Source organism: Rhipicephalus sanguineus, chromosome 10 (assembly GCF_013339695.2).
Source record: "Rhipicephalus sanguineus isolate Rsan-2018 chromosome 10, BIME_Rsan_1.4, whole genome shotgun sequence".
NCBI lineage: Eukaryota > Metazoa > Arthropoda > Arachnida > Ixodida > Ixodidae > Rhipicephalus > Rhipicephalus sanguineus.
In genome coordinates, this window is record NC_051185.1 from 129,906,940 (window position 1) to 129,978,858 (window position 71,919).

At 48.0% G+C, this 71,919-nt stretch overlaps 2 protein-coding genes and 2 long non-coding RNA genes across 4 annotated transcripts; 2 read left to right on the forward strand and 2 right to left on the reverse strand.

The window, feature by feature from the left end:
- Positions 1 to 6,183: 6,183 nt before the first annotated feature.
- Positions 6,184 to 6,823, forward strand: LOC125760014 (uncharacterized). The gene is made up of 2 exons (XR_007417678.1): positions 6,184 to 6,516; positions 6,788 to 6,823. It is a non-coding gene; the product is annotated as an uncharacterized LOC125760014 (long non-coding RNA).
- A 10,847-nt stretch (positions 6,824 to 17,670) lies between these two features.
- Positions 17,671 to 19,506, reverse strand: LOC119406738 (uncharacterized). Its single transcript, XM_037673469.1, has 2 exons — positions 18,776 to 19,506; positions 17,671 to 18,256 (listed from the first exon to the last, which is right to left on the reverse strand). The coding sequence occupies exons 1-2, from the start codon at positions 19,504 to 19,506 to the stop codon at positions 17,671 to 17,673; spliced, it is 1,317 nt and encodes a 438-aa protein (XP_037529397.1).
- An 18,097-nt stretch (positions 19,507 to 37,603) lies between these two features.
- Positions 37,604 to 40,308, forward strand: LOC125760012 (uncharacterized). The gene is made up of 4 exons (XM_049419578.1): positions 37,604 to 37,908; positions 37,971 to 38,065; positions 38,534 to 38,606; positions 39,386 to 40,308. The coding sequence occupies exons 1-4, from the start codon at positions 37,857 to 37,859 to the stop codon at positions 39,595 to 39,597; spliced, it is 432 nt and encodes a 143-aa protein (XP_049275535.1). The 5' UTR covers positions 37,604 to 37,856; the 3' UTR covers positions 39,598 to 40,308.
- A 926-nt stretch (positions 40,309 to 41,234) lies between these two features.
- LOC125760163 (uncharacterized) lies at positions 41,235 to 47,568 on the reverse strand. The gene is made up of 3 exons (XR_007417801.1): positions 47,362 to 47,568; positions 41,370 to 41,487; positions 41,235 to 41,301 (listed from the first exon to the last, which is right to left on the reverse strand). It is a non-coding gene; the product is annotated as an uncharacterized LOC125760163 (long non-coding RNA).
- Between the last annotated feature and the right edge of the window lie 24,351 nt (positions 47,569 to 71,919).

Sequence of the window (71,919 nt, forward strand, 5' to 3'; positions counted from 1 at the left end):
TTGTCGAGACAGACCAGCTGACGCACTTTAGGAAGACGTTAATTTCGGCCTCCGCCAGAGCCACGCTGCCTTCAGCCATCGTCTCGGGTGCTGCCTTTTCCTTAGCTTCGTTGAGGCGGTCAGCCTCAGTTTGGGGCAATCACGGTTAGTGAAATAAAAGTGAAATAACTGCAGGTCTCCATCGAACTTGATGTAAGTACTATTTGCGTGCCCGTGTTGATGTATCACACGTCCACTAGGGTTACGTCCATACAATAGCAATCGGTACAGCTGCCCCGCGTGTGTACACATAAATGTCGTCTTTAGAAAACCTCCTTCCGTCCAGTTATGTTGGTGCAGCCTTACTAGGCCTACTCGCAACACATTGATGTGAGGTTGGGCTCACCGTCGCGGCGTTAGCAGTGTAGTATGGATGGGCGGTCGGCGCAGGGGCGGATCCATGTGGCAACTTTGGGGGGGGCGGTTCCTTCATCTGACCGGGGGGGGGGGGGGGGGTAGGGTAGGGATGAGGAGAGACAGGCACTGCAGGCAGGCGGGGGGGAGGGCTGACACATGTTTTGGGGGGGGGGGGGCGATCGCCCCTACCGCCCCCCCTCTGGATGCGCCACTGGGTCGGCGGCACATATCCAATTAAGTGTTGCACATATCCAAGAAAGCGCGTTGAGTACAGCCCAATGGTGGTATATACGCCCTCCATTGCCACATTAATGCACGAAGCCGTCCTAACGTTCCTATTACGTGTGTGAGAAGTGCAATCCGCCAATCAATGGGGTACTGGCCTTCGGCGACAGTCGTGTTTTCCACTGTGCTCGATGGTTTTTTTTTTTCTTGCTTTATTTGTACGTGCTTATATAGGTTGTGTTCTGCCCATACTACAATATAAATGGTGTTGTGCGACTGAACCAATATACTTCTTGCTGTAGCGGCTACAAAAAAAAAAAAAAGCCTGTATTTCTGTGTAATTATTAGTTGAAGTGGAACTCTGTGCACTCTGCTTTTCTGTTTGCATGAATCCGTGTACCTCTCTAGAAGTGCGTGACTTGAGGTCTTTTTTACTGCTAACCGGCCTTTGCAGACTATAGTTCATGCTTGGTATCACAAGGATTTCTAAATCGCCAACACTTCACGAGATTGCGAACAGTCATTTACGAAAAGTCCTTAAAACACAGTTCTCTCCCGACTGATTGGAAAATGGCATTGGTTTCACGCAACGTTATCAATAACTTCCGCCCCATTTCACTCACTTCTGTGTGCTGCAAAATTCTTGAACACGTTTTATATACCGCCATTGTTAAGCATATAGATAGTAATCCTTTATTGAACTCAAACCAGCACGGATTTTGACATGAACTATCGTGCGTCGCACAATTCTGGTAGAGTTCACACATGTTTTAGCAGCAGCACTGGACGATAACTCTTCGGTTGATTGTATTTTCCTCGACTTTCAGAAAGCGTTTGACACCGTTTCGCACTACTTATTACTGCAAAAACTGTCCAGCTTTGACATTAATCCCCAAGTTATTGCATGGGTTGCTGAATATTTACGTGAGAGGCTACAATGCGTAGTTGAAACGGCGAACAGTCTGCAATATACGTCAGGGGTGCCTCAGGGATCGGTTCTGGGACCCCTTCTTTTCTTACTTTATATCAATGAGATTAACGAAAACGTACAATATCTTATTAGGCTATTTGCAGACGACTGCATATTATACCGCAAAATTACCTCTGAAACCGACTGATCAGTGATCCAAAACGACTTATGTGCGATAAACGCATGGTGTGAGCGATGGGAAATGAAACTGAAGCTTAAAAAACGGTGTGCATGAAGTTCACCAGAAAAAAGAAAGTCCAGGTGAATTCGAATACACTATAAACTGCTCACCGGTAAAAATGGTGTGCGAATACAAATACCTAGGCGTTTACTTTTGCCCCTCTTTATCATGGAGTCCGCATGTGGATTATACTGTAGGTAAAGCTTGTCGGAGTTTGGGATTTTTGCGACGAAATACACGTGCATTTCCACAGCAAACCCAGGAGTTATTATATAAAACATACGTAAGATCACTGCTGGAATACGCGTGCTGCGTGTGGGACCCTTCAACAGCATCAAACAAAGAAAGATTAGAAAAAGTTCAGTCCATGGCGGCAAGATATGTGCTTAATATACCCATGTATGACAGACAGTTTAGTGCAACGGAATCTAAGGCGATATTAAAATGGAAGTCTCTGCAGCATGCGAAGAGCGTCATTTCGACTGAAGCTATTACACAGCATATATTATTTTCATACTCGAATTCCCCGTGACGTATACATTAACCGGCCTCACTACACATCAGCACGCAAAGATCACGAACACAAGATAAGAGAATATAAATGCAATACATCGTCCTTCAGCAACTCTTTTTTCCCAGAACTATCAGTCAGTGGAATCGATTTCCTTCCACAATTGTAGGAATTTCGTCTAATGACGCATTCTTTTCTGCAATAAAAATGATTGAATCTTTTGACCACTGAGCCTTAAAAGAAATCATGCGTACGCCTGGTAATCACCATGATCTATACTGTATCCCATTTGTAAACTGTGTTGTTTTCTTTTAGTGCTTCCTTTGCATCTTGTGCTGTACTATATATTTACCACTGCCGCGCTTTGTTGTAATTACTGTTCGCATTGCCATTAACTATTATCACTGTGCTTTCTGTTTATTTTAGATTGTTTTCCCAATGTATACGACATTTTTGATGCTATAGCTGTGTTCGACGCAGCTGTGTACGTTTGTGTCGGCGTAGAATAATCTACATTTTCATTTGCACCTGCAACTTTCATGTTTGTCCTTCTGTACACCCCCTCCCCCCCCACTGTAATGCCTGTATGGGCGCTATGGGTATTAAATAAATAAGATAAAATAATAATTGTGTCTCAAAAATTCTGCATTCACACCTCCATACCGACACGTGCATGCACTCACTTAATAAAAATATAAAACAGCGCTTTTTTAAACACAAGACGAAGGAAAGAAGAGACGTATGTGTCCCTCCATTCCTTCGTCTTGTGTTTAAAAAAGCGCTGCTTTATATTTTTACCATGGAACCTCACCAACTCGCCCAATTTGCGTGTCTTCCTCACTTATTAGTCTGCATACAAGCCTTGGAAATTGAAATGCTTGTTTATATCGTGCAGATATACGTACAAGCATTTGATGCTGTGCTAACACAACGGAATAGGCTGCCCTCTGAGGACGCGCGCAGGACGTTCGCACACTAGCGAACACGGTGTGGCTAGCAGACGACGCATGGAGCCATAATCAGCTGCTAAAGTTACGTCCACCGTGTGATTCACAATGCGCACTTAAGTTTAATAATTATCTTGCCAGTCTCAGTGGTTGGCTCGTGTCACTGGGACGCTGTCGCTTCGCGGTGCGCCGTCGTCGCTCCACTGTTTTGCTCGAGTGGCTCGTGTCACTACAGCAAGAGTACGGAGCGCCAACGACGTGGGCTGGGGCGTCCACCGCTGCCACCAAGGCGATTTCCTTAAACAAAAAATATTACGGCGCCCGTGGAGCACTTAATAAAAAAAAAGAGAGAAGGACAACAGCGAGGTTCGAACCAATTCCTCGCAGATCTGAGTACGACACGTACTAGCCCGCTGCGCCACTATAGAGCCGATTGGTTCTTTTTTTTTTTTCTTTATTGCGAGCCGATCGGTTCGGCGCGTCTAATCTCACGCTGGACGTAACTTTAAGACTTGTTATTCTTACGTCCAGACGTAACTGCAACGGCTCCTATAGTTACGTCTAGACGTAACGCTAGACACTCCGTTCTTCCTCTCCATCAAGAACCAATTATTACAGACATTCACAAATCGCATAACACATGGCCTTTATCTCACGCTCGTTATCGTTGCTTATAGATTTGGCGGCGGTCCACTGAACACGGGGACATCGCAGAAACAAAAGCGGCAACGACTTGCACATGAATAACTTTCTGCAACGCTCTACACAACGCGACCACGTCCCCACGGTTACACCACGGCCAGAGGCGGTTCGCGCGCACACAGTTCACGCTCAAAACCAACACCAGTAGTGCCTTCTCTGCCAACACCCACCACACCACGCAGAAATAAACGGCGGCCTGAACGCTACTCTGCCGCCACCTACTTATACACTTCAAGCCAAGTCAAGCCGGTTTTAAGCGGCTATATGGGTGAACCGAACTACTGTGAACCGAACGCTTTACTAGAGTCACTCTAGCTTTACCCCACCTACCGTCTCCTGCCACCCGCGCGCACGAGACGCGGCTAGGGTGGCTAGAAGGGGAGGTGTGCTGAGCGCGGCGGCCAGCCATAGGAGAGGGTGGTCCTCTTTCGCGTGATCGCCGCTAGGGCACAACATAGCGCTACCGTCTGGGGCGCCGTCAGCGTTTCCGCGTGCCTGGCCGGTGGTTTGTAGTTGTGTATAGTTTGCTGCAAACTGTTGGCGTGTGCTGTTGATTCATGAGTGCTGTGTGCTGGCAGAGATGCCTTCTGTAGAAAGAAAAAAACAGGACGCCGACCAAGAAGGTGTTAAAAATATAATAAAAGACGTTTCGGCTTCCACACGGAAGCCTTGTTCCTGTGTGAAAGCCGAAACAGCCGAAACGTCTTTTATTATATTTTTGACACCTTCTTGGTCGGCGTCCTGTTTTTTTCTTTCTACAATGCCATTACATACCGACCAGACGAGATTTCGTCCAATTCTCGATTTCAAAGATGCCGTCTACCTCAAAGAAAAAATTTCAGCGTTGGTGCTTCGTGCCAGGGTACGATTCCGGTTACAGATTTTGTTTGGAAAAAGTGTCCCTTTTCCGTTCACCGACTTGCCAAGAACAGTTCTTGAAGTTGGCACGCACCATTCCGAGGGCTGACAAACAAAGAAATGAATGACAAAAAAGTCAAAAGAAAAAAAAAATCACCATCCCCCACTGAAGGGAACCATATGTGGGGATGCGACGGAGCGCATGGTAGACCTAAAGTTCCGTTCATCACGGGCATCTTGCCCGATGTTAACGCGTCCTTGCATGTGGAGCACACTATGAATTCACTGTAGGTGCTGTTGCAGATGAATACCCGATTGCCACGCAAAATACTTGGGTTTGATTCTTTCCATTCGTCGGGTCAACGCTGGCGGATTCTGATTGCAAATGTTTCGCGGCGTTTTCCACGTTACCTTGAATAGACACTCTGACCGGTGAGCTTTCCGTTGTGCTGAAGAAAATAGGTACCATGAAGATTGGTTGTCGGTCCCTTTAACGCTCGCGATTGCATTTAAATTACCAATGTCTGTTCTCGCCGCCGCTGGGTAGATATAAACTGTCAATCACCTGTGGCGCATACCCGTACACCGCGGGCCGTGGTAAACGAGTATGGTGCCACACGTGTCTGGAGGAAAGGGTTTGACGACACACTCGACGGGATGTCCACGTTATTCATATCATGGCCCGATAGTCATATTCGTCAAATCCTCTTACCCTCCCATGCCAATTTTGGTCTAATGAGGCGATCATGAGAGCACCCAGACATAGCGGGCGGGCGGGCGGCTCAAAGTGCCAGGTTCGCTAAGAAATGCTTCGCATTTCATAAAGCCTTGTGTGATGTGAGACAAGCCGCGGAAACGATCAAGTGCATTCTGTTGTACACAATAAAGTTTCTTTACCTAGTAACATGTTGTATTTATTTATTTGGTTTCTGAATTGAGCCTGAAAAGACTACCGAACCTTGTATTACCATGTATGCCAGGGTTTAATCCTGATTTGGTTGGCGTAAATCAAGTTATCTGCTTTCGCACGTAATGAGGCGCACGAATAAAATGATCAGAGCGCATTGGAGCATAATTATGCCCCGCCCTCCCAGTAGCAATGCTTCAATATGGCTTTCCAAGAGGCCTGCTTGCTTTCCGTCGGAACAAAACTCGGCTCTGTACCCCGTATTTCAAAACCGCATGATACCAGCAGCGCAATACAAGCTGTGCGCTGACTAAGGAACTCAGGTAAAGTTTTATATAATTTGGTAACGCATTTCCACTGAAGCGTTCTCCCTGCCGAGAACGGAGATCGGCCACGTTCGCTGACGGCGCCCCCGACGACAGCGCCGCCCCACGGCATTCACGCGAATGGCGGCCAACTTTTGCCGCCCGGTCATCACACCCAACACCTCCTAGACAGCTTTTCAGGCCTGCGCCCAGCGATCTGACGTCATTTCCGCCCGGCCGACACTCGGGGAAGCCGCAGCGGCGGCGAGCGCAGCGTGGGTCGGTTCAGTCACGTTTGTCGTTTGCCGCTGTTGTTTTGCGGCAATTTCATTTCCGTGCGTGATGTTCTAGTGATACGACAATGCCTAATAAGTGTTCTGTGCCGGGATGTACCGGAAACTACAGGACGGGAAAGAAGATACAAGTGTTTTCCTTCCCTAAAGACGGCGACGCTCTCAACAAATGGCTACGCGCCATTCCTAGGAAGGATTTCGTGCCCACGTCGTGCACTAAGGTAAGGATTTGTGATCTTCTTGTCCCAGATCCTCGTTGATTGTACAGGTAGAAGCAATGTTATATGAAATATGGGACCGTGTAGCCGCTGTTCCTTGCTAAGCGCTGACACAGAGTCGATGAGAATCGGCCACAAAATCACGTTCGTAGCAAGGATGGCCGGCGACTCTTTGTTCACACATAGTCGCCTGGGGGTCGTCCGTGGGAGCGCACTTAGTTCTTTTAAAAAGTGTCTTCTCAGATGTTCATGAAACGTTTGTTCGTTTGTGCAGGTGTGCGCGGATCATTTCGACGCTTCATGCATCGAGCGGACGACATCGTACACGGATCCAAGGACAGGAGAGTTATCGAAGTCGCACTGCCAGTACCGCGGTTACGTCCTGGATCTGTGCCAACGATATTTCCCGGCTGCCCGTCCTACCTTCAGTATCAGACCACAACACGATAGAAACACCTGATGCCAAGAGGAGCCGAAAAGAAGCTTCCCAACTCGCCCATGCTGTTGAAGAATCACTGGCGTCATACGAAGCGGAACAGGAAAGAGACCGTTTTTCGTCCCTCGAAGAACTAAAGGCTCGCCTGCAAGTAGTCTCAGTGTCGCCAAAGTGGACTGTGATTCATAAAGAAGAGTGCTTGATGTTTTTGAACATCATCGACTTTCGTGAACCTTGGTTGAATGCGTCAGTGACAGTGTTTGAAAACCTCGAAGTCATTGCCTGCTATCAAGGATCACAAATCAAGAACCTTGGTAGCACTGTTGTACCTGACTCAGTTCAAAAAGTAAGTTCCTTGTTAGAAATTTTGAAACAACCTTTGCATGCTGTCTGAGGAGCGCTGCAGTTGTCGCCACCTGTCGCTTGCAATACAATCCCTTCTCGACAAATTGGAAGGTAGCATTACTGAAGACAAGAAAGAGGTGGTAAAGTTCATGAAGGAGCAGCTGCTACTGCTTTCTGCAAAGCGTATTCACTACAGCGCACAGGTAATGGTGTTTGCATGCATCTTGCATACAATATCACCACATGCGTACAAGTTTCTGAGAAGAACGAGTGTACTAACCTTGCCGCATCCAAGCACTATTAGAAATGTGTGCTCGTCTATTCAAATGTGCCCACAAATCGATTCATCTGACGCCACTTTCCTTCAGTATGTTTCCCAGAGATTCAAACATCTGCAGCCACATGAACACACTGTGACGCTGATGCTTGACGAGATTCATATCAAGCCTTGTTTAGATTACAAGGGTGGGAAACACATGTGGTGCAGCAGTCAATTCGAATGAAGTAGCCACCTCGGTGCATGTATTTATGATACAAAGTCTACTGAGCTCGTTCAAGGACGGTGGCGCACATTCTTCCGGTTAAAACCTTACAGTAGTTATGTACACAGAGGTTGTAGTTAGAAAGCTTATGACGCAAAGTAACTTCACCCAGTTTCTCCATGGCCTGAACCAAAAGAATGTCGTTCGGCAATTGACACTGCAATGTCTGCCGAGGCTTGAGGACATAAATACGTGTGAAGATGGACACACCTATGATTTCCTCGTCACGCTAGTAGCAAACTGCGCAGCAAACATCATGCTTAACAACTTGTGCAAGCAGAGGAACGATCTCTTACGCATTGGGAAGGAACAGAAGGCAAAAAACAGAAAGGCCCAAATCTTTCTGGAAAAGTGATCTTTCCAGGTGAAGTGCTCTCCACATTTATTCGTGTGAAACTGCACTGAGGTCATTTTATTTCACAGTCCCGACTTGATTTCCTTGTCATACTTCTGTCTGTTGTGCAACGAGCCTTGTTTTCGGTTTGTTTCGTATTTAAATGAGACTACATAGTTTTAAAATCTCTTTTTAAGTGTTCTTGGCATGTCAACGTGTTGTGCTCATTTGCTCACTGAGCTGTCTCAGTGCCTGCTGTGGTAGTTGGAGGGACCATGTTTGGTACCTCGCAGCTATGTATGCTTTTCTTGTGCGCTTTCTGTAGAGATATATTGGTGTGCAATGTGATTTGTGTTTTGGGATTTTTGTGTGACTTTTGTTTTCTAGGACATGCTTGCACCTGTAGCAGCAGTACAATTAGTTTTGTGACTTTGTGTGACTATGGTTCACACTTCAGTCACCAGTGTGTTTTATGTATTGCGACGTTTTGACAAGTGCTTGAATTTACAATATGATGTCTTGTGTGTTACTACTACTGTGATAAATGAATGCAATATTTTCCTCTAACCTACAATTTAAATGGGAGTATGCTCTTCATGTTCCAAAGTTTGGGAATGTTTTTGGTGCAACAATGTGTTATATTTTGTTTTCTTTCATTTTATTGAGATGCAAACTGTGCCTGCTTTGACAAAAGAACAGATAGTTATCTGTGATATGATGTACTATGTCTGCCTCTAATAAGTGCAATAACTTGTTTTCTCTGCCATTCATTCACCCGTTTATGCTGCGCAGTTTTTATGGCAACATCTGTATTCTGTACTTTTGGCATATCTTCAGTATGAAGTGAAATATCTTTTGCTGGCCGCCGTCTATCTGGGCCGAGAACAGTGTGCACTGTGATATTTATGCAGACGGCGCCTGCTTGCGATAAATAAATATATATTATTCCATTCATGATATTCATTATTTCTCGTTACCCTGATAAATCATGTTGACCTGGCGATCTCTTCTGAGCGGTCAGAGGCAGTAGTTCGCGTGAGGAGCGCGCGCGCGGCAAGCGCTCGCAGCCGAGGCAGGCCGGCGCGATGTGACGTCGTCGACGTCACACCACGTGACGCGCAGGCTTGAAAGCTGTCTAGGAGGTGTTGTCACACCTCCCCTTCTAGCCACCCTAACGCGGCCTTTCAGCAGCAGTAGTCGTATCTCAGTAGCAGTAGTCTCGTATTTTTTCTTGATGTTGTCCGATACAAATGCTGCATCATAACGTACTTTATAATATGAATATTACATTAAAAAGTAAGCTGCATTTTTTATTTACAGGTAAGCGCATTACAGGCGGCGGTCAAGTATTATTATGACCCGTAGTTTTGGTAGTTTCGTACATAGCGGCTAGTCGCAGGGTTGCCAGGTTTGGCTACTTTGCGCCAAATTGGCTACTTTTTTTAGGCCGGTGGCGGCAGAAAAATCGTCTTGGCTACTTGGCTCCTTTTTGGCTACTTTCTTGTCCCCTCGATTTGAGTAAAATTATTATCTGGTGACGTCGCAGCCACTGGTGTTCGAGTGTGTGGTACCAAAACATGGCAGCCAAAGGCGTGCTTCCTGCTCCACTAACTGAATTTTCCATTTTGATTACGCGGATAATGAATTTTAATGAAAAGGATGGCGCTGTGGCTTAAAGGCCAACTCCGGCGAATTTTTCACCATGTTAGGGTAATGGTGCTTTTATGTTCCTGAGACACTCTAGTCACGCGCCCGATAGCAGAAATGCTCAGCAAATTCGAAAATAATTTTAAATAAGCAAAAAGGCGCAATACCGAAACCGAAACCCAACCGAGTGTACTGTCTCTGTATGACGTAGTAGTTGTTACGAACCGGAAGTTGTGCAAGCTATGCGGTCACGCCGGCGCGGAGTATGAAAACTGTGACAGCCGGGACAAGGTAAATGTAAATGGTAGCGAAGCTTCCATAGAAGCCCATACGTTCAGAAAATGGCTGCTCATCAGCTGCTCATGGGGCTTAGCGCCATCTGTGTGAGGAGGGAACACTTCCGGCGGAACAAAAAGCGGATGTGACGCAATATCCGGTAAAATGTGACGTCATTTTGTTAGCACTAGCGCGGAATTTGACCTCAAAATATTTTTCTTAGGCCCCTGATCGTTAAAGGCCAACTCCGGCGATTTTTCGAGGTCGATGGATCTCAGTGAAATTCGCTGGGTACGTTCCTTTGCACGTTTCCGTCATTTATGCCAAATTACAGGCTTGAGACGTGCGCAGATTGATTGCAAATGAATTTTAAAGATTGTCTGCAAACGCCCTCCTGTCTTCCCACAATTATTGGCAACATTGCGTCTGTGACGTCAGTGTTGGCAAGGCGGCGGAAGTGACGCAGCCGAGGGCACCGCTAACTTCGGCGCTTAGGCCGCTACAGCGAGCGTCTGCTGTGCACAAGGCGACAGACAGCGTTGGTTTGGCCGGCGCTTCGCTGGTCGTCCCGGCTGTCACAGTTTTTATACTCCGCGCCGGCGTGACCGGCATGCCTTGCACGACTTCCGGTTCGTTCGTAACAACGTCTACGTCATACGTAGACAGTACACTCGGTTGGGTTTCGGTTTCGGTGTTGCGCTTTTTTGCTTATTTAAAATTATTCTCCAATTTGCCGAGTATTTCTGCTATCGGGCCCGTAACAGGAGCGTCTCAGGAACATAAAAGCACCATTAATTTGACATGGCCAAAAAATCGCCGGAGTTGGCCTTTAAGGACTCGCGCTACGGCGAGCCGGCAAGCCCTTGGCGAACGCGTTTGAAGCCAACGCTAGCTAAACTAGTATCGACCCGTGAATAAACAGCGGTGTTTAAGTGTACCGTCGTGCGATTCGCCTTGGTTTTACCAGGAAACTTTATTCTCTGAGGTTTTATTCTGCATTCGCGTCATCTTCCACGGCGTGAATAAAGTAGGCAACAGCGTATCTCTCATGTTTGCAGCGTTGCTTATTTGCTTCGCACATGCGCAGGGGACTTAAAAGAGCGCATTGCATCTGTCCTTCAGTTCTAACGAGAATAAATGACGACTGGTCACGCCAAAATGATGATATTTCAGTTTTATTCATTGATCACAATAACGCAATTTAACACACCCTACACAGTGGGCAACAGGTGTCATAATAAGTACAAAAAGTGCGTACACTACGTGCACTATGTTTTGCCTTTTGTTCCGATAAATTAACCTTACGTGTAACGTATCAAGACATGCGAAATGTAGTGATTATAGCGCGACAGATAACGTAGCGATCTGCTCACCGATAACAGGAAATATAGTAGGCACCGCGTGTTCACGAAGGAAACTGGGCAGCAGGAATACTGATCCATGAAAATCCAGCAAGCACACTACTCCGAACCGTTGCCCCAGTGTCTTATCTAGAAGAGAGGGCTCGCCAGGCGTACGCGTGTTGTTATTGCATCCTTGGAACACCACATCGTTTCCGCGAGTACCGAGGAAAGCTTTCGGCGAGAAATGTTAGCCGCCTCGTGCCGTTGTCCGTTGAACACCGTAGCCAACACGTTCATCAACGATGAAACGTACCTCGCAACTTCGCGCACAACAAAATCAAATTCTCACCACAATAATTCATAGAACGCATGCAAATGTGAAACACCAGAACACCTGAGGGGGCGTGTCGCCGCAGACGAACTTACGAGCGCGCCTTTCCATGCACCGCAAGGGCTGCAATGAATGACAATGACGTGCGCCTCTCTTCAGGGGGCGCTAAGAAAAAGGTTTTTCGTAAGAATTAAACACTGTCGTACATTCTTGACACATTGCACCTACGTAATATTGTTCGGAAAATAAATATAATTTGTAAAGCATAAAGAGTGCTTTACGTTTGAAATGAACTTGGGTTTTCGCTATTAGTGTCTGTTCCCTGCAAACATAGTCGCGCTTCAATCGCAGTACCCATAACTCCCCTTGCTGGTGTCGTTGGCAATAGGTTCTGAACCGTTTTTCGCCCGAAGCTTCGCGACCTATTTGAATCGACCTTGGCCGGGACGAGCAGGCGCACAGTGGAGAGGTGAGGACGCCGCGCATCAGCTGTAATGTCTGCGACTGACAGTGCCGCGTCTGATACTGACAGTTAGCGGTGCCCTCGGCTGCGTCACTTCCGTCGCCTTAAAAATATTGACGTGACAGACGCAATGTTGCCAATAATTGTGGGAAACCGGGAGGGCGTTTGCAGGCAATCTTTAAAATTCATTTGCAAACAATCTGCGCGTGTCTCAAGCCTGTAATTTGGCATAAATGACGGAAACTTTCAAAGGAACGTACCCAGCGAATTTCATCGAGATCCATCGACCTCGAAAAATCGCCGGAGTTGGCCTTTAAGCAGGCGTAAGCTTCAATGGTCGATCATAACATAAATATATATATAAAAAACTACACGTGTATAACCTTCCAGTCAAGCAGGCGTCGCGCACACTAAACAATGCTTTTGCATGCCTGGTAGGGACTCAGCGGGAACTGTTGCATGGAGCCTGTTTTTGCAGATCACCCATTGCTGAACGTGGCTTTAAGCCGAAATTGCACGTGAACAGGAATCGAAAGGGCTCCGCATCCAGGGCTCTGAGTACTCATCGACATTAGAAATAGTATATCCGACATTTCAAGTGAGTTCTAGTAGAACTTTTTGCTGTGCTAGTTGGTGCATGTTTAGCGAAAAGAATCAGGCGCAAAAGAGACGAACATAATGTGGTGTATCAGATCCCGCTGTCATGCAATAAGATTTACATAGGACAAACGGGGCGTTGTCTAAATGAGCGGTTGAGAGAACATGAGCGTTCACTTGACAAAGGTACTGGGTCCAATTTAGCAATACATTGTAAAGCCTGCGGTTGCGTTCCTCGTCTAAAGGAAACTTTGGTTTTGGGTAGGAGTCGAGACAAAGTTGCACGTGAAATCAAAGAAGCCTTCTGTATCAAAGGAAAGGGCGTTAACTGCGTCAGCGAACCATCAAAAGTGTTATACGAATGCGAAATCTCCTTTGTAGAAGCACTGGGTTAAAGTAACTTCTCGCATTAGGTGGTATACCGACCGCGCATGTCTGGAAGAGGAAAAATGTTTTTTATGGGTGGTTACGTGTGATCTGTTTGCATTTTTTGTTGCTGTTATCATTTATTCAATTGTTGCTCTTTCATATTCATGTTGTTTTGGCCTTATACACCACGTGTCGTTGATCGTATGTCCTTTTTTGTTAAAGACACGTCACCACGTATAGTTTTATCGCTTTTAAGAACACCATGTGATTAACGCTGTCGAAATGTGAGCCTATATGTATTCCCGTTTTCTTTGAATAAAATCAGTTGTCAGTAGGCGTTCGTCCATGCCACTTCTTGTGTTCGTCTCTTTTGCGCCTGATTCTTTTCGTTAAAAATTTCAAGTGAGCACTGAAAAACCAGGACACGAGAGGAAAAGGCGGTAACACAAGCGCTCACTAATAACAGCTGTTAGTGAGCGCTTCTGTTGCCGCTTTTGCCTTTTGTGTCCTGTTTTTTTCTTTCTTTGGTGCTCTCCTTAGAATGTCGTACCAACTCACCCAACAAACAATCCTTCTTGGATACCCGACGAACTGCATCTATCGTTTCTTAGGCTTAGTAAGGACTGCGACACTGCATTCGTCATCATGGCAGAAATTTTTGCGAAAGGGCTTCCATTTATGTTTCAATGCCGTAACTCATGCCGTAGACTCAATTTTATTGTCGCAACTTCTAGTCATTTAAAGAAAAGTCAAGCAAGACGCGTGGAGAGAGACTCATTTTTTTTTTCAACAGCGCGAGCACTATGTCGTCATGCATGAAATGATTGCTAAAGTCAAGAATTTATGCTGAAATCTCCGGAATTATGATTTTGAATTCTTCAGGCAGCACATATTTACAATTTCGCCGGAAGGCTTTTGCATTTATACCCCTGTCACACGGCAAATCTAATGTCATTTACAACAAATGTCATTCGTTTGTAATGTCATTTGTTTGCTGTCACACGGGAGAAATAAGGTCATTTGACGAAAATGACATTTTCCATCGAATGGGTTCGCGAAACTCATTCGCATTCGATTTCGGACCGAATGCGTAGTCTCGACGACAGGGACCTTTCACGAAGGTCGCTATCGACTTATGTATATTTAACTATTGTAATTTGTAAATAGCTTATTTTTAGTAGGTTAGTGAATGGTTGACTTGTGGGCATTAAAGCACGCCCAAATGTTTCTGCAAGAAAACTGCGCGCAGCTACAGACGCTAGACGGTGGCCATGTTTCAATGCCACTCTGTTGTCGTAGTTGCCTTGGTAGCCTGTAGCACGTGCGTTTGTGTTGATCCTCCGAGTAGCGCGTGCGTTCGTAATGTGTGAACCGGAGCCTAGAGGCCGCGTCCAATGGACGGAGACAGAGACATTTGTGTTTATTAGAATCTGGCAAGATCACATTGGGGACCTTCGCAGAGCGAAAAGGAATGCGAAGGTGTACGCGGCGATCGTTGAGGCGCTCCACGCCGCGGGAATCGACAAATCACTCAAAGCCGTCAAGGCCAAGATAGAGAATCTTGGCAACAAGTACCGGTAAGTAAATTTTTCTCCTGTTTATTACTGCCACGCAAACATCGTTGTTGCAATTTTGGCGTCAGCATGTCTGTGTTGCTTGTTAGAGCATTGCGTTGGGCCTATCGATTGCGGCGTGCTTTGTGTAGGGTGCGGCACCGCTTCAGTGTTCGGCGTGTTTTGAAAGAAAGCCCTCACCTCTGCGGCGTTCTCTTAGAAAATTTCCTATGCCGTACTGGCATAGGGTGTATGTTTGCGCTGCGAATCTGCGCCGCCGCAGAACCATAGCGGGAGCGGCCGTATTCCCATACACCAGTGTTTGGTAGAATTACGCGAGATCGGATCGAAAATATTTAGCTGTTAGCCTGATTTCGCATAACATTACGACTTGTTGCTATGCCATTCACCGCGCCGCCGCAGTTACTGCGGTCACATTTTGTTTTTACCTAATGCAACGAGGAAAACCAAGCACATGCGTTGCTGTATTTGCAGACTAGAAAAAAAAAAGACAAGAATGCCTTGTATTGATGCTTTCCGATTACCATTACAGAGAAATCTGCAGAAAGAAATCGACCGGACAAGGAGGCATCACCTGGAAATTTTATTGGGAGATCCATCAATTTTAGGTACGCTCCCTGTCAATGACAGGAGCTTAACGGAAGAGATTGGCTGCGGGCCTGGAGAGACTGTGGATCAGGTGAATGCAATATGCATGTTGTATACACTGTGGCAAGGTCACTGTAGAGCTGCACTGAGCAGCTGAATGTTAGGACACTTGTCATGATAATTACATCTTTTATTATAATATGTTGTGTATAAAACAGTCTCATAGTTTTGTAAAATGACAGCTCACATGTATAACTACATGGATGGTCGCACACACATTGCAGGCATAAAATCTACAGTATTTGTTTTTCTTCTTTCAGATTGTGCACAGCATGGTGCATGGCACGTCTGAAGAAGAAGCAGTTTGCGGTGAGCCTGATTTGCCCAGCCCGGCCCGGTCACCACCCCAGCCCAGCCGTCCCCCCAGCCCTGTCACTGCTGATGGCGCTGACCGCATTACATCAACACCAAGTGTCCCCACCACACCTGCAGAAAACACCAGGGCAACGGCCCCACTGCAGCCTACTAAGCGCACAAAAAGTGACAGCAGGCGAAATCACAAGGACACCCTGCTGGCACAGCTCGTAGAGGAGCAGAAGCTTATGCGACAGTTTCTGGAAAGCTCAAAAAAACAAGAGCAGGAAGCTCGTGAACGCCTTGCCAAGTTTCAAGAGAAGGCAGGCGAAAGAGAGGATCGTTTGATTGGCATTCTTGAAAAGATAGCAAATCAATAAAAGTGCTGTTCCAAAAATATGTGAAGCATTTCTTAGCAATCTAAACACTCTTGGCCGTTTCTAACTATCCAGCAGCCCAAACCTGTGCGTTCACATCCTTATATACCAAAATTGGCACAGGAAGATATTAGTGTATGACAAATATGACTGACGGGCGCCAACACAAATAACTGACACGCATGTTGCGTACATCATGAAACCCTTTCGCATACCACAGTCCACAGCATGCGGGTATGTGCCACAGGTGAATCATGTTCTGTATCAACTAAGGACAGCAAAAATTGGCATGGAAGCATTGAGACTGTTTGGAATAAATAAAAGAAAGATACACTTTTTAAATAGTCTGCGATTTTAATGTGACAGCCAAATGCTGGGAAACATGCATCAACAACCCTTAGCCAATACAGAATATGAATAAATGTATTACATCAACAGTTGCCTGACATCACTTGTGGTGGTAGTGCATCATCATCATCATCAGCCTGTGTACGCCCACTGCAGGGCAAAGGCCTCTCTCATGTTCCGCCAATCAACCCGGTCCTGTGCTTTCTGCTGCCATGTTATACCTACAAACTTCTTAATCTCATCTACCCACCTAATTTTCTGTCTCCCCCTCACGAGTTTGCCATCTCTTGGAATCCAGTCAGTTACCCTTAATGACCACCGGTTATCCTGCCGACGTGCTACGTGCCCGGCCCATATCCATTTCTTCTTGATTTCAACTATGATGTCCTTAACCCCCGTTTGTTCCCTGACCCACTCTGCTCTCTTCCTGTCTCTTAAGGTTACACCTATCATTTTCCTTTCCATCGCTCGCTACGTCGTCCTCAATTTAAGTTGAACCCTCTTTGTAAGTCTCCAGGTTTCTGCTCCGTAGGTAAGTACTGGTAAGATGCAGCTGTTATATACCTTCCTCTTGAGGGATAGTGGTAGATTGTCATTCATGATTTGATAATGCTTGAAAAGATGGTGGTAGTGCATACGTAATGTGAATTGTGGTTCCAGTTTTGGCCATCCTCTGTATAACAATGTAGTTAACTGTTTTGTAGAGTTGCTTGTCCCTGCAACAAAGCCTGCTTACATTTCACCTCCTGTGCTGTAACACCAGTGCCGGCTTCTTGTCGTACAATGACATAACCTTTACAAAGAAGTTTAGTCAACATGCCTGGTAAGCCCATGATATGCACACAAATTACATCCTCTCCGTACAACATCCTCCCTGTACATGTACCACAAAAATAATGAAATAAACTTCAAACTAAAAAAAAAAAAAACAGTCCATCCATCCATGTTGTAACACTATGCTCAAACAAACAACATATGCAGCAAAAACAGCTGCTGGCTGACCGATTCCTATACATACAGCAAAAACCGCTGCTCACCGACTGTTTCGCATAACATCGATTCCCACAGTGAGGGATCAGCCGGAATTTGAACACATTGTAGTCTTTTAGCATACCAAGTAAATGTCCTGAAAAAAGGAGACGAGTAAAAAGTGTTATTCTGATTGGCCCTCAAGAGCAGCTTGTGTCCACACTACATTGAAATGGAGAGCACACAAAAGTGCGTGCTGCTCTCCTATTGCTGCTGAGCTTGTCTAAAGAAATAGTTTGCGAGTGCCTCCCTCACACGTTCACCATCACCACTGGACACATCAGTGCTGTGGGCTGGCTGAGGATACTGCGTGTTGAAGTCATGCAGCTCCTGCTCCCATTGGTATTCAACTGGGTCTTTGAGTGTCTCGCAGATGTTGTGCAGCACACATGCAGCTCTGATGGCCTGTTTGGCTGTCTTGATCTTGCACTCCATTCTCTTGGAAGTGTATCTGAAGCGAGCCTTCAGCCTCCCGAAGGCATTCTCTACTATTCTCCTGGTTCTTGAGAGCTGGTAGTTGAACATCCTTTCACGGCTTCCTGTAACTGCGTTTGCGAACGGCTTCTGAAGGTTTGCCGTTAGAGGGAACGCTTGGTCACACAGTATTATTGGTGCTACTGTAGTTCCCTCAATGACGGAGACGGGAGTTTTGAAAAAGTCGCTCTCCACCAGCTTGCAAAAATCTGAACGACCGTACACAAAAGCATCGTGACACCTGCCCGGGCTTCCCACGTTGATATACCTGAATCGGTACTGATGGTCAACGAGTGCCAAGAGTATCATGCTGTACCTGCATGAGAAAGAAAATCAAAATCTATGAACAGCCAAATTTCCTACTTATTGCAGTAAAATGAGTGATTCCTTCAAGCGTGTTATTTCATTTAAGAATCTCGCACTCATTAGTGATTGCAAAAGCTTGGCAGCACGTCGGCCACAACCCATGAGTAAATGTAAGCTTTGCCGAGTGCATTCGCTCTTACATGCAAAAAGAATTTGCATATATGCTTCATCTAATCACGTTTGCTCATTTATCTGACGTTAAGCACTCCTGCATGTTTAAGGTAGCCGAAATTCACCTTACAGATACACGTTCGTGTCACTCAGTTAAGTAGTAAACTCGTGCGTTCCAAGAAATTTTATCTATAGTCCTGCGACAGCAGTACTTAGACAAGTATTTTGTTTTTGTTGAGAAACAACAATGTTTTCCCATGCGCCTAGTATTTACGTTAGCAAAGTGGAAGCATACATGTTCCTCGCACGAAAAATTGCTATGGCTCCTTCGCAGGTGAAGGACAGGCGAAATACTTACCATCCCTTGTAATTGAAGTAGTCAGTTGCATGCTCCTCTGGTGGAGATACCGGGATGTGACAACCATCCAAAGCACCGATTGCCTGCGGAAAGCCACTGACTCTGTGGAACTTCCTTATGTGCTCCCCCATTTCAGCACGGCGGATCATCCGAAGCCACTGGCCCTCAAGTGTTTTGATAACTGCCGCGAAAAATTCTCGGCATATTACATTCACTGTCGACCGACCGACTCCAAACAAATGTGCAATGGTGGCGTCTTCCGCCGTCGAACGTAGCCGGTACAGTCCGATGGCTATTCTCTTCGCCACTGACACAGCCGGCCGCATGTTCGTGTCTGCTCGTTCTAGCACAGGTGTCAGAACATTCACAAGGTAGTTGAATGTTGCAGGCGTCACACGTAATGACTGCCTGAAGTGCGCATCGCCCAAGTGCGGCAGCGTGCCTTCAAACCACCTTTCGTTGCGCTGAAAGGCCCAGCGCTCTCTCTGAATGGGATGCAGCAGCTCAATCGCAATAGCCGCCATCGTGAACAAGTTGGCGCACATCGCGTCCTCGCACGCTCGAGTGAAAGCTTCTTGCTCTTCAAGCGCAAGGCGCAGAAGTCTTTCCTCGCTGCGGTGTTTGGCTCGCATGGCCATCCAGGTGGTGATTACGCGCAGTAGCCGACGCCGTCGTATTTCGGGAGCCGGAACGTCGGTCGTGCTTCCTCTCATCGTCATGTTGTCGGCCATGTTGAATCTCGATTGGCCCTTGGCTTGACTGCTTGACTGGCTTGATTTTATGCCGTGTGGCCGTGGAAAATTGTGGAAACGGCTGCGCATATATTTTTACAGCAATTTTTTAGTGATGTCAAAGTTATTTTTGAGAGTACGAACGTTTAGCTGCAAGATTTGATAGTCCTTTACTTCTCCCAAAGTCACGGCTCGAGAGGGCAAAGGTCATGGTCATCATTGCAAAATGACATTTGTTTTCGCCGTGTGACAGCACGCAGGTAAAATGGCATTAGGTCCGCTTAATGTCATTCGTTGTGAATGACATTAGATTTGCCGTGTGACAGGGGTATTAGTCATATAAATACAAATGTAGAAGGGGATTTCACACATGCGTGGCTGCTTTTGGCTACTTTTACTGCCCTTGGCTCAAGTTGGCTACATTTTGGCTACTTTTTTCAATTTTCTGGCTATTTTTTGTATTTTCGACCTGGCAACCCTGGCTAGTCGTGGTGCTCTCTTGCTCTCTTTCTATGTGTGCGTGCGGCATGTTCAGTAGTGCAGCGTGTTTCCTAGAGGAACCTTGGTGACATTGATATGAGACATTTATTTTTGGTTGCTTCTATCTGTGGAAAGTGTTACAATTAAGTCAACATCAGCATGTTCGAGCGGTGTTTGGTGTTGTATTGGTTGTACCATGCGGTGATCGCTTCGTCAGCGTCGATTCAGGATCATCGCGATTTCCTCAGCTCTGATCCTTCCATGTAAGTATTGCACTTACATATTTGGAGTGTAAGCGAACGTTTGTCCGGAGTATTTGTGTGTTGTCATTGTACCTTGCTGCAGTATGCGATGAAGTGCGCGAAGTACACTACATGCCGGTTTATGTAAGCATCCTTTGTGTAATGCCTATGGCGCACATGTGTCTTTGTAGAAAGCGCGAGCGATTATGTGCAAGCGAATTCATTTGACATCTAGTGAGAGTAGTATTGAATGAAAAATAATCTGTTGCAGTAAGAGTCGCATTTCGCCTCCATTGAAATGCGACCGCTGCGGGCAGGATCGAACTCGTTTCTTTCGTGTCAGCTTGCCGAGCACTGTGAATAATGGACCGCCGCGACGGCGAACGTTAATAATCGCTACATAGTTTTCCTACAGCATAAACTGTGCGAGTGCTTGTCAGACTGGGCTAATTAAGGGCCATTTTAACGTTGTACTGCTCAACGCGAATGGGCTCATGCCACGCATGTTATTTGGTAAAACTATACGTTTGCTGTACGTTTGATGAGTCATTATTGCCTTAATTTCTTTCAGGTGGTGTACAAGGATACGCGCAAGCACACTGCTCATCTAAGGATATCTTCTAATTATAAGAAAACCTGCTGCAAGTGTTCAAATAAATTCTGAGTTTCCCCACCATGCTGCCTGGCTGTGTGCAGTTGGCTGGACCAGCAGGTCCTGAGCCAATCAAAGTAGGAACCAACTAAGTTACATGCGATAGCAACCAGCTGAAATCTGTGCAAGTTCTGGCCAATTTGAATTCTACTTTATAATTCATCCTGGAATTTCACCTGGGCATGCGCCACTTGAACCAATTGGAATACAACCAATTGGCCCAAACGGTTATGTGCTGACTGCACCATTTGACCCAATTGGAGAACAACCAATCGGCCCAATTAGAATACAGCCAATTGGCCCAATTGGTTATGTACTACTGCACCATTTGACCCAATTGGCATACAACCAATTGGCCCAATTGGTCCAAATGGCCCAACTGTGTACTAATTCACAAATGGAACCAATTGGAACCAGGTGGAAATTTTCCAATTGGTTCCAATTGTTTTTTTTTAACTGGGATGCACACCACTGAGTTCCCAAATGTAAGCCCCGGGACCATCACACCCTTCCACAGCCCTCGAAGCACCTCGTACCTATTGTATCCCCATAAAGCTCTGTGCTTCATAATTGCAGCATTCCTCTTTCCCTTTGCTACCGACCCTTTTGATGGACCCTTTGCTACCGACCCTTTTCATAGATGGATGGATGGATGCTATGAGCGTCCCCTTTAAAACGGGGCGGTGACATGTCTGCCACCAGGCTCGAAGAAAAAAAAAGAAAAAAAAAGCTTCCTTGTTTCATGTTGGCCTAATACCTTATCTACATTGATTAAATCTATGTTATTATACCAAAAAAAATTTAAATTCACAGTCCATTTTTCCCCCATTATTTATTTTTGTTCTTTATCTCTACTTTTCTGCCACCAATACTCTAACCGTCTTTTACTTATTTCTATCGCGGACGTGTGCAGCTTTCCATTGTTGTCCCTAAAACCCAAGGCTTCATGTAGACTCGTGCCCACACGTATACCTGGGTGAATATCGCCACATTCAATCAGTACATGTTTCATCGTTTCCTTAGTTCCCCCGCAGCATGTACATTGTTCTTCTTCGTTACTGAATCTCGCTTTATAACTACGCGTTCTAAGGCAGCCCGACCTTGCTTCAAACAGTAAAGCGCTTCCCCTTGAATTATCATAAAACCTTTCCCTCCTTATTTCGTTTTTTCCCTTTCGGTAGTTACTCAGAGCCGGCTTCTTTTCCATCGCTGCCATCCAATAAGTCCTCTCCGCCTCTCTGACCTTCCGCTTAATGCTCCTTATTGCCATATCGCCCGCACTGCTAGCCGTATATTTACTGGTGAGCCTCCTATTTATTTTTCTCCACTGCGTGTCAACGCTTTTTCTATACAAATACCTGAAAACCTTCTCTGCCAATCTATATACTCTTCTTCATTTTCCTCAGCCTCTCTTCGAATCTCATTTTGCTCTGAGCTTCCCTCACTTCAAAGCCTGTCCATCCCATATCACCCTTTACAGCCTCATTTGTCGTCTTCCCGTGAGCGCCGAATGCGAGGCGGCCCACCGTCCTTTGATTTACATCCATTCCTGATTGTACCTCTGACTTCATGCACTTCATGCACCCTTTTCATAAATACGCCACCTGACGGTGAGCTTTTCGTCAAGTTTCGCTTCGCAAAGGAGTGTGGGATAGCCCGCGCCATCGTGAGGGCATGGAAAGCGAGCCGTCACCCGTTGAAATCTCACCGTTTGCGTGCTTGAACAAGCTCTTAGTACTCTCCGTTGGTATTTCTGGGCCCGTATTCTCAAAAGGCGACAATCGCAAAAGTATCGCCTTTGGTGCGCGCTGATTGGCTATTGAGCAAATCGGAAAAGTTAGGGCGCCATCTGGTAATTCCGCCGACGTCAATTTTGCGTTATGGTGCTCGACGGTGCTCTCGACATATTTGCAATAAACGAAGGCACCGTTCATCATCGGTTCGTGGTGAAGTCTAGCATTTCAGTGACGTAGGCGGTAGCTTCTAGTATTCAATCCTCGGTGGATATACGCAGCATTTTTTACGCTGAAGCTTTCATCGAGCATTACCTTGGGGTTTTATCAGCACTCGTTCTTTGCCAGCGCGTGTTTTTTCGTGGTTTGGACGTCCCAGGAACATGAACCGTGCGTTGCTCGCGTGGCTTATCGCGAGCCAGCAACATGTTGAGATCTTGAGACGATGTCGCTGCGACGGCACGCTACCACCCTAACGCTACAGCGGGAGCGACTAAAAAGCCACCAAAACATGCCCGCGTTGCCAGACTACTTTTTGGTGCTGTCCCTAGGAAATTCCAAGCGAGATGTACCTAGCCTAGGCCCGTGGCTTTACGTGCGTGCGAGGCGTTGCAATGCAGTCATGTGATTTAACCATGGAAATGCAGGTGGCTTGATTTAATGGACGCACGAATAAAGGTGCATACTTGCTGCTTTTTTTGGGAAGGGCCACTTTTTGACTAAGGGGCAAGCAGTTCGCAAGGAGGGGGAATCAGTTTTGTTTCAGCTCAATGAGATCAATTTAATATGCATCTGCGAGTGCAGGCGTAGCCGCACAGTGCATTAGGTGCACAGTGCATTAGTTTACGAAGCTGATTCTTTTTGGACGACGAAGTTTGAGACATGATCGGAACCGCTAGCACGCTATATATTCATATGAGCTGCTGTTTGGGCCTTGTTTTGTAGTTCCAGAAAAGCTAGCTTTTCCCAAAAGGTACCTTGGAAAAACGTTTAGCTCCAATATTCCGTGATAGTCACCGAATGATCAATATTATTGCTTGTTTTAAACAAATGCTTGTGGCGATCGAGCCACCACGCGAACGAATGTCACGCCGAAGCTGCAGCCTCCCTACTTGGAGCACAGCATCCCACGAAACACAAGAAAAGCTAGAAAACTTCTACTAAACATCTAGAAAGGAAACTCCAAAAGTATATTAGAAGTTTAGTTGAGATGTTATTTAGACGTAAGCAGCTTGAAAACTTCCTGTAGCTGTGCTAACGCCACGTTATTAGAAGTCTAGAAAACTGCTTGCAAGAATTCTAAAAACTTCTTGCTAGATCTTTTTAAGAGCTTTTTTAGACTTTTATTTTTCATGCAAACCAGCTTGTTGAGGAGCTTGCCCTAGTCAATTCGTTGCATCATGCAGCCTTTTGCAATCGCGTTTTAGCTGTTCACTGTCAAGCGTAATAGGTAAAGGGATGCCTGCGTAATATGGCATCACATTAATTTCTCGAGCTACTCTAGCGAGCAGGATTGATAATTCAAAAAAGGCAGAAGTTTAGGGGAAGATGGAAGCTTGAAGAGATGACCAATTCTTCGACACGGGGTGTCGCTGGAGCCATTTCGACAAGCAGACTTGTCAATTCACAGCTTTGAAGAAGACAAGTTTGCTTGTCGAAGCGCTGACTCCAGCGACACACCTTGTCGAAGAATTTCTCATCTCTTCAAGCTTCCATCTTCCCCTCAACTTCTGCCTTTTTTGAATTATCAATCCTGCTCGCTAGAGTAGCTCGAGAAATTAATGCGACGCCATATTACGCAGGCATCCCTTTACCTATTACGCTTGACAGTGAACAGCTAAAACGTGATTGCAAAACACTGGCATGATACAACGAATTGACTAGCGTGTTGCTGGAGCCAACATTTTGACAAACTAACTTGTCTTCAAGTTCCAGCCTTGAAGAAAAGTCCGCTTAATCGAAGCGGCTCCGGCGACACCCTGTGTTCAAGAATTTTTTATCTCAGCAAAATTGGTGTTCTTCTGGCCAAAGAATTGGTTAGCCCTATTTATTCAGACATGACATTGCCTTAATTCATTGTTCTCAACACATCTAAGCATTTTGATGTCGGGCCATTTTCATTACTTGTGTTTTATGGAATACGTTATACCACGCTTCCAAAAGTAAATGCGAAATTCCAACAAATGTTGTTATCATGCATAACCTTTATTGTAGCAATTCCAAACAATATGTTGGCCACTTGAAATAGGCTGGAGCAATGGAATTGATGACTTTGTTCAAGAACCTGCACGCAAAAGGCACGGTAAAGTACAACGTGTCTCAATCAATCAGACATGTATCAGCACAACAAAAATCGGAAGGCTGTTGGCAAACACACGAGCACAGCAGCAATACTTTGCTAAATCATCGAACATTTGTAAACGCCAATAGGAGCAGTTCAATGGCTTATTTTGTCTCAATGAAGTAAATTTAGATATGTTAAAGAATCTTGGGTAGGCAAAATTTAGAGTTCCTCTACAATGGTGTGTGTCAATAATATCGTGGTTTTGGGAATACCTGGAATTCTAATTTCAGCCTGCACACAAAAGGCACGATGAGCCAGGAAAATGTTTCAGTCAAGCATGCACCTACACCAGCATAACCAAGAAATAAATAAAACGAAACAAGAAGCTAGTTTGGTTAAACAACAACAAACACCGTAGCACAGGGCGACATTGGTTTAGGGAAAAATTCGCCCTAGTTGGTAGCACATGCAAAGAATTTTTTCGCATAACCAACACAAGAACAAAAATGGAGACACAACATGTGCACTAACTTTCAGTAGAATGGTTTATTGCACACGAGGCAAACGGTTGCACAATGCCGGGGCACTCACACTGCACCAAGACGCAATGCACCGAGATTTGTCTTTTTCCATTTCATTTTTAGATATACATAACACTCATAAACTCACAGACTACTGCACATTCCAGAAAGTCTATTCTTTATCTGACAAGGACAGGGACAGAGTACTAACACAAGTGGTACGGATATTTGCGATTTTGGCAGCTTATAGTATTATCAATCTCGTTAGTTAAGCTCTATTGGTTGATAAAACCTTTGAGTTCTGCTAGAAAGGTTCACACCCACACGCTCTACAGGACAATGCAAGCCACCCATCATTGGCTTTATTTACAAGATTACAATGCTCTATTAACCTATCATTCATGCAGCTGCTTGTTTACACGGCATACTGCTTACTGCAGGAAAGAGGTATCTGATAAGCGACAGTTTCTCCACATTCCACAAACCGCATTCTATGTCGTTTCTGGCAAGCAGTTGTCTTCTTCGATGCTTGGCTCCTAATTCTGCAAATCGATTTCAGCTTTCATGGAGCGTAAAAACTATTTGTACATTAGCAAGTGACATCAACCTTATGATGTAGTGCAAAATTTCGTGCAAGTGTGGCACAACAGCTATTCCTTTTTGAGCAACATCACTGTTGGAATGGCAGACTAGAGCAATGGAGTGATACTTCCTAATCGGGACCTCTGCGACTAACACCTTTGTTTGAGTGACGTGTTGTGTGTGAATCTTTCCAATGTGCTATGTGTTCCGTGGAGTTGTTGCACTATTCAAGTACAGAATAAAAAGGTTGGCATCACGTGCTAATGTGCAAGTAGTTTTTCAGCTCGATGCAAGCTGAAATCGATTTGCAGAATCAGCACTCAAGCACCAAAGACGACGACTGCCTGCAAGAAACAACATAGGACACAGTTTCTGGAATGCAGAGAAGCTGTCATTTATCAGATACCTCTTTCATGCGGTAAGCAGTATGCCGGGAAATGGGCCACTGCAGGAATGATAGGTTAAGAGAGCATTTTTAAAAGAGGCGAGCGAATGTTGGGTGAGTGTCTCGACATAGTAAATACCATCGTAAGTAGCGCAACTAGACAGGACAACAGTGTTCGTCTGTTCCTTTCTGTTGTCCTGCCTAGTTGCGGTACATACAATGGCATTTATAAGACAGCATTGTAATCTTGTAAACACGATGGATGTCTGGCGTTACAGTGTAGAGCATGTGAGTGGGAACCTTTCTTTCAGAACACAAATGTTTTATCAGCTAATAGAGTTGAACTAACGAAGTTGATAATAGAAGCTGCAAAAATTGCAATAGGGGGTATCAATTTTGTTAGCACTCCTCGACTGTCCTTCTCGAATGAAGCACTGACTTTCTTGAACATGGAGGAGTTCGCGAAGTGATCAGTATGCCGTATATTTTGCTAAAATAAAGCGGAAGAAGACATCTCTCTGCATGGCACCTTGGTTAAGCTTGAGGGCACCACCCCATTGTCTACAAGTGCCTCGTGTGCAATAAACCATTTTTTTTAAAGTTAGTGCACAGATTGTCCCTTTTCGGCTTTGTGTTGCTTATGTGCTAAAAATTTTTACCAAGTGTGTTGAGGTCACTTATGAGTACAGAAAACAAGATACTTTAGAAATTTCAACCACAGATACACACAAGCACAACAGCAAAACCTAGTTAACAGTAGAAAACTTGTAACAGCCAAAGGAAAGTGCAGCTGAACAGCTGTTGCCCACACAATGCGCTTAAATTTAGGTATGTTTCAGAATCCCGGGTAAGCAAAATCAACGAGTTCCTCCACAACGGTGGCCATCATAATCGTGTCGTGGTTTCGGCAATACTCAGAACTTTATTTTCATCCTGCACGCAAATGGCACAATGAAGTCAGCCAAGCATGTGCGTGCAACAGCTTACCCCATGTCTTTCAAAAATTATGACAAATCGGAACATTTTCGAAGCATATGTTTTGACGCCTTCTGCACATCCTTCTAAGGCCTCACAGCAAAGTTACTTGAACACGGGCATGAGCTGGCGCTCTCATGTATAATTCGTTCAGGTGACCTGTCGGCGGGTTCAGGTGACGCACTTCCACATTCATCACCCTCAACACAGATTGTAACCAGGCAGGCATTATCTACGCTTTCAGTAGTTGAGTTTTGTGCTGAAAAGTTACTTTCAATATTTTGCATCGAGGCGGTCTGGCGAAAAAGCGGCTCAACTGCAGCATGAAGTCGGCGATGTTTCTGCCGACGCGATAGGGAGCCGATAGCTTTCTTTTTTCTTTCCATGGCAGACCCTTTCGCGCGGAAAGCTAAAAATGACACTTACGTCTGTTGGGTGTCTGGAAGACAATGAGGTCCTGGAGTTTTGACACGAAAAAATAGCAGGACGAACAAGAAGCACATTCCGAAAAGACGGAGAAAGGATATTCAACTTGAAACGCTTGAAACTATACTGCGCAGTTATCGTCGGCGGCTTCGGTGGAAAGAGAGCGAGATAAGAGCGAGAGCGGCGAGAGCGCCAGAGCGGCGTCACGGGCGGCCAATGAGAGGGCACGACACGATGACGTAGAATGACGAAGTGTGTGGCGACCAATGGCGACCATGGGTGGCGACATGTCTCGACCATGGCCTCCGAGATGGGGGACGCGCCCGCTATCTCTGAGGCCATGTCTCGCCTCTCGACGGCGGGAGGGTGAGGAAAAGACGCTTTTCTTCCGCCCTCGCTAGGAGCGCGCCTCGGCAAGCATGGTCTGCGCGCGAACGAACTGGAGATGACGCTCGAAGGGTCCGGGGGCACTCTCGGTCCCCATACTGCCCATACATTGTATCACATTTTATTTCATCAATTAAGCGATGGTGATCGATGTTCGGCGAATGATTTTGTATCCTTCACGTGCATGGTGGGCTAAAAGATGGGAAAATTTGGTTTACCGATCTTCACATGTTAAAATGGGGAGAAATATAAACGCGCTACCCTTTCTTTTTATTGCGCATGCGGTTCAAGCGACCAATATTTGCGATTACGAACGTATAGGAGCGACCGAAGTTCATATGTGCGCATTTTAATGGAAATAAAAGCTCTAGAAAAAAATGTTCACTAAACGTTTTAAAAAGACTTCTTGTAAAAAACGTTTTTTCAACGTCTTCTAAAAAACTTCTTGTGAAAAACGTTTATTCAACGTTGCATAATATACCTAGATGTCTGCATACCTTTTTAGTCGTTTCAAGAAGTTTTTTAGAGGTTTTGTGTTTCGTGGGATGTGTGTACTAGGAGGCGCAGCGATGCAGATTGCTTAATTCCTCATCAGATCAGTGGAGTTCCCGGTCTACATATGTCTCCCATCGCATGCGTGCGGTATCAAGCAGACATATGAAACACAATTGTGAATAACTTTTTCTGTTGTATCTTTATGAAATATTTTTTTTTCATTGCTGTGCTTTTGACATACCCTATCATCAGTGAAAAGGAGTAGCCGGTGCTATACAGAAGCACCAACATCTATTATATAATAAAAAAGTATTTGTTTACGCCCGGAAAATCAATGCTCCACCACATAATGCTTCGATGAACCGACCAATATGTTACGAATGCACACTGTCGCGGCTAAGTGTATATACAGTAAAACTCGCATACATCGGAATCAAAGGGCATATCGCTAAATAGTTCGATATACCCGTAATTAAAAATGCATAAAATGCCTGTCTGAAGCTTAAATATTCATTCTAGAAGGATCCGTTGATGGGCGTCTCGGACTGTCCCTCGAGACAATGTTGGTTCTAAAGCTGCTGTGAAGCCGTTAAAGTTTTCCTATTACTTATTTTTTATCAACCTGGTCGTGTGAAACGTGTACGTATATCGGACCAGAGAACACTTTGCGCCACATGAAGCAACCTGGCGACACAGCTAGCAAGCTTCACAGCGTGGCACTTAGTTTTCGTCGCATTACACCCCTGTGTAGCGGCAAAACTTACAAAGCAATAGACCCTTTTCATAATCGCAAGTGCGCTTCTCTGCGCTACATATTTGAACAACTAATGGCGGCATCTCTCTTCCTTAGAGTGGAGACGAGGTCCTAGTTGCACGTGCTGAGGCTTGTCTATTATGCGTATTTATGTCAAGAGAGCCGAGTCTACATTTTCCACGTCATAGCGTAAGCAAAATGCGCTTGAACACGCTGTTTGCAGTAAGTGACTAGCCGCCATTAGTTTGGGCAAACTGCATGGCAGGAAAGCTAGCTTTACAATTATGAAAAGGGTCTATTCCTTCATTGTGGAGCGCAAAGAAATCTGTGCTGCGCATGCCGCCCATATTTTGACTCGTACCCCGCTTTTTTACGCCACGCTTGCACTGCCACTTGGATTCAATGCACTATATATTTACATTATATATACGTGTTATAAGATGACAGATTCACTATAGTCAGCTTTACGGCATTGCAGCTGTGTTATGCCACAAAGCTTGTACTGTGCATTTACGGTATCGACGTTTCGCTATGCAGCGAAGCCCACCAGCAGGGGAAATCGTAACTGCCACATACGTTGCCTGACGCTTTGTCTTCTTTAATTACAAAACAGGCGCCCACGCAGTCTCCAGTCACCGTACGAGCACCCAAACGTCTAATAACGCGCAAGTGCACAGCAAAGGTTTCTTCAATTCTTCTGTACTTGTACGCAAACGAATTAGCTGCAACCCTCTTCATTAGAGAACAGACCAAGCCACTTCTTGGAATAGTGTCATGGAGAAACTTAATTATGCCAACAGAGATTATTACGAGATACCAATGAATCAGGTGGCCTGAAGCATGATCGCATAGTGCTACGGATGTCTACTTCAAACGGCAGCTGCTACACTTCAGGTCAAATAATAAATGCGCAGATGATGAATTTCTTAGCACTGCTGATAGTCTTGACAATCTATCAATTCAAGCGAACACTCGCGATGTAACATGAAGCAGGACATACAGAGAAATTTTAACGCAACGCACGCTCTCGAGTGCCTCAAGTTTCACCTCACTTGGCGACTTCCCTAGGGAATTTCTGGGTACACGAAGACGCTAGTTTTGCTCGGTGGCACAGGGTAGCCACCATGAAATGTGCTTACACCGCTAACATTGGGCGATGTTTTGGTGGCTTTTTAGTCTCGTGCCGCTACAGATGAACTCTTTGAACAACCAACTTTTGTTGAAATCCAAGGTTTGACGGAATCCCGTCTGGTCGGGAGGAGGCATTGAAGAAAAGGAATAAACGCCGACCACAATAAAAACACTTTAAAAACAAACAAGACGTTTCGGCTCCCGCACGGGAGCCTTGTTCACAAAGAAGTGTAAAGTCAGTTACGTTTCAATAGATGGATGGATGGATGCTATGAGCGTCCCCTTTATAACGGGGCGGTGACATGTCTGCCACCAGGCTCGAAGGATAAAAAAGAAAAAAAAGAAAAAAAAACTTCCTTGTTTCATGTTGTCCTAATGCCTTATCTACATTGATTAAATCTATGTTATTATAACAAAAAATATAAATTCACAGTCCATCTCTCTGCCTCTTAAGGCAGAATAACCTTTTTTCCCCCAATTATTTATTTTTGTGCTTTATCTCTACTTTTCTGCCACCAATACTCTAACCGTCTCTTACTTATTTCTATCGCGGGCGTGTTCAGCTTTCCATTGTTGTCCCTAAAACCCAAGGCTTCATGTAGACTCGTGCCCACACGTATACCTGGGTGAATATCGCCACATTCAATCAGTACATGTTCCATCGTTTCCTTAGTTCCCCCCGCAGCATGTACAATGTTCTTCTTCGTTACTGAATCTCGCTTTATAACTACGCGTTCTCAGGCAGCCCGACCTTGCTTCAAACAGTAAAGCGCTTCCCCTTGAATTATCATAAAACCTTTCCCTCCTTATTTCGTTTTTTTCCTTTTCGGTAGTTACTCAGAGCCGGCTTCTTTTCCATCGCTGTCATCCAATAAGTCTTCTCCGCCTCTCTGACCTTCCGCTTAATGCTCCTTGTTGCCATATCGCCCGCACTGCCAGCCGTATATTTACTGGTGAGCCTCCTAGTTCTTTTTCTCCACTGCGTGTCAACGCTTTTTCTATACAAATACCTGAAAACCTTCTCTGCCCATCTACTCTTCTTCATTTTCCTCAGCCTCTCTTCGAATCTCATTTTGCTCTGCGCTTCCCTCACTTCAAAGCCTGTCCATCCCATATCACCCTTCACCGCCTCATTTGTCGTCTTCCCGTGAGCGCCCAAGGCGAGGCGGCCCACCGTCCTTTGATTTACATCCATTCCTGATTGCACCTCTGACTTCATGCACACCACTGAGTTCCCAAATGTAAGCCCCGGAACCATCACACCCTTCCACAGCCCTCGAAGCACCTCGTACCTATTGTATCCCCATAAAGCTCTGTGCTTCATAATTGCAGCATTCCTCTTTCCCTTTGCTACCGATGCTTTCTCTTGTACCTCCATATATCTATCCCCCTCATTTACCCATACTCCGAGGTACTTGTACTCGCTTACCCTCGGTATTTTTTGGCCCTGTATTAAAGGGCCCCTCACCAGGTTTGACAATTTTGAGCTAACGAGCGCAATGCATACAATGGGCGTTCACGATCACGTCTGCCAAAATTTGCAACGCTACGCGCCGCAGAAATGGGTCAAATTTCAAGGTGAACGCTGCTTGCCCTTCCTCTCGCGGGCGCGCGCTTTAGAGAATGAGGGGATGACGTACATGAGAAAATGGCCCTACGTAGATGGTAGTGCTGTGACGTCGCTCCTCTACGTAGACGACTGTGCTCTGACGTCGCCAACAGTAGCACGTGACGCTGCGATAATTATTTGACACGACATGTGTAGTTTGTGTAATTTGTTGCTTGAATATATTAATAAAACTTGAGAGAAATAATGAGACACACAAAGGGAAATGTGTGCGTCTTTTTAATTTTTTTTTCGTGACTTACAGCGAGATGCGGGGCTAATGCGCCTCCCTTTCCCATGCGTTCGTGTCCCCGCGGGTAGCGCATCGAGCAGACGCCAGCCCTGGAAACGAAAGTAATGTTCTGGCGCGTTCGAGCACTCATTATGCTCGTTCATTCTACCGCGTCCAAGTAAACGTAATGCGGCACTGGCGCATGATACCGCCACTCTCGTGCCCGTACAAATGTCTCAACGTTCATGCCCGTCCCGCAGAAACAGGCAGTACACCACAGAGAACGCCGACAAAACGCCCATGGCCACTACATAAAAAAAAGAGGTGGCGGCCGTGCAACGCCGCTCGCGTGCTCGGGCTGGCTCGGGAACGTCATGCGCACGTGACCATGCATGCGCATGACGTTCCCATGTGTCAAGTGTCAAGTGAAGAGGGCAGGGAAGGGATTTGGCTTGCTAAGGCCATAGAGTTTCCTACAATACTTACTAGAGGGAACTCTGGCGCTAGTGTCTATGGGAGCTGCAATACATCGCGCTTCAGCCAGCATGGGAATCATGGGTAGTACACGGATTTGTCTAAACTTCGTTCTTTCGGCTCCGTTTGGCTCCGCGTCGCCTGCATCCGCTTTGTCGCAAAACGAAGTTCAGCAAAAATCAGCAGTTTCACTTCACCACTTTAACTTCTTTAGGCTCACCGATTCAAATCTGGTCACGAAGTTCACAACGATCCATTCTTTTATCCGAAAGAAAACCAAAACATAGCAATAAACAAAGCCACAAGTGCGTTCGAAGCCCACAAGCACGAAGACTAGGCAAATCCGTGTACTACCCATCATTCCCATGGTGGCTGAACGATCGCAGCGCCAGAGTTCCCTCTAGGTCATTTTAGGAAACTCTATGGCTAAGGCTACACGGAGCGAGTGGCAAGGGTTTGAAACTCGCCTCCTCGCATCATGGTTTCGCGCCGCTACAAATTATTGTTTTTGTCAGCTCGTACTGAACCGATTTGAAAAATTCTTGCTGCATACTGCTCTTCATTCGGCACACAACAACTTCCAGCGTCTAACTAAAATTTGCTATGTGGCCTGGTGAGGGGCCCTTTAAGACCGTATGGTCTCCGTGATCATTGAATATCATCAATCCACATTTTGTTGCACTAAATCCTAGTCCTAGAGCCTCACACTCCCTTCCGCATATATCTGCCAGTCGCTGTATATCATCTTGACTGTCCGCAAATAAGACAATATCATCAGCATAAAATAGACCTGGAAGCTTCTGCTCAACCATCGCTCCGACCTGTTTGTGTGACAAATTAAATCCAATGTTGCTACCTTCTAGCGCTTTTTCCATCCTCGCCATGTACAGCATGAATAACAGCGGGGACAAAGGGCATCCCTGTCTCAGCCCCTTGCTAATTTCAACGCTGTCCTTGCTACTTATTCCTTCCCATTCTATACAAACTGTATTTTCTCGGTATATTTCTCTCAAAAGCTGTACACAGTCGTCACCTATGCCCGCTTCCTTCAATATATCCCACAAAATTTCCTGATTAACGTTGTCATACGCCCCGGTGATATCTAGATAAGCTACGTATAAGGGCCTGTTTTCTATTTTAGATATTTCTATACACTGGGTAAGAACAAACAGATTATCGTCTAACCGCCTGTCGATTCGAAATCCATTCTGAAGTTCTCCCAAAATATCATTTTGTTCTACCCACGCCTCTATTTTTAATTTTACTGCCTGCATCGCCAACCTGTATAGCACCGATGTAATGGTTAGCGGTCTATACGAGCGAATGTTATCTTTTTCTCCCTTGCCTTTATAGATTAAGTTCATTCTACTTTTTCGCCAACTGTCTGGTATTTCCCTCTCCTGTAAGCACTTTTCTACGGCTTTCAGCAGTGCTTCTTTAGTGTTATGTCCGAGTTCGTTAATGAGGCTGACGGGAACCCCATCTAAGCCCGGAGTAGTGCGCTTAGGAATTTTTCCTTCGGCCTAGCATCGCGCATACACGTGAGGAAAGTTTCCGTCGTTGCGGTTGAGCGTGCGCTCTGTCGTCTGTATTATCAAGGATTCCAGATTAAGACACGAAGACAATTTTCTTTCTTTTTCAATGATGCTGGCGATGTCCCAATCGATTACGTGGCCAGTCGATTCTGCGTGTTCCGCCAAAACATTGCGATGGGGGCCGCTGTATCAGTTACAGCCGCCAATTTAACAATGGAATTGATTGAAAAACGTGCACTGAATTCCTTTACCCCGAAGCCAAAAGTTTTTCTTCGTTACGTTGACGATTGTTTCAGCATAATTAAGAGGGACGCTCTCCCAGCCTTTACGAATCACCTGAATAACATGAATCCAGCTATCAAGTTCACTGTCGAGGAAGAACAGCATGGCCAACTTCCTTTCCTTGATGTACTGGTTAAGCGCAACAACCATGCATTATCGTTTTCCGTGTATAGAAAAGCCACCCACACTGGCCGATATTTGAATTTTAATTCCGTGCATCCAGCCTCCCACAAACGGTCAGTTGTTTCTTCTCTACTGCTTCGAGCAAACCGCATCTGCTCGGACCCAAAAGATGCTTCGGCCGACGTAATGAAGACGCATCACGACCTTATTTCTAGTGGGTACCCGGATTCTTTTATTCGCTCTGTTGAAAACAGACTGTCATGCTCTGCACGTCATGTTGACGCGCCTCCAAAAAAGCGAGCAGCGGTACCATATGTGCCCGGAATCAGCGAATCTTTGGCCCGAGTATGTGCAAATCGCCCATGTTCTAGCAAACAAGCTAAAACACTCGCTGGTGAATGTGAAAGAAAAATTGGCAAAAGAAAAGTATCCCGGAGTGGTACACATTTGTGCCGGATGCGATCATGTTTACGTGGGCGAGATGGGAAATTTTGAGCAGAGAGTAAAACAACACCGCTACGACGTCAAGAAAAAGAACGCTGCATCTAATGCTTTGGCGGAACACGCAGAATCAACTGGCCACGTAATCGATTGCGACAGCGCCAGCATCATTGAAAAAGAAAGAAAATTGTCTTCGCGTCTTAATCTGGAATCCTTGATAGTACAGACGACAGAGCGCACGCTCAACCGCAACGACGGAAACTTTCCTCACGTGTATGCGCGATGCTTGCGGCACCTATTGAAACGTAACTGACTTTACACTTCTTTGTGAACAAGGGTCCCGTGCGGGAGCCGAAACGTCTTGTTTGTTTTTAAAGTGTTTTTATTGTGGTCGGCGTTTATTCCTTTTCTTCAACCAACTTTTGTGGTACCCGTTTTCTTGAGTGCAATGGGAAGCTTACCGGTCAGAGCTTCTAATCACGGAGTGGTAACGCGGAGAACGCCGTAAAACATTTGTAATCAGAGTTTTTCGATCTGCAGCGATTATGCAGTCTTAATATTACATGCTGCAAACAGTGAGAGGTGAGCGCGATAGCGATTATTGGCGATTATACGCCAGCAGTGGTGACAAGTTATGCCCTAAGTATGAAAAGGCAATGTTACGTTTTCAAAGCCTGCGGTGCCGCGACTACTGCTTTCTAGCCTATTAAATTATTTTACAATAGTTATAGCGTTTTTCTGGGGCTTCTTATAGAAGTACTTTGGCCGTACACAGGTCGCTTTATAACATTTTAGTCAAGCCAAGCCAAGCCTTCGAAAACGAAACAAGTGGTAGGATACTGGGGGGGGGGGGGGGGGAGAGTATTTCGGCCGCGCGTTAAAAAAGTGCGGCCGGTGCGGCCCTCTGGCGGGGGTCTGGCCGTTCCCAGGCGAGCGAGACCGGCGAGACGGAGACGCGTAGACGCGGTGGCTCCGGCCATCGTATCGATAGTATGCGCTCCCCTTCTGCGGTAGTGTTATGTTATTTCGGCAGAGTAAAAAGCTGGGCTTGGTGTTCCCTGACTACTGTGCGATGGAGTTAGGAGAGGCCAGGATAGACGCACATCATTATCTTTGTTTATTGCTAGCGTGCATGCTTGTTGACATCCGACCGTCAGTTCGTACGTGTTGCATATCGTGCTTTAATTGTGGTGTTAATTCTAATGCGGCCGGACTGCTCGCACTGAGCTTACAAGAGTGCCCCCTACCTCTAGGCCGCACACCTTGATTTAACAGCACTAACATTGTTTCATTTCGTTGTTGCTGCAAGTATAAATTCTGAGTGAACAAAGCAGTACAAAAGCGTGCACTGTCGGCGCAGAGCATTACGACGTTCGGCGACGAGTATGGCGAGTACGAACAAGGTTCTGTCTTCGGGAGAAGAAGCGGCGCGGCGGGAAATATGATGGGAATTCGCTAGAGCATATGGGCCCAACGATGACGGGCCGACCCCGAGTTTCGAGTGAGAGAGGCGTGTCGCCGCAACTGCACGACAAAACTCGTCGGGAAGAGAGACGTCGGCCGCCCAGCAACGAAGGGAATCCGATCCTGACTTGCGAGTGGCCAAAGCAGGAGCTCACGGACCGTTTAGCGGCGTCATATTATCATCGCTGTATCGACAGCTAAAATAGTACTTAGTAAAAAACGCACCCCAAAGCCAAGGAAAAGGCACCAGCTCCGCAGTTTCATCAGTCTTCGCGACGCCAAGTCAGTGAATTGCTGTGCTAAATTTTACCCTTGAATGTTGCATTTGTGCGCTGTGACGTGCAGCTCATGCAGTCACTGCTTCATCGCAATGCCCACTGAATACTTTGTAATACCAAAGGAAACATGGTACTGCCGCAGAACCCAACGACGGTCGGAGTGCCGCCGCGGCCGCGTTTTCACTGTATCGTCTAGGCAACCGCGACCGCCGCGCGCGGAACAGCTCTGTGTACCACGTGACTTTTTTAACGCGCGGCCGAAATACTCTCCCCTTTAGATCGGAGATCTCTGTTCGTTCGCGTTCGTTCTGCGGTGCCTACGTCACAAAAGTGAGAGGAGGCGCAGCTCTCCCGCCTAGAACCGCCGAGAGGAAGAGGACAGCCAATCGTGAAGCGGAAAGCTTTCCGGAAGTAGACGCGCATCCTGTGACGTCGGCACGGGGACCGTGAAGCGTTTCTCGCCTTTTAATAAATATAATTACTTTACAGAAAATTATTGTTTTTGCTTCTCAAGCTCAAACGCTCTTTCAAACATCAACAGCTTTGAGTAATGATATTTAATAATGTTAGTTTTTTTTGACGTCGTCGCTAGATGGTGTCGCGCACGCGAAAAAAAAAAAGAGAAAAGTAGCGGCTGACGCAGTTTCAAAATGTCGTCCCATCGCAACGTCTGCGTTGGTTCTCGGGTGTCGGATCGTCAAAAGGAGCTTCTGCTGGCTTTTGTGAAAGATCGCGACGCTGTCGTGCCCGCTGGAGCCGTCGTTCACAAGGGAGGACCGGGACGACATGTGGCAGGAGCTAGTAGCGCTTTTGAACGAAGAATTCCCTGCGCGTAACACCAGAGCCCAGTGGCAGGCCCAATGGAGGAATGAGCGCTACTATTCGCAGCAGGGTCTTGCCAAACTCCGAGGGCAGCAGAGGTGAGTGCGAGCACAATTGTATTGTGGTCGGTCATCTTACACGTCCCGCTTGTGCTTTACAGCGGCACCCGAGGCGGCCAGATTTCGGATTACCGCGGCCGTGTTGTGCTCGACAGAGACGAGTGTGCGAGGCCCAGAGTTCGGGTGGTCTGAATCGGTAAGCACTGGCTTAGAATATCATTGTTACTTGTATGCTGCGAACAAGTGGGCTCATTTGCTTCGAGCCATTACGCGCTGTTTGTTTTACTTTTTCAAACAATATCGAGTGGATCACCCGGCCGCCGCGTTAGCTGAGGTGCTAACACGTTGCACCGCCCAGAACAGAATGCGAAACAGCCACATTTGCGGTGATGACGAAAGAACAGCCGCGAACTATATTTCGAAGCTCATTAGAGCACCCTACGTGTTACAACCCATTTCTCAGACCCTCGAGTCGAGTGAGGTGCGTAGCCAGTAGGCTTGCCCCCCCCCCCCCCCCCCCCCCCCTCCACCCCTCTCTCCGAAGTCTGTGTGTCATAGCATGCCGCTGTTGAAACATTCTAAAAAAACATTGCTATTGTCCACTTCCACTCCATACTTCTTATTGCACTCAGTGTGTCAATCAAGAAACTTCTTACTATAACAGGTGAGCCCTGCTCCAGCTGCTGCTGGTGTGGCTGAAGAGGATGTGGCCCAGGATCTTCCCCGTGCCCCAACTCGTAAGTTTCGCTGATGTTTTTGATTAACTGTAGATGGTGTTACATGCTCACAGGTGATGCTCATGCGTGCAGGCATATGTTTGTGAAGAGATGACATCTGTGGGCATAAAGACAAAAGGCTGCACAAAAAAAAATTTGGCAAACGGTTGCAGGAGCTAGTTGTATGCATAACTGTCAGATGGAATAAACAGGTGTCCTGCCTTGCAGTTATGGTGAAATGTAGCATTGCAAAAATGTTCAACATCTTGAAATGTTTCCCTATTTTGTCAGTTGCTTCAAAAGTGAAACTGAAAATGTGCTATTGCTAAATATACTGTTCAAAAAGCAAGCTCGTTATATAACTTCTTCACATAGCCATCATACACAAATGCACATTTTTGCACCTGTGTTACACCTGCTTGCTGTATGTTTTGCATACTGCAGCAGCTAGGGTTTCGGAAGGAGATTGTGTCAGTCATCGCGTGAAGCCGGGCAAACGATTGTGTAGCCCTGAAAAGGGCTGTTTGGTTGCTTCTCATGCAGAGGTGGTTAGAGGTGTGAGATGCGTTTGATGAGATGAGCGAAAATGAATTCCGGCACCGCTTTGGTCTGTCCAAACGAAGTGCGTTGGTTGTGCGGTGAACCAAGCACCATTCATGGATGCCATTGGGTCAGTGGATTTTGAACACAGAGGAAATTGTTGCACACACTGAAACTCTTCACGAACAGAAGCTTCCAGCGAAGAGTCGGTAGCAGGAAAATTTATAGATGATAATGGCAACACATTTCTTGGTTTCCAGCTCATGCCGCAGCTGCGAGATGGGGGCAACCGGCAGGCCGAGGCGCTGGAGTTACTAGCCGCAAACACCAGGCGGCAGGGCCAGGCATCATTGGAAAGCTGCGCCAGGTTCAACTTCTCGGTGACGTGGTCCACGAACTGCAAGGCGTTGGTACCCTCGCCCGGGCCCTCATTGCAGCGGAAGCCACCTGCACAGTGATTTGTAAAGACTAGTTGTACATACATGTAGATTTATTTTTGTTCACATCACGAGCTATGATACGCTTGCTTGCTTCAATGGTGCCCTGCAATTTTTTCTCAGTTAATTTTCTTTTTCTGCATATCAGAAGCACTGATGTGCTGTTTCATTGTACATGCATTCAGCAATTCAGCAGTCATGCATTCAGCAATTTTGTAGTATATGCACATAGTGCACTGTAGTGTATCTTTATGTTTACAGTGTATACGTGTAGAATATTGTGGCACACTGTACGTTTTCTATCGATTTTTACACATCCTAGAAAAAAAGAAATGCGTTTGTGAACGGTCTAGGTTGCACAACAATTTTCAAATATTGCAAGACCAAAAAATAGTTGACGAATACGTGTTCTGTTGCTTAGAAGTGTTTAGACAATAGGATTGGGTACAAACAGAAATCAATAATAGAGGAAGACATATCAGCAACCAACAACTTGCATTTTTTTAGCGAGTTCGATTAATACCGGTTCGACTGTGCCTTGTTTTCATGTAATACAATGACTTTCGTGCTGCGAGACGCGTGTGTTGCTGCAGAGGAGCAGCAGGCACTTTGTAGTAACTCCATTTGTATACTATAAAAGGAAGCTACTTTTATATTCTTTTCCTTGGCATTAAATTTAAGGGATATTTATTTACTTTGCTTTTTATGTGCATTGCTCGCGATACTTGTAATAAAATTTCACTTCTTACACCACCCTTGTTGTTCACCTCATTTAAAAGCACGATCCTTGTTGCACTAAAGCTAGCGCATGTTGCTGTGCTGATTCAACAGCCTTTTCAGGTTACCACTTTGGCTCCGAATGGTACCATGTGCCATTCACAGGTGAGCTCTCACTTGTGCTTAGTGTGAAGCACCATATTTTACAACCTGGTCGAAGTATTTCATCAGCATGGCATTGTGTGACAAGGGGCATAGGTCGGCAAACTCACTCATGAGTCGATTCACTCAGATTCAGATCGAGTTGTGAGTCCGGGTGAGTAATACATTGGCGAGTTCGATTCCGGGTGAAAACATTTTAGTGAGCCTGAGTCCGAGTGAATCCGCTTGAGGAAAATTTTGGCGAGTCTGAGTGAGCCCCAAGAGCAAAATATATTTCACGAGTGAGTCAAGGTGAGCTTCACATTTTTTGCCAACCTATTCAAGGGGGTTATTCATTGATAGGAGAATGCTGTTTCGTTGATATGTGCAGCAAACATTTGAAGTGTAGTAAAAAAAAAACAGTCATTTGTTTATGCCAGTGACAAACACAATGAACAAAGACAAACACGCACCACACAATGCTGCCGAGGTCGTTGCAGGCGGCGGCGTACTCTGCGCAGATGCTCAAGCATGCAGGCCCGGTGGTTCTCGAAACAGGTTCACTACACGGTTGCGCTGCTGCTGGCTCCCATTGTGGTGGTGGTGGTAGCTCAGCTGCTGCTGGCAGCAACTCAGCATCGTCTGTGTCGTCATCGTCCCCTTCGAGAACAGGCTTATGTGCCGCCAACGCAATGTCGTGCAGAGCTGCACAAGCAGCAATGATGCTTGTGCAGCTCTGCACAAGCTTAAAGCGTTGCACCACTCCACAACATTGCGCATGGCGGTGTGGGCCTTGTTGTAGTGGTTATCAGGCGTGCCACGAGCTGGGCGTCCGGGCACTGGTGTCAGGAGTCACGGTTCTAATGTATAGCTGGAGTCTCCTGCACGAGGGTGGCATGACAGCTGTAGTGATAACGTCTTGAATGTGGCAAGCATTGACAGCACTTACCAAGCAAGCCGAAGTTTTGCTTCCAGGTGCTGACGGAGAGGGCTCCCCCGCCATACCCACGAGTCATGACATGACCCCAGGAAACATGGACTGACATCCAGAGGTCGGCATCACATGTCTGCAGAATTCAATTCAGTCAAAATTGTACCCATAAATGACCTTGGGTACAATGTTGCGTATTATGTTAATGTAACTACATCTGTCTGCACTGTTACTGACTGTTGAAACATAGTTATGAACAAATCATCGACAGGGTAGGACTTGTACCATAAGTTCTAACACGAGGACAATGCAGTGTCAAAGGGTAGTCTGCATGTTTACTGCTTGGAACAACCCATCTTCCAGCCACCAAAGCCTTTTAACCAAATTACTGCTGTATGTTTAAGGTGTAGTGAGGAAGAGAAAGAAGAGCTTCCGCGTCTGTTGTTGCTGTGCACGCGATCTACCTTCGGCTTCTGCCGGTGCTATACCTCGACTGTTTAAGACGTCGCCGTCGCACAATAAATCGTCGTACGACATCTGGTGGAGGTGCTGGAATCCCTGGCCTCAACCTGGAACTTCGCAACCGAACGTTGCCAGCTGTTTCAAGCACTATGACCGACGCTGTTGATAATCAGCCTGAAGCCGCCGCCCCTCCCACCAGCTGCGGCGCCGTCCAGCGGCAACGCGACCCTCCAGTCTTTAGCGCAGCAGGTGAGACTGACGCAGAAGACTGGCTTTCCATCTATGAGCGCGTCAGCGAGCACAACAAATGGGATGACCCGGCCAAACTACGTGCGGTCATCTTCTATCTCGCTGACGTTGCGAACCTCTGGTTCCACAATCATGAGCGTCAATTACAGACCTGGTCCGCTTTCAAGGCAGCATTCACGGAAGTCTTCGGCCGCCCCACCTTGAGAAAGCTCCGCGCTGAGCAACGTCTACGCCAGCGCGCTCAACTGCCTGGTGAGACGTACACCAGCTACATAGAGGATGTCGTGGACCTTTGTGCCCGCGTCGATTCCTCGATGAGCGAAGAGGACGAAGTGAAGCATGTCCTCAAAGGCATCGAAGACGACGCATTCCAGATGCTTCTTGCGCGAAACCCTACTTCTGTCGCGGCCATCGTCACCCTTTGCCAGAGCTTCGATGAGTTGCGTCGACAGAGGGTCCTTGCGCGCAGCGCTGTTGCACCTGCCAACTCGCTCTCGGGTCTCACGCTTACCGCCAACCCGGCGTCCGATATATCCCTCTCCGGCAAGATTAAGGACTTCATTCGTGAAGAGGTGGCGCGCCAACTGTCCATGCTTCCGCTAGGAGATCGCCCTGTACAGCCTGCCACACCTTTGGCTGATCCCATCAGAAGGGCCATTCGCGAGGAGCTTGCCGAGTCGCTACCTTTGGCTCAACCATTCGCTCCCGTAGCTGCACCTCTGACTTATGCTGCAGTCGCAGCGCGACCTGCGCATCAACCCGTCGCATTTCCTGCCGCGATGCGACCACGAACATCTCCCCCTCCTTTGTCGCCCCAAGTTCCACCTCGAAGCCATTTTCAGAACCCCTGGCGCACACGGGACAACCGACCCATATGCTTCGCTTGCGGTTTCGCCGGCCACGTCGCACGCTTCTGCAATCGTCGCATGCCTTCTGCTCATCCAACTGTTGCAGTACCTGGATACGGCTACTCGAATGATGATACCGCTAATGCCGTGCGTTCCAACCCAGACTTTTCGCCGCTACCGCGACGTCCTTTCGCCAACCATCGATCACCCTCCCCACGTCGTCGCTCGCCTTCGCCCTTACGTCGTCGCCAGTCGCCCAGCGAGGGAAACTAGCTGCTGCAGTTCCGCAGGCACGAACTGCAAGCTTCGCGACTTCTACAAGGCCTGCACAGTCGCCGCGCAATTTATTGGACGTTATAGTTGAAGGAACTGCCGCAATAGCGCTTATTGATACTGGGGCTGCCGTTTCTGTCATCGACGAGAAGCTTTGTAGAAAACTGCATAAGGTCACCACGCCGCTATCTGGCATGCTACTGCGCACTGCAAGTACACAGCATGTAGCACCGCATGCTGCCTGCACCGCGAGAGTGGTCATTGACGGCGCTGTATACGTTGTCGAACTTTTCGTGCTCTCTTCATGCTCCCATGAACTCATCCTCGGTTGGGATTTCTTGTCGCAACATCGGGCCATCATAGACTGTGCCAGAGCCGAAGTGGCGCTTTTCCCATTCTCTGGATTCGTACTGCCCGACCCTTCTGCAACTAAAGCCGCAAAGCTCACTGTTGTATCCAACACGGAAGTACCGCCCGAAATGTCGGTCCTTGTGCCCGTATCTTGCTCCGCCGCGACCGACGCCACCGTACTCTTTACGCCGTCGCCTATTTTTCTGCGTCGGAAGGCTCTACCTCTCCCGTTTGCCGTTCTTGCCACTGAATCCGGATTATCATCTATGCTTGTCGGCAATCCGTTTAAGCACCCCGTAACCTTACTGCGCGGAGAATCACTAGGTCGTGTTCAGCCCATTGACCCAATTCACATCCTTGAGACTTCTGACGACACGCCCTGTTATCAGCTCGACGCCCTTACTTCCTCCGAGCATTGCACCTCACCATCACTGTCTTCGCCGTCGTCAGACGTTCTTGAAGCCGCCTTGGACGCCGATCTGCCGGATTCATACCGCCGCCAAGTCCTCGCCCTGCTTCAAAAGTTTCGGTCATCGTTTGATTGCGACCAACCATCCTTGGGACGTGCGGCGAGCATCACTCACAGCATCCACACTGGTTCCCACTCTCCATTACGCCAGCGCCCATACCGCGTGTCGGCAGCGGAACGACGGGTAATTAGCGAGCAAGTCGACGATATGCTGCAGCGTGGCGTCATTCGCCCCTCCCACAGTCCTTGGGCGTCTCCTGTGGTGCTAGTACGCAAGAAGGACGGGTCAATCCGCTTCTGTGTGGATTATCGTCGGCTGAATAAGATCACTCGCAAAGATGTCTATCCGCTGCCTCGGATAGATGATGCCCTCGACTGTTTGCAAGGCGCAGAGTACTTCTCGTCTCTGGATCTTCGCTCGGGCTATTGGCAAGTGCCCATGGCTGAAAATGACTGCGAAAAGACAGCTTTCGTCACACCTGACGGTTTGTACGAATTTACCGTCATGCCTTTCGGCCTGTGCAACGCGCCCGCAACCTTCGAGCGTATGATGGATACAATCCTTCGCAACTACAAGTGGAAAACATGCCTCTGTTATCTTGATGACATCGTCGTGTTTTCGGCCGATTTTCCAACGCACCTCATTCGCTTGGGTGAGATACTTACCTGCCTCTCCTCTGCCGGCCTCCAACTGAACATCAAAAAGTGCCGTTTTGCTGCCCGTCAGTTAACAATATTAGGGCACGTTGTATCAAAGGATGGTGTTCTTCCTGATCCCGCCAAGCTTCGTGCGGTCGCAGAGTTCCCCAAGCCCACTACTCTTAAGGCACTCCGCAGCTTCATAGGGCTCTGCTCTTATTTTCGGCGTTTTGTACGCAATTTTGCAAGCATCATCGCGCCACTGACCAATTTGCTTACCGCAAGCAACGGCATCTCCGCGTGGTCAACCTCGTGTGACGAAGCCTTCGAGCAACTACGTCGCCTACTAATTTCTCCACCGATCCTTCGTCATTACGATCCCACAGCCCCTACAGAAATACACACGGACGCCAGCGGCATCGGACTTGGTGCAGTCCTAGCGCAACGGAAAGACGGCTACGACGAGTACGTTGTGGCGTATGCCAGTCGCACTTTAACGAAGGCGGAAAGAAACTACTCCGTCACAGAAAAGGAATGCTTAGCCATCATTTGGGCTCTCGTCAAATTTCGTCCATACCTCTACGGTCGCCCTTTCGACGTTGTTACCGACCACCACGCCCTTTGCTGGCTGTCCTCGTTAAAAGATCCATCAGGACGGCTCGGGCGTTGGGCGCTTCGCTTACAAGAACACGACATCCGCGTTGTCTACCGATCGGGCAGGAAGCACTCTGACGCCGATGCGCTTTCCCGATCGCCGATACCTGTCGACGTGGCCTCCGCATCAATGTCTTTTGCATCCGTGTCCCCCATCAACGTCGCTAACATGCCCGTCGAGCAGCGAAAGGATCCATCCCTTTCAGCTATAATAAACTTCCTCGACGACCCAAACACTACACCCTCTTCTCGAACACTTCGTCGCCAAGCCGCTCACTTTGCTGTGCATGACCGCATCCTTTACCGGCGAAACTATTTAACCGACGGTCGCAAGTGGCTACTCGTGATTCCCCGGCACATGCGTTCTGAAATATGCGAATATTTTCATGCTGCCCCTCATAACGGGCACGCCGGTGAGCTGAAGACGTATACTCGGCTACGACAACGCTTCTACTGGGCCGGAATGTATCGCTTCGTCCGCCAGTACGTTCGAGCTTGTACAGCATGTCAACGACGAAAAGTTCACCAGCGGCCTACTGGCGAGTTACAACCGCTGCCCTGTCCGGCTCGTCCCTTTGATCGCGTCGGCATAGACCTATATGGTCCTCTTCCCTGCAGCTCCTCGGGTAACCGATGGATAATTGTAGGAGTCGATCACCTCACGCGCTACGCCGAGACCGCAGCACTTCCAGCCGCTACTTCGCGCGAAGTCGCATTCTTCGTTTTGCGGAACTTCGTTCTTCGACATGGAGCGCCACGTGAACTGCTCAGTGACAGAGGGCGCGTGTTCCTTTCCGAAGTAATACAAGCCCTTCTCGCTGCATGCAACATCGTCCACCACAAGTCTACAGCCTACCATCCGCAAACGAACGGCTTGACGGAAAGGTTCAACCGTACTCTCGGCGACATGTTGACTATGTACGTCGCCTCGGATCATAGCAACTGGGACACTGTTTTGCCGTTCGTAACATACGCGTATAACACTGCCACACAAACTACCACTGGCTTTTCGCCGTTCTTTCTACTATATGGACGAGAGCCCTCCTGCACATTGGATACATTGCTTCCGTACCGACCCGACACTTCCGAGTGCACAACGGTGTCTGAAGCGGCCAAATACGCAGAGGACTGTAGGCAGCTTGCGCGTACACTTACGACCGCCGCTCAAGGTCGCGAAAAGCTGCGGCATGACAACGAATTGTCTACACAAGATTTTGCGACCGGTTCACTCGTTTGGTTGTCGGTCCCACCTCACAGCCCTGGACTTTCAACGAAGTTTCTTCCTCGTTATGATGGCCCTTACCGCATAATCGACCGCACATCCTCTGTTAACTACGTCGTTGAACCTGTGACGCCATCCCACGACCTCAGACATCGCGGTCGTGACACGGTGCATGTCAGCCGACTCAAGCCATATTACGACCCTTTGATCCTACCTGCGCCGTAGTCGCCAGGATGGCTCCTTTTCAGTCCCGGGGCCATTGTAGTGAGGAAGAGAAAGAAGAGCTTCCGCGTCTGTTGCACCTCGACTGTTTAAGACGTCGCCGTCGCACAATAAATCGTCGTACGACAAAGGCAATGTATCACAAAATATCTACAACGCGAAAAACTTCGACTGAAAAAAGGGTTATGAAACAATGCGTATTTAATGTATGTACATGCTCGGGCGCGTTCCGAGGGACCGAAGTAAAGTTTATTCATCCATCTATGTAATGATCCATGTAACGTCCATCACGACAATGAACAATAAGGGCATACTACGGCACATTCTGGGAGCGCTAATCTCAACAAATACAAATCGAGAATCAAGCTTCGGGTACACATGGCGAACGAGCAACGGTAATATTATGCACTGTTCAGGCCGCTGAACCAAAGTGTACTCCGCGTCACATGATTTCATCGCTTATCCTAAGCGAAGTGCCCTGAAACGATCCAATTCCCGTTCTGGATAGATCGAAAATACCGCTCCCACTATACTCAGTTGCAACAGCCTCAGTAAAGCGGAAAGTTTAAGCGATATAAATGAAACAATTCGCTACGCATACAATGCATGGATAATACTCACGATCATGGTGTTGAATGCGTAGTCCCTTCCCCGACATGTAATGCGTCGTGTCCGCGGAGCTCAGGCCATGGGGCTTCGGGATTGCGATGAGCGTACCATCCACGCACCCGACCACAACGGGAATCCGCCCGAGCCGAGCGAACGCCGCCTTTGTTAGCTCCTTCGCGTCCGTGGTCTCGGGAAAGGCCACCCACCGTTTCTGCCCGCCAACGACAGTAATGGCGTGTGCCACCTCGTTCGTGGATGGTTTCGCTGACGGACGACTGCGACAGGCCGATGAATTCCTCGCTGCCGACAGCTCGCTGGAAGCATCCGCTGGCAAAAAATCTCAGCGCAGACAACACCTTCCGCTCTGTTGAAATCCCACTGGCTCGTTGGCACCCGATGACGGGGTCGAGTTCGTCGCACAACCAACGTACCGTACGTTTCGAGAAACGAAAGCGACGCCGGAATTCACACTCGCTCATCTCTTCAAACGCATTTCGCACCTCCTACCATTCTGCATCTGCTTCGAGAAACGCCAACGTAGCAAGGAAGCACCGTTGCAAGCGCCATTTTCTCAAAATCAGCTGTTGCGGCAGCCGCAACCGCCGCATCACTCGAAATACATGCCGTGCGACGCCATTGTTCGCTCGAGAGAACGCGAGCGAACGGGCTCGCTCTCCGTTCACTTTTAGCAGACGACATGCTCGTTATGACGCGGCATGACGTCACCAAAAAAGAAAACATCAAGGAAAAAAAAGAAATGGCCACGCCCCTTAGAGTGGCGTGAGTTGTCCGGCTTCAGCCAATCGCGTGCGATCATCAGAACGAACGCGAACGAACGGCGCAGAACAGAGATCTCCGATCGCCCCCCAGAAGTGCTGTTCATGAAGTGGTAGCAGAGAGAGAGAGAGAATTTTATTTGAAGGCAGAGAGGTCGGCCTGAGCTAGTGCGCTCTAGCCTGCTACTCTGCACAGGGGAAAAGGGAAAGGGGAAAAAAGGAGTGATGAGGGGTGATGATGGGGAGAGGAAAGAGATATGCGTATATACAATAATACAATAACCACGTGACGTAGTGGTTTCGCTATAGTCTTGTGTCCAGTTCTGTGCTCCTAAGAAAATCTATCACAGCCTTGATAGCAGTTGGTGACTTTGTCTGGTCGCACATAGCTGACAAAATACCCGTGTCACTTAGTGTTGCCACACCGATTCCTGACAACGTTAAAGCAAGTGCATTACGTTGTGACACGTAAAGTGGGCAGTCACAAAATATATGTGCTGTTGTTTCATGTACTTGGCATCGTTCACAGTTCGGGCTGTCCGCACGGCGGATGAGGTGTGCATAGCGGCGAGTGAATGCAACTCCCAGACGAATCCGGTGCAGCAAACTGGCGTTGCCTCGGTTCATTCTAGCCGGGAGGCGAAAAGTCATTTCCGGATCTATTTCCCGCAGGCGCCTGTATCGATGGTCTGGCTGAGACCAATAAGTGGTTATGCACTCTCGCATGAGCAATCTCAATAAAGAGTTCACGTCACCTCGCGTGTACGGTACTTTCACGTCGGTGGGGGCGTTAGCGACAGCGGTTCTTGCTTCAGAATCAGCAAGCTCGTTGCCTACCAATCCACAGTGTCCAGGAATCCATTGCAGCGTAACTGAATGACCAATCTTCTGCGTAAGGTCGAATGCGTGAATGATTTCTAAAGCAAGTGCATAATATTGTCCCCTTCTTGAGCAAGAGTCAATGGCTTGTAATGCGGATTTTGCGTCTGAGAGTATCGTCCATTTACGTGGTGATTGTCCGCACACGAATTGGATAGCTTCCCGTATCGCAACAAGTTCTGCAGCTGTTGAAGACGACCTGTGATCTAATTTGTACTTCCGGGAGGTACCCAGATGAGGAATCACAAAGGCTGCAGTCGAAGCGCAGGAAGTCACAGATCCATCGGTGTATATGTGCAGAGTGTCGTCGTAACGTTGAGTCAAATATGCCAAGGTGAGTTGTTTGAGCGCAGCACACGGAACGCGACGCTTCTTCGTAATCCCGGGTATTTGAAGGGACACCAGTGGCCTGTTCAGCGTCCATGGTGGCACTGTGGGGATGATGACTGGTGTAAAGTCAGAAGGGATGACGTGCCTGTGTGTATCGAGGCATCGTGAGTAGGTGCAGCCTGGTCGATCTCTCTGGAGCGAAGACAAGGGATGGTTTGCGTGGCGAGTCAGCAGTCGAAGGTGGACTCGAAGGGGTTCACAAGACAAGTAAACCTCTATAGGGCATGTACGTGATTCCTCTATGGTGCCAGAGGTTGTTGTACACCTTGGTAGCCCTAGGCACGTTCGCAGCGCTCGCGCTTGAAGGCTCTCCAAAGTACGGATGCATGTTGCACGCATACTGGAGAGCACAGGTGCACTGTACCTTAGATAGCCAACGAACAATGCCTGGTACAACTGCAGGAGACTCTTCTCAGAGGGGCCCCATCTTAGTCCTGCTACAACTCGAAGAACGTCTACAAAACTGACAAGTTTGGTTCGTAGCGCAGTGACATGCTTCGTCCAAGATAGGCTGCGATCAATGACGACACCTAGGTATCGGTAGTGCGTGACAGCAGGAATCACTGCTCCGTCAGCGAAGATCGGGTACCGCGTCATTGATTTCTTTGTAAATACCAATGCAGCACACTTCGTTGTTGAGAGTTGCAGGCCTTGACGGCGCAAGTACTTTGACGTTACTGATGTGGCGTGTTGAAGTCTTGCTCGCAGTTGCGGACGCGTCGATGGCGAGCAGCAGCGCAAACTCGCGTGGTACTCTTCAAAAGTCCGATACGACGAGAGCAGACGAGAGTCGAGCTACGCGGGAAACACCGCCGGATGCCGCTCGCATGCGCCGCAGCCTCCGTTTCACTGGAAGACATGAAAGCAGCGCCGCATCTCATGCTTTACTTCTTTTACCTTAGAAACAAACGGGAATTGACAATAACATACATATTCAAATTTTCAGCCCTCGTTCTGGTGCGTGTAAAAGCATTAGAGTAGGTACAACAAAGTGCTTAAGACTGCATATGTCTGGTTCATGGCGCTCGCGCTAGGCGGCGCGACATACCGGTTTTTGTTGTTTTTAAACGCGATTTAAAAATATAAACCCTACTCAGATCGCGGAAAGTATTCTGGAATCTCTCACTATAATTCACGGCCTTTTCATTTTCACCAGGATCTAATCACCCGTTCTGGCCAGTTGTCGGTCCCTTTAAACTCTCAACGAAAATACGTTTCACGCAAAGTTGCATTCTTAAATATTATACTGTGCATTAAATAATCGAACAAAAAACCGTTGAAAGCACTTTCAACACGTCTTATACTTCAAGTAGCCACAGCCAAGCCGGCCAAGCCTGGCCACTGCGTAGAAGCAGCATGCACACGCTCGAAAACGTCGCACTCGGGTTGCTCTGCGCTCGTACGGTGCGCTCACTCCTGTAAACGTATTGGTATAGCGCAGCTCAGTTTTGAGCATAAAGAAAAGAGGCTTCAGCGAAGAAGGAAACACAGGTAACAGGATGAGCGCTAAACTTCCAACTTTTTGTTTATTGCATGACCCTACAGCACATTATATGGCTCACCTCACAGCACACGTGAGGCCGCTATCTGACCAAAAAACCAAACATGTGGCGCAGCACACGTGACCAGAAAACGCAGTTTACTCAAATATCACATTAACTACACCTCACTCGTGTGCTGTGCCACATGTTTGGTTTTTTGGTCAGATAGCGGCGTCACGTGTAGTTGAAAAAAACAATTGGAACCATTTGGAAATATCAATGGGTCCAAATAATAATAGTGATTTCCAATTGGGCCAAAGAGTATCCCAACAGGACCATTTGGAATTTCCAATTGGTTCAAGAGGATAAGCTCACTTCCAATTGGGCCAAATGGGATCTCTAACTGGACCATTTGGAACAATTGAAACTACCAAATGGTTCAAGTGGTAGCTCACTTGAACCATTTGGAAGCTCACTTCCAATTGGGCCAAATGGAATCGCCGATAGGGCCATTTGGATCAACTGGAATTGCCAAATGGAAACACTAGTTTTCAGTTGGGCCAGGCGGTTCCATAGGAAATTTGAGTTATCAAGTGCTTCGACATCAATTACTTGCGAAGTCTTGAGATAAGCGCTTATTTATATATACACTTGTTATGCCAAGCACCAATTGGTTGCATTAATTTAAATGGTGCGAAGAAAAGATGCACATTTTACAGCCGTGATATAAAGTACCCTGTATGAATGTATTGCAAAAAACATTTCTTCCTTTATTCGACGTTTCCCGTAGATCTGCGCATGACCGACACGAAATCTACTAGCCGTTTGGTCATACTGAGCCGTTGCGCAACTAGCTAATGTTTAAAGCATAGCGGTTAATTCCCTACGAGAAGAGGGATTTTTTTTTTAATCAACATTCGTCCTATCTGCCACGATCGGAGTGGAGTGAACTTTGCGCCGCCACGACGAACGCCGCATTGCCGGCATTTTTGTTGACAGCAGCAATAGTCGCATCTCAGTAGCAGTAGTCTCGTATCTTTTCTTGACGTTTGCCGATACAAATGCTAAATAATAACGTACTTTATAATATGAATATTACATTAAAAAGTAAGCTGCATTTTTTTTATTTACACGTAAGAGCATTACAGGCGGTGGTCAAATATTATTATGACCCCGTAGTTTTGGTAGTTTCGCACATAGCGGCTAGTCGTGGTGCTCTCTTTCCATGTGTGCGTGCGGCGTGTTCCATAGTGCAGCGTGTTTGCTAGATGAACCTTGGTGACATTAAGATGAGACATTTATTTTTGGTCGCTTTTATCTGTGGAATGTGTTACAAGTCAACATCAACACGTTCGAGTGGTTTTTGGTGTTGTATTGGTTGTACCATGCAGTGATCGCTTTGTCAGCATCGATCGAGGGTCACCGATTTCCTCAGCTCTGATCCTTCCATGTAAGTATTGCACTTACATATTTGGAGTTTAGGCGAACGTTTGTCCTGAGTATTTGTGTTCTTTATTATAAGCATGGTGTCATTAAACCTTGCTGCAGTTTGTGATGAAATGTGCGAAGTACACTACATGCCGGTTGCTGTAAGCATCATTTGTGTAATGCCTGTGCCTTATGGCGGACATGTGTCTTTGTAGAAAGCGCTAGCGATTATGTGCAAGTGAATTCATTTGACGTCTAGTCAGAGTAGCATTGAATGAAAAATAATCGGTTGCCGTAAGGGTCGCATTTCGCCTCCATTGAAATGCGACCGCTGCGGGCAGGATCGAACACCTTTCTTTTGGGTCAGCTTGCCGAGCACTGTAAATGATGGACCGCCGCGACGACGAACGTTAATAATCGTTACATAGTTTTACTACAGCATAAACTGCGAGTGCTTGCCAGACTGGGCTAATTAAGGGCTATTTTAACGTTGTACTGCTAAACGCGAAGGGGCTCATGCTACGCGTGTTATTTGGTAAAACTATACATTTGCTGCAATTGCGTACGTTTGATGAGTCATTATTGCCTTCATTTCTTTCAGGTGGTGCACAAGGATACGCGCAAGCACACTGTTCATCTAAGCGTATCTTCCAATTATAAGAAAACCTGCTGCAAGTGTTCAAATATATTCTGAGTTTCCCCACCATGCTGCCTTGGCTGTGTGCAGTTGGCTGAACCAGCAGGTCCTGAGCCAAATAAAATAGGAACCAACTAAGTGACATGCGATAGCAGCCAGCTGAGATCCGTGCAAGTTCTGGCCAATTTGAATTCTACTTTGTGTTTAATCCTGGAATTTCACCTGGGCATGGCTCACCACCAAGGTGTCTAGCTTGAGCACAGACGGATGTTTTCTGTGCTAACTGCGCCACTTGAACCAATTGGAATACAACCAATTGGCCCAACTGGTTATGCGCTGACTGCACCATTTGACCCAATTGGAGTACAACCAATTGGCCCAATTGGAATACAGCCAATTGGCCCAACTGGTTATGTGCTACTGTACCATTTGAACCAATTGGCATACAACCAATTGGCCCAATTGGTCCAAATGGCCCAGTTGTGTACTAATTCACAAATGGAACCAATTGGAACCAGGTGGAAATTTTCCAATTGGTTCCAATTGTTTTTTTTTTAACTTGGGAGCCATATAATGTGCTGTAGGGTCATGCAATAAACAAAAAGTTGGAAGTTTAGCGCTCATCCTGTTGCCTGTGTTTCCTTCTTCGCTGAAGCCTCTTTTCTTTATGCTCAAAACTGAGCTGCGCTATACCAATACGTTGTCATAATGCACCAACTTGCCCATTTTGCAGTACTTGTCGGCTCACTCCTGTGTTGTGCGACATTCGTACGACTAACGGCCAGTTGCAACAATGACGTCGCAGGCAAGTGTTTTTTTTACTTACTGAACGCATCAAATTCTACGTCACCAAACGCGATACTATCGCCTTTTGCGATCGTTTGAGAATACGGGCCCTGAGGTGCTTCCGACGCACAATGAGCAACATTTTGTACCCTTCAACGGGTTGGACTAGAGTTACTGTATATTGCCACGTGCGTTTCTTTATCACTTTTCCTATATTCGGTTTTCGGCCACAAAGACTGCCAGCAACGCTCAGCGCGAACCGCGCCTCATTGTTCGAGAACCTTCACGATCATTCTAGATCGTTTTGTTAAGATTGCGCGCAAGACGCGCACACTCGAGCTTATTCTAGAAATTGCACGATAGCCAGCGATAACGCTGGAATATTCGACGGCACATGTTTAAATGCCGACGCGCTTCGCCGCTTGTCAGTTGATCGACGGACGACGCCCTGTTCGCCGCTATCTTTGTACAGCGTGTATTGCTGTAGTTCGAGTTCTCATTTTCCGGCCACAAGTTCGGCCAAATAAACAGTTTCATCCTGCAAAAGCTGACTGCTGTCTTCGTCGACGTCACGACCACGTGACATCTGGTGGAGGTGCTGCTTCTTCCATGATCCGGACGCCCCCGCGACGTGCGTTTGCCACGTGCGTTTCTTTATCACTTTTCCTATATTCGGTTTTCGGCCCGAGGAGAAGAAAGTTCGCTTCCTCATGCGAGGAATCAAGCAGGAGCTGTTCGCGGGACTGATCAGAAACCCACCCAAGACCATCCAAGAATTCCTCGCGGAGGCAACAACAATCGAGAAGACGCTCGAGATGCGCACCCGGCAGTACGATCGCCGCGCATTTAAAGACAGCGCTGCTGTTCACGCCCTCGGCTCCGACGACTTGCGCGAGACCATCCGAGCAATCGTGCAAGAGGAGTTGCGGAAAATTCTACTTTCACCGCAACCTCAAGTAGATTCCATCGCCGACGTCGTGCGCCAGGAAATCCAGCAGTCTCTGGGCACCCCCGAGTCAGCGCAGCCGCAGCTGCAAGCAGTGACATATGCTGCTGCAGCCCGACGCAACGCCCCTCCTCCTCGCCCACGTCAAGACGCCGCGCCGCCGCAGCAGTTTCGCCGCCAGTACAGTGTTCTAGAAGTTTGTAGTGCGTTCACTGAGCGGCGGAGCGTGACGCACTTCATGTCGCCGCCGACAGGCGGCGCGGCTCGCAGCGTCACCTGCAGCTAAGTCTAATGGACGTAACCTCGTGATAATCGCGGGAGGTCTAAACGACGTCTTGAGTAACGAATCAGCCGAACTAGCGACCACATTGGCGAAAGGGGTCGATGACATGCGCGCCATTTCCCCTCAGGTGCAGATAGTGGTATGCACAATACCGGAGGTACCGGTGCGTGACGGCAACCTGCAAAGAGCGGTTGTCGACGCAAACAAAGAGATATGGCAGATGAGTAGAGAGAAAGGCATCGAGGTAGTGGAAATAAACAGAGAGGTGCACAGGTGGGGTGGTTTTCGAAGAGACGGAATACACTTCGATAGGAGGCTTGGCCATGAGGTGGGTTGGCGTCTTGCAGGACGCGCAGTAGCTTTTTTGGGGGGCACGCGGGCCCTTCGGTGCCCATGGTAGCTTGTAATGAGGAAAACAACCAGGGGGACTCTTTGACAGGTAGTATAGCGAAAAAACAGAGAAAAGGTAAAAGAAGGGAGAAGGCGCGTGTTGCAATTAGTTACATTAACATGCAGGGTGGCAGAAAAAAGGCAAAATGGTTAGAGATTGAGGGACAGTTAAACAAGGAACAGATAGGTGTTTATGCGGTTACAGAAACACACCTTAGAGACTTGGAAGAGCCACCACATATTGAAAATTATGTTTGGGAAGGATGTAACAGGATCACATCAGAAAGGAGAGGTGGGGGGTTGGAATGCTAATTCATAGCAGAACAAAATGGGAGAGAGTGAAACAAACGTGTTCAGAGGACATGTGGGTTTCGGGCACAGTAGGTGGAAAGAAAACGTGGCTAGGTGTAGCTTACTTGTGGACAGGCAATAACTGCAGAGAAAAGAATCTGGAGATAGTGAAATGCATAAGCACCGATATTAAAGAATTTGGTCATGATGCCGAGATAATCCTTCTAGGGGACATGAACGCTCACATTCATGACCTTGACGGATATTCAGACACCAATGGCAAGTTATTGCTAGATCTCTGCGAGCAACATAGTCTTGAGATAGTTAACGTGGGGCCTAAGTGTGAGGGGCAGATCACGTGGGAAGTCAGAAACAGGCAATCGAGCATTGATTACTGTCTCATGACAGAAGGAATATATGACAAACTTAGAGAGATGAGAATAGACGAAGAAGGCATTAACAGCTTGGGTAGTGATCATAAACGCATAATATTACAAATGGGATATAAAACTGAAAATAAGAACATAGAATCAAAGTTTGGCAGCTCGTATCTAAATGACAAACAAATAACAAATATAGCCGCAAGAGTCGAGGATAAAGTAGACGAACTACCAGGCAAAGACTGGAAGTATAGTGAGCTGCTACATGTAATCACGAAAGAAATGGAAATAGAGAAGAAAACTATTTGTTGGAAAGGAAAGAAAAAGCCAAAAAGTTGGTGGAACAAAGAAATCCGGGAAGCGATCGATATGCGACGTCAGGCATCACGGGAGCACAGACAGGCAAAAAAGGAGAAGCGGCCACAGGACGAAGTCAACCAAATATGGGAAATATATTTAGAGCAAAAATCCATTGTGCAGAAATTAGTCGAGGCAAAAATTAAAGGTGAAAGTGAACGCTGGATGACAGAGATTCGCGAAAAGAAGAAGGCCGCGCCTAGGATATTTTGGAGCCACCTAAAAGCGCTGGGTAGGAAGTCTGTCACAATGCAACAACATATGGTAGATGAAGGAGGAAATAAATTGGAAGGATATGAAGCGCTAGGTTACATCAGAAAGATAACAGCCGATTCGTTTAAAAAGGTCCCCCAGGGGATTCCCCCGGTGAGTAAAAGTACGCAAAGGAGTGCAACCGACGAAGATGTAGTACTAGAGAATTTCAATTGGAAGAAGGCCGAAGGAAAAATTCCTAAGCGCACTACTCCGGGCTTAGATGGGGTTCCCGTCAGCCTCATTAACGAACTCGGACATAACACTAAGAAGCACTGCTGAAAGCCGTAGAAAAGTGCTTACAGGAGAGGGAAATACCAGACAGTTGGAGAAAAAGTAGAATGAACTTAATCTATAAAGGCAAGGGAGAAAAAGATAACATTCGCTCGTATAGACCGCTAACAATTACATCGGTGCTATACAGGTTGGCGATGCAGGCAGTAAAATTAAAAATAGAAGCGTGGGTAGAACAAAAAGATATTTTGGGAGAACTTCAGAATGGATTTCGAATCGACAGGCGGTTAGACGATAATCTGTTTGTTCTTACCCAGTGTATAGAAATATCTAAAATAGAAAACAGGCCCTTATACGTAGCTTATCTAGATATCACCGGGGCGTATGACAACGTTAATCAGGAAATTTTGTGGGATATATTGAAGGAAGTGGGCATAGGTGACGACTGTGTACAGCTTTTGAGGGAAATATACCGAGGAAATACAGTTTGTATAGAATGGGAAGGAATAAGTAGCAAGGACAGCGTTGAAATTAGCAAGGGGCTGAGACAGGGATGCCCTTTGTCCCCGCTGTTATTCATGCTGTACATGGCGAGGATGGAAAAAGCGCTAGAAGGTAGCAACATTGGATTTAATTTGTCACACAAACAGGTCGGAGCGATGGTTGAGCAGAAGCTTCCAGGTCTATTTTATGCTGATGATATTGTCTTATTTGCGGACAGTCAAGATGATATACAGCGACTGGCAGATATATGCGGAAGGGAGTGTGAGGCTCTAGGACTAGGATTTAGTGCAACAAAATGTGGATTGATGGTATTCAATGATCACGGAGACCATACGGTATTAATACAGGGCCAAAAAATACCGAGGGTAAGCGAGTACAAGTACCTCGGAGTATGGGTAAATGAGGGGGATAGATATATGGAGGTACAAGAGAAAGCATCGGTAGCAAAGGGAAAGAGGAATGCTGCAATTATGAAGCACAGAGCTTTATGGGGATACAATAGGTACGAGGTGCTTCGAGGGCTGTGGAAGGGTGTGATGGTTCCGGGGCTTACATTTGGGAACTCAGTGGTGTGCATGAAGTCAGAGGTGCAATCAGGAATGGATGTAAATCAAAGGACGGTGGGCCGCCTCGCGTTGGGCGCTCACGGGAAGACGACAAATGAGGCGGTAAAGGGTGATATGGGATGGACAGGCTTTGAAGTGAGGGAAGCGCAGAGCAAAATGAGATTCGAAGAGAGGCTGAGGAAAATGAAGGAGAGTAGATGGGCAGAGAAGGTTTTCAGGTATTTGTATAGAAAAAGCGTTGACACGCAGTGGAGAAAAAGAACTAGGAGGCTCACCAGTAAATATACGGCTAGCAGTGCGGGCGATATGGCAACAAGGAGCATTAAGCGGAAGGTCAGAGAGGCGGAGAGGACTTATTGGATGACAGCGGTGGAAAAGAAGCCGGCTCTGAGTAACTACCGAAAAGGAAAACACGAAATAAGGAGGGAAAGGTTTTATGATAATTCAAGGGGAAGCGCTTTACTGTTTGAAGCAAGGTCGGGCTGCCTTAGAACGCGTAGTTATAAAGCGAGATTTAGTAACGAAGAAGAACAATGTACATGCTGCGGGGGAACTAAGGAAACGATGGAACATGTACTGATTGAATGTGGCGATATTCACCCAGGTATACGTGTGGGCACGAGTCTACATGAAGCCTTGGGTTTTAGGGACAACAATGGAAAGCTGAACACGTCCGCGATAGAAATAAGTAAGAGACGGTTAGAGTATTGGTGGCAGAAAAGTAGAGATAAAGAACAAAAATAAATAATGGGGGAAAAATAAGGTCATTCTGCCTTAAGAGGCAGAGAGATGGACCGTGAATTTATATTTTTTGGTATAATAACATAGATTTAATCAATGTAGATAAGGTATTAGGCCAACATGAAACAAGGAAGCTTTTTTTTTTTTTTTTCTTCGAGCCTGGTGGCAGACATGTCACCGCCCCGTTTTAAAGGGGACGCTCATAGCATCCATCCATCCATCCTGAAACTTTCCGGCGGATTGCTGGGCGCGGCTAGCGCGCGTTGCTGTTTTGCGCGTAAGAAAAGTCAAAGTTACGGTGCGCAACACATGGAGCTTCTTTTGATGCAACTTTTCTGTGAGTTGTGAAATAAATTACTGTTGCTGTGACTGATTTACGAAGGGTGGGCAATGTTTTAAGCGGCTATTGCATAGATGAATGCTCCTCCACGTAGCCGCTGCAGTAACAGATAGGGCATGTAGTTGGGGGGTTGAAGTTTTTTTTTTTTTTTTGTCCTGCTTATCGATACGGTTTTCAATGCCCTTTCGCCGCTGTAACGATCATAGCGACTTAACTCTCGCCTTTCGAGCCCCACAACAACGCCTCACTTTTTTCTCTTTTTTTTTATTCGCATATATGAGCTGGTCTGTGTAGTAGGAGAATCTGTTGCTGGGCCTGTTGGTATGCATACTTGAAGAAACGAAAAAACCAGCTTACGGACGCTTACACAAGAAGAGAAGACACTCGCTGGAACTAGCAACAGGTTTAATGAAACCACATAACGTTCCCTGATAAGCCAAGCGCGCATGCGTCGTACATAAAACACGTGTGATTCACAATAAGAGAGAATGACATCAGTAATCACTTTTTTTTTTTAAAATAAGCAATCTCTTTCATTGATAGTGACAGATACAGTAATGCATTTGTTCGAACCATATGTTTCCAGATTTGCGCTTCAATCACTTCCCGTTCGTAATAATTGCGTGGTTCCCTTACCAATAATTTGCGTGCCTTTCAGATTAGAACAGCCGCACACCCGGCAATGAGCAGGCAGATTTGTTCCTCCTCCTGGCCTGATAGACGTCTGCTCTGATTTTATTTACACAAACCCCTGCCTATGTATGCGCAAATGCTTGCCATGATTAACAATGCAGAAATGGTCACGACCAAGAAACAGCCGACGACGACGTTGCCCAATCCCTACGGGTCTCCCGCTTCCTAATGACAGCTACTTCAGTCTCCCCCCTACATCTCCTTTTTCTGTACACGAGTATGGTTTTGCTGTAACCACCCTCCTGTTTTTTTTTTGCTTTTATTGTTACTGCACTTGACTACGCGGTCACTCCTAGCTTCGTTGGGTCCAAATGTTTTTGTTGTCAAACGCTGCCCCAGCAATTTCCTTGCACGTACGCTGCATGCCCTATGTGCACGACCGCCGGAGGCTGTAGCGCGTCCCTCCCGTCCAGATGCAGCGGCGGACCGTCTTTGAGACAGTTGCAGTTTGCGGACAGACACAAATGCCGCTCCTTCAGAAAAACAAGCATACGTAAGTGCAGCAAAGCGGCACGCATGGTGCCGATCGACAAAGGTCCTTCAAACGAATGAATGGCGTGAACATGCGCTGCAAGGGAATCAGCTTAAAAGAAGAATAAAATGCTCGACCCCCTCCTCCCTCCATTTTTTTTTGTCGTCTCTCGTATGTGTCGTTGTGGTGGCCCTCTTACCGCCTTCAACTCCGCGTTTGTTGAACCCCCCGGAACTACATCGTAACCAGCGTAACCCCGACCAGGGCACGCGCTTCGCACCCTGCAAGAGAAGTTTTCAGGAGAAACTGGCGGCAGCGCCCCTGGCGGGCGCCCAGGCTGTCGACGCGGAGAGGGCCATGGCGGCGCGGCGCAGGGATACGGCAGTGAGCCCACTGCCCCATTCTAGTACACTGTAGCCGCCAGGCACCGCCGCCACCACAACCGACGCCATACCGCCCGCCGACAGGACAACGCTGTGCCCCCCGAAAGACCGACGTTTGGCGTGCCCCTGACAACCGCCCGCTCTGCTACCACTGCGGGGAGGCCGGCCACACGTACCGCCGCTGCCAGTGCCGACAGATGGGGCTACGCGGATTCGCCGTCAACGCGCCGCGCCCGCAGCCAGGAGAACGGCCTCGCGACATCGACGACTACCTCACCGGAACACAGTGGCAAGGACGACGACCTTCGCGCTCGCCGTCGCCCGGCCGCTACATGTCACCGCACCGCCGGCAGTACGCTGGCTCAAACCGGGGCCGGTCGCCTAGCCCGTATCCGGAAAACTAAGGGCAGCAACCGATGGAGGTGCGGTTGCTGAACGACGAAATGCTGAAGATCCTCCGCCGTCGACGACGACGCCGCGACGAAATTCCGAGCCCCCGCCGCACGCCGAACGACGTCCTGAAGACGAAGCTTTGCGACCGGAAGGAGACCTGACGACGCAACGCGGAAACAGCGGTGCAAACCGACGCAGCCGTGACCCGACGCCACGACGTAACCGCAACGCAAGACGGCGGACTAGCGACCTCGACGTTCTGATCGACGGCCACAACATCAGCGCTCTCGTCGACACTGGAGCCGACTATTCCGTCATCAGTGGGCCTTTCGCAGCAAAGTTGAAGAAAGTTAGGACTGCTTGGGAAGGCCCCGAGATCCGGACCGCTGGAGGCCATCTGATAACGCCGATTGGTGTCTGCACGGCGAGAGTCACCATCAAAAACCGGACTTATCCTGCGAGCTTTGTAATCCTACAAAACTGCTCCAGGGATGTGATACTTGGAATGGACTTCCTAAGTGACCACGGCGCCGTAATCGACCTGAGGTCTGAGTCGATAACACTAAGCTCAGACAAAGCGCTCCCGCCCCATGCGACGCCAGGGAAGCATGCATTGAATGTGATAGAAGAGCAGGTGACCGTTCCGCCACGCTCCAGCGTCATTATCTCCGTCGGCACCGAAAAACCTGCGAACCTTGAAGGCGTCATCGAGGGCGATCAGCACCTACTCCTGAACCGTCAAATATGCGTCGCACGAGGTATAGCCGAGCTGCGTGACGGTAAAGCAAAGGCAGTGCTGACGAACTTCAGCCACGAATATCGGCACCTCAACATTGGTACGACGATTGCCTACATCGACGAATGTGTAGCCACCAGCAATGCTTTCGCCCTCTTCGATGCTGCCGAATCTGGTTCGACGAATAGAGGTCCCGAACCTGATTTTGACGTCAACCCGAGCCTTCCGAAGGTCAAGCAAGACCAGCTCAAAAACCTGCTCCTGCAATACAAGGACTGTTTCTCGTCGTCATCGCGGGTCCGACAAACGCCCCTTGCTAAGCACCGCATTATAACAGAAGAAAATTCTCGACCACTTCGTCAGAGCCCCTACAGAGTTTCGACGCGAGAACGTGAGGCCATAAAGAAACAAGTCGACGAAATGCTACGCGACGACATCATCCAGCCTTCAAAGAGTCCGTGGGCGTCACCCGTGGTGTTAGTGAAGAAGAAGGACGGGACACTGCGCTTCTGCGTTGATTATCGGCGCCTGAATAAAGTCACGAAGAAGGACGTGTACCCCCTCCCACGGATAGACGACACCCTGGATCGACTTCACAACGCGACGTACTTTTCGTCGATGGACCTCAAGACCGGTTATTGGCAGATCGAAGTAGACGAAAGAGACCGAGAAAAGACCGCTTTTATAACACCCGATGGCCTCTTTGAGTTCAAGGTCATGCCCTTCGGTCTTTGCTCGGCACCTGCGACGTTCCAGCGCGTCATGGACACCGTACTGGCCGGATTGAAGTGGCAGACGTGCCTTGTGTATTTGGACGACGTCGTCGTGTTCTCCTCGACCTTCGACGAGCATCTCCGGCGGCTTGAGGCAGTACTTCAAGCAATCAAGACCTCTGGACTGACCCTGAAGCCAGAAAAGTGCCGATTCGCATACGACGAGCTCCTGTTTCTGGGTCATGTGATCAGCAAGTCTGGAGTGCGCCCAGACCCGCGGAAAACAGCTGCCATCGCCGACTTCGCCCCACCCACCGACAAGAAGGCCGTGCGCCGATTTCTCGGCTTGTGCGCCTATTACAGACGTTTTGTCAAAGACTTTTCACGGATCGCCGAACCACTAACGCAACTCACGAAGACCGACGTCGAATTCAGGTGGCAAACAGCGCAAGTCGAAGCATTTCATGAACTCAAACGACGCCTGCAGACACCTCCGATACTTGCGCATTTCGACGAATACGCCGATACGGAGATTCACACCGATGCAAGCAGCGTAGGACTCGGCGCCGTCCTTGTGCAGCGGACGGGTGGACTGGAAAGGGTTATCAGTTATGCTAGCCGGTCGCTGTCTAAGGCAGAGGTGAACTATTCCACAACAGAAAAGGAGTGCCTCGCCATCATCTGGGCTACGTCAAAGTTTCGCCCCTACCTCTACGGCAGGCCCTTCAAAGTTGTGAGCGACCATCACGCCTTGTGTTGGCTGGCTAACTTGAAGGACCCTTCAGGTCGCCTCGCACGGTGGAGCCTAAGACTTCAAGAGTTTGACATTACCGTCGTGTACAAGTCCGGAAGGAAACACTCCGACGCCGACTGCCTGTCTCGTGCCCCTGTCGACCCACCACCGCCCGACGACCCGGATGACGACAGCTTTTTGGGAGCCATCAGTGCCGACGACCTCGCCGAACGACAGCGAGCCGACCCGGAACTGAAAGGCCTTGTGGATTATCTCGAGGGCAGGACCACCGTCGTTCCGAAGGTATTCACGCGGGGACTGACGTCGTTTTTCTTGCGCAACGGTGTTCTCCTAAAGAAGAACTTCTCACCGCTTCGAGCCGATTGCCTTCTCGTGGTACCCTCGACATTGCGGCCAGAGGTCCTCCAGGCTCTACACGACGACCCGACGTCTGGACACCTGGGTGTTTCTCGCACGCTAGCAAGAATACAGGAGAAGTACTACTGGCCGCGCCTTTCCGCCGACGTCACCCGTTACGTAAAGACCTGCCGGGACTGCCAGCGACGCAAGACACCGCCCACTAGGCCAGCCGGACTTCTACAGCCTATCGAGCCACCTCGACGGCCGTTCCAGCAAATCTGGATGGACTTACTGGGGCCGTTCCCGACGTCCAATACCGGAAACAAGTGGATCGTCGTGGCGACAGACTACCTCACCCGCTACGCCGAGACAAAGGCCTTGCACAAAGGCAGTGCCGCCGAGGTAGCCAAGTTCTTCGTGGAGCACATCGTCTTGCGTCATGGCGCCCCAGAGGTCCTCATAACAGACAGAGGTACCGCCGTTACTGCGGACCTAACTCAGGCGATCTTCAAGTACAGCGAGACGAGCCACCGCCGCACCACCGCTTACCACCCGCAAACCAATGGCCTCACCGAGCGTCTAAATAAGACCATCGCCGACATGCTGGCCATGTACGTCGACGTTGAGCACAAGACGTGGGACGCCATCCTTCCGTACGTGACCTTCGCGTACAACACGGCCGTACAAGAAACGACACAGATGACGCCATACAAGTTGGTCTACGGACGGAGCCCGGCAACGACGCTCGACGCCATGTTACCAAACGTGACCGACGAGGAAAACATCGACGTGACCACCTACCTACAGCGCGCCGAAGAAGCACGACAGCTCGCCCGCCTACGGATTAAGAACCAGCAGACGACTGACAGCCGCCGCTACAACCTTCGACGACGCCACATGGAATACCAACCCGGTGACCGTGTATGGGTATGGACGCCAATACGCCGACGGGGACTTAGTGAGAAGCTTCTGCGACGATACTTCGGACCGTACAGGGTACTTCGACGCCTCGGCGCACTCGACTACGAGGTTGTCCCTGACGGCATTACGAACTCTCAGCGGCGCCGTGCACGACCTGAAGTTGTCCATGTCGTGCGCCTCAAGCCATATTACGCGCGTTAGTGAATCTGAGGACTGTACTTTTGCTTATTGTTTATTGTACTTTCTCGCTTTATTCTTGTTATTTATTGTTGCATATATTGGCCACCCCCCCCCTCCCCGTGTCATGTTTTAAGCATCGGGACGATGCTTTTTCAGAGGGGGGCATTGCCACGTGCGTTTCTTTATCACTTTTCCTATATTCGGTTTTCGGCCACAAAGACTGCCAGCAACGCTCAGCGCGAACCGCGCCTCATTGTTCGAGAACCTTCACGATCATTCTAGATCGTTTTGTTAAGATTGCGCGCAAGACGCGCACACTCGAGCTTATTCTAGAAATTGCACGATAGCCAGCGATAACGCTGGAATATTCGACGGCACATGTTTAAATGCCGACGCGCTTCGCCGCTTGTCAGTTGATCGACGGACGACGCCCTGTTCGCCGCTATCTTTGTACAGCGTGTATTGCTGTATAGTTCGAGTTCTCATTTTCCGGCCACAAGTTCGGCCAAATAAACAGTTTCATCCTGCAAAAGCTGACTGCTGTCTTCGTCGACGTCACGACCACGTGACAATATGCATACAGTAACTCTAGGTTGGACGAGCAGTTTGGCTCGACTGCCGCGGTTGCGGGACCGTGACCACAGCCAACTCGCGTGCGCGCCCGGACCGGGAAAAAAAGGCTCGCCGAAGCTACAAACTTCTCGCCGAAGGAAAGGAAAGACGTCACTGTCGCGGAACTATGCGACCGCCGCAACCGGTGAAAATCCTGTCTGCCGCAAGCCACACCACGCAACTATTTTCCGGACGCCACGCGTTGGGTATATTTGTATGCAGTGACGTAGCCAGGGGGGGGGGGGCACACCGGGCCCGTGCGCCCCCCCCCCGAAAGTTTTTAGATGCGAATTATCTTAAGGCGGAGCTCAATCCGGTGGCGGTGTGCGGCGTGACCACCCTTACTGCGCATGCGCATACCCTCTCCACACACCTCCTCTCCACTTTCACTCTCCCCTCTCCACTTTCCCTCTCCTCTCCCCCTTTCGAGTCTCCCTCTGAAACGCGGGCTAGACATGCCGAAATTCTCTCCTGCGCAACGCCGCGATGAGCTCGAGCGCATGCGCGTCCCCTCCCCTTCTCTCTCCACTACTACGCTGCCTTCCTCTCGCCCGCCTGTCGACCGCGTTCCCCGCTCGCCCTGTGAGAATTAACGGCCAGGCTAGATGGAAGATATAATGCGCGTAGCGTCCCTCTTCGCGTTCCACGACGCGAGGTCGGTAGCATGCCCAACGAACGCCAACGGAACGCGATCGTGCAAGTGCTCCGGCTTCGCATCGCCTCATGGTCCCCTTTAGCGGGAGGTGGTGTAATTTTTTTGCCATGGCACACAGAGCACAAAATGACACTCGACCACATCTGCCTGCCCAGCCCTCACTTCAGATCAAGGTGGTGCCCCCCCCCCCCCCCGGAAAAACTTTCTGCCTACACCCCTGTTTGTATAGGCTTCCCAAGCAACGCTTAGCGGCGCTGCTGCTCTTGACAGGCAGCGCCATCTCCGGCAGAAAAAGAGAAACTGGGGCGTGATCAGAGAGCGCTTTCCCTTCTCGCCACCGCGTTGCCGCTCGCTTCCGTGCACGTGCAGAGCTCTCGCGGTGCACTTGCGGCGTCTCACAATGTACCGCGTGCAGTGCGGCTTCAAAAGGATCTTCAAGCTTGACTGGCACTTCCGCAAAGCGAACTTGATAAAATGAGGAAAGCTCGTCAATCACGTTAACGGTGAAGAGCAGACGATCGACGACAACCACGCCCGACTCAAAGCGAAATGCATTTCCCAAGTCGCGATTACACCGTGTAGGACGTATACCTCGAGGTAAGTCTCATTCTGTCACGTTAAAGATGAATAACGGTCCACATGCACTCCGAAATGAAGCCGTACACGCTATCGATGTTCTGCGGTGTGGACTACGAATCATATGATTGTTGTTTTGATATGGCATGCTTACAGGAGCAGCCGTGTACTTTCGTGAACAAACGTTTGCGGCGTGCGAAAAAAGATTATACGGCCATGGCACTGCTTCCAGAGAAGGTTAGAGTCAAGTCCTCCGTGCCGCCGATTAAGACGCGAGGCAGCTAGCTGAGCTTCAACCACTGTGAAGCAAGATGAACTGCTCGCCTCGTTTTTTCGGCACTCGCGTCATGCTTGCAGTCTCTTTTTTATGATACCGACTTGACAGGCGTACAAAACCTGTTGCGTGAACGCGGCTAGAAAATCGCACAAAGTCAGAAGGTGGGTAATTCAAGGTTGCAATTGCAAAGCATGTATGAAGTGCCAGTTATATTTAGCGGCTTAAATATATATCACCCCAATAAAGTGACAAAAACAAAGCAAACCTGCAGAACGATGTCAAAGCTTGCTGAAAATGCACAGACGTCCGTTCCGGCGTGATAAAGCAGCCTTCCCGACGCGTGAAATGCAGGCGCCGAACTTCTGACAATGTGCGGAGTTCAGTTGAATTCAACCAACCGCGCAACGCTAACGGTATAACGCGAGTGTGAACGTTCAACAACGACGGGTAGGTCTCACGAGCACGGGGAATCAAAACACAAAGTTGCTTCACCTACAACCGTAACTGGACTTTAACAATGCGAGAAGACAGCGAGTAATCATTAGTGTAGTCGCTGCGTGCATGCGCCCCGTTACTTACCGATTCAGGTAGTCGGAACGAACGAAAGCGATGAACTCAGACAGCCAAAATAGAAGGCGAGACAGCGCTGTCAGCTATCCACGCTTGCCGCCTTTATTTCTCGTGCGACACGCCCGGGAACCGATACAGTTTAACACGTGAATCGTGTGCCTTGTCTGCACTGTTGTGGCTGGCCACTAAACCGCAATACTTCGGACCACGCTTGCGCTTCCGCGGGGTCGCTTCTGCCATCGTGGAAATGCGCAGCTTCGCACAGCAAGCCTCTCGGTTCAACGTGCCGAGCTGACGGCCCCACAGTTACCCGCACCGAGAGAAGAACGCGAGCGCACGTGCGCTACCGCTACCACAGAACACTTGCCGCTACCGTGAAAGGGGCTGAGTCGGCCGCGCGACGGTTCAGTGTTTTCCGACAGAGCCGCAGCGCGGCTGGCGCGGCGCTGTCGTCGCGCCGCAAACTTGAGCTTGGGTTCCCTATGTACTAAATGAACGGTACGCAACTTCATTTTTATTTTTCTGGCTGGCCTGACGAACCCTCGCAGTACTTCTGCACAAACAATCTATCGCAATGCACCGCATGCAGGCACTCGGAAGAAGACTATTCATTCGAAAAAGCAAGGCCACATGGCGCTGTGAAATAAGCTCGTCCGTTTCTGTAGCGCGTTTGCAAAACGGCGCCCTTCCGCCCGTTCGTTTGACATCACGTACGGAGAGAGAGCACGTGCGTTTGTTCTTCAAGTTTTATCGCGTACCTTATCGCTCTTCTCGTCGCGATATCTTCAATGGTGGCACATGGGAACGCAGCACGTATGCACCATTGCAGCACGCCGTCTCTACGAAAAACGTTTGACAGTTCACGATTCGGCGGTGCTGAAATGTCACGCACTGGCACGTTGCCGAAGCCTGCGTCGTCTGCTGCGGTGCCCTCACAATGGCGGCAGACTGTAGTTTGCGTGCGCGGCGCCAGGGGCGCCCTTTTTCGAACAGGGTTTATTCAGTCGAGCAAATGCGCAACACAGTGCACTTAAACGTACGCTTGTTTAAGCATCATTACATTAAACTAATATTAAAAAGCTGTTGTCAATCTTTTTACGTCCATCACGGTGACAACACGCGCAGCCGAAGCGGGCCCGGTTGACGTTGGGGTGTTAATATTGCCGTTGTCTCGCTGGGAGCATGCCATGCTTAATAGTCTTGTTTGCAGCGCAACGTTTTCTGTAGCATCACAGAAAACGAGTGCCGTGCAATACTTGTGCTTTGAACGGCATGCTAAATAACAAATGAAGTATACTCGTGCAAATTTGTAACTCCGTCCGCGACTTTCAAGGAAAGCGCAAAAGGGCCCGTATTTGCACTCTAAATGAATATTCTTGAACTTTTTGCATGTGTAGGCATATGAATTCGAGTAAAAATAAAGATGTTTGCGGCCCACTGCCCGTAGTTTTTATCATTATATATTTGCCGTCTATAAGACGGTTTCGCCAGCGCCTACCCTTCTCTGGCAACATTGTGGGTTCACCGGAAACTCTAGAAAAGAAAACTTCCTGTTTACCTTGTTTTAGCGTGGCTTTAGCCTGTGTTGCTGGCCGTGGCTGCTTGTGTTTCGATATTTTCTGCGGATAGAATTTTTCCGATGAAGCGCTCGCAACTCGGGCACTGATGTGTAGTGCCAGGATGCAGTCTGCGATCCGCAACTAATTTGCTATCGCAAGTCAAAGCGTTCTGTTTCCCGACAGATGAAAGCAGAAAGAGCGCCTGGATTGCAGCGTTCAGGCGACAATAAGTGGATTCCCACAAAAGAGCGCGTAGATTTGTACTGCCCACTTCATCAAAGGCAAATAAAGTTCAACGCATACTCAGATGATGCTCAGACGTTAGTCTAAGGAGCTCAGTTACAAGGAACACGTCGGACGCCGTCGTCTTCCACCCATGACAGATAGCTGCTCTGACGCCTGATGTGGATAGCAAAGTGTGAAGGCTGGCTAACGCAGACAATCCATCGTAAAGGTGTTTCTCGTAGTTGGAGCCTCATCAGGGATGTATACTGTTCGAAGCAACGCTCGGGACACCAAAGCAGCCGTGCTCAACATGAATCGCCGCACAGTGTACGTCGCGTGGTGCCCACGACGCCGTTGCATTTGCTTTTTATGAGAGCGACGCCTGCGAGTGGATTCGCATCGGTGCGAGCAAATGACTGTCGTGTTGCCGCCAATGGACATAGCCGCACTCTAGCTAATTTATATTTCGGTTGGAACCAATTGGAGCGTGGACTGTAGATGTAGGCGGGTTAAATGAATATTGCACTCGTGAGTAAACCATAGTAGTTCGCGTTACTCAGCCTCACCTGATGTCATCACATAATGAGTATGTTTTATATTGTCTCAGTCCACCGAATCAGGCCCGTAGCCAGAGGGGGTGCCCTAGGGGCCCCGGCCCCCCGAAGTTTTGATGAGGGGTGTTTTAACGAAAATGAATAATGAAAATAGGTGTTTTTCTCAAATAGTCAAGGCCTTCAGTATGTGCCCCCCCTCCCCCCCCCCAAAATATTTCTGGCTACAGGCCTGCCGAACACTTTGAATCACGATGGATTCCGATCGGCGCCGATCTCTATCAAAAGTGCCTGGTGTGACACAAGCGCGATACTTTTATGATGATTTTGTGTGCCTACGCCAAACAACATAAATATGCCGGCGGCTGTGACAGAGACAGGTTTCTAGTTCCTGTCGAAAACCTGAATTGCGCAACTTCCCTATCCAGCGTATCAGGCAACTCTTCTCTTCGCCACTGCAGTTTCTGCTGGTACCTCCCGCGCGACGTCGTCGAGCCCCTCCATATAGTCCCTATAGAATCGCTCCAAACACATCTGAAGGAATGCGCCAGAAATAATAGAGCAGCAAGCTCAAACACACCAGGCAAACACAGCTGGGACCGTTGAAAAAGTACTACCGGAAGTGACGCACCGGAAGTCTTCTTGGGCAGACCGTTCGGCGCATGCCAGTTTGTTTACGAACACCGAAACCGTCTATATAAACTCGACTTTTAAAAATTCGGGGGGAATAGGTCAGCGCATGATCTCTGCAGATAGTGTTTGCAGTAGGAATTTTTAGAAGGTAGGTCTGCTGTGTATATCTATAAATTGATATGACTCTTCTGAGACTTGCATGAAACATGTTATCTCTTATTTTGCAGCAACGCTGTTTCATTGGTCACGGGTGAATGGCACAGATTCATCAGCTGCGCAGCCTGAAACTTCACCAGTTTCACTGAGAAAATACAGGACTGCATAAAAGGCGAGCGGAGGAAATCATTGCACTGAATGTGCAACCACGGTGCTGGTTCAAACCAGCTACAACGGAAATGCCTAGAGCTGTGTAATATTTTCTTGTGTAATATTAATAAATCATGATCTTAACATGGAGTGTCAGGTGTTCCTTTGAATTTGATGTGCTCAGAAAACATTATTTGCACGTTCAAGATTGTTTGAGCTAGTTGGAGTACATGCATGTATATTTGGGCACCAACGGGGAATGGGACCTGTTCACAACTGGGAAAGCATTTCCAACTGGTTCCAGTTTCCAACTGGGAATGCATTCCCAATTGGTCCCAGTCGCCGACTGCGAATGTATTTCCAACTGGTCCCGGTCGCCAACTGGGAATGCATTCCCAACTGGTCCCAGTTACCAAGTGGGAATAGACGTCAGACTCTGCCCAGGCGGCGCTGCGGAAAACACCGCCACCAGCGCCCTCATCGTAGCCCTGGCACTAACTGGGTAGTGCAAAGAGAGCCGCCCGCAAGCGAATGTGCATAGGCCGCAATATAACCCTCCTCTTTCGTTGGTGTCGAGGCGCGGTTTCCTGAAAATCAAGGACCTGGAAAGCTTCTTCCGCCAATCCACGCTTCAGAAACAAAGGAAGCTGATCAAAGCGAACTGCGAGTACAATGCAAAATAAGTTTTAGTTATCCTAGGCCAACGAACCTCAATTGCTGGTTCATAATAAAGTTTATTCCTCCTCCTCCCGCTCGCTGCAACTCGCAAGTACAAGCGAGCATCACACGACACTGAGTTCGAGGCAAGCCCTCCGACATCCGTTCTCTAGAGCCTAAATGCGTTAAAATCGGGTATATACGTATGCCACAGCGATAAAGTGCCTACATAAACGATCAATTTACTTAGCTATGCATCTTACGATCAGTGGTGCAAAACTCGGTTCATCAGGGGCGAATGGCTCCGGCGATTTTCGCCTTTTCAGTTGCATTCTCCCTTAATTCATCTCTCGCTTCCTGTGCATTGGAGTGTTTTATTACGCATCCTCAAATGGTCTCTTGATGGTCGTCTTCTGTTTGTATGTACTGCGAATGGGGATACGTGCGTGTCCACTTTCGCGGGGTACAACCAAAGGCAAAACCGTGGCCTCCGAGATAGCTACGGCAACCGCGGAGGACACGGGCGAATAAACAAACCTGAAGGGGGTCACGACCAACATTCTGCGATTTAGTTGTATGACGCACGTGGTGTTAGCTAGTTAGAACCAGAACTCTGAGCCTTCAAAACGTACGTACGTCCGCGATGCTGTGTTGTGACGACCAACTCGTCGCGGTGTGCGTATCACGCGTCTCCAGTCTGCCTC

Coding starts and splice junctions, on each gene's coding strand:
- LOC119406738 (XM_037673469.1), bottom strand. CDS start 19,506: ATGGCCGACAACATGACGATGAGAGGAAGCACGACCGACGTTCCGGCT. Junction 18,257..18,775: donor TACTTCAATTACAAGGGATG/GTAAGTATTTCG, acceptor TTTCTCATGCAG/GTACAGCATGATACTCTTGG.
- LOC125760012 (XM_049419578.1), top strand. CDS start 37,857: ATGAGCGCTACTATTCGCAGCAGGGTCTTGCCAAACTCCGAGGGCAGC. Junction 38,066..38,533: donor AGTTCGGGTGGTCTGAATCG/GTAAGCACTGGC, acceptor TTACTATAACAG/GTGAGCCCTGCTCCAGCTGC. Junction 38,607..39,385: donor TCTTCCCCGTGCCCCAACTC/GTAAGTTTCGCT, acceptor CTTGGTTTCCAG/CTCATGCCGCAGCTGCGAGA.